Genomic DNA, 72,089 nt, shown 5'->3' with positions numbered 1-72,089 from the left:
TTTCTGAAACCAATGCCACCAAGTTTTCCAAATTTTGTGAAATATTTGATGAAAACATTTATTCAAATTATTGAAGCAAAAATAAAACGAATAAAACTCTTGAATTGTTTTCTTCAAGTTAGCTTTTATCTAGTCAAATCAGTGTTCCAATTTTTTTTATCCATTGTGGTGATACATATTTTATTTGGTCATCCCAACATGTCAATAGATAAAACTTTGATGCTTTTTTTAAAAATATTATTTTAGAAAGTTCATATAGAAACTTTTAGCTTGGTGATGTAATGCATTTGGCATGCCAAGGAAACCAGACAAGATTATGAAATTTGGATATAATTAACGCAATTTGTCTAGTGCTTTTACAAAATTGTGAAATTGATTATAATGGAATAAGCCTTTTAGGCTAGTGCTTAAATTGACATAAGACTAAAGAATTGAGACTCATCTTTTTTGTACCTATTGTATTTTAGTGAATTAAATCTGAAATTATTCTTTTAAGCCAAGAGTTTATGAGGTAAGGGGTACGAATCTATGTTCACACTATCCTCGTCAGATCTCACTCGTGGATTACACTAAATATGTTGTTGTTAGTTAAATATAGGGTGTGGAAACAACTAGAAGACGGCAAAGAGCAAAACAAACAGAGCAAATAGAATTCATAATTTTTTTTTTATAACTCGATCTTCATTTGGCACTCTTATTTATGACTTTGCATAAAGATACTTCTTAGTAATTTCCTGCTGATGATTTGTTAATTTTGAACGTATTTGGAGAAAAACAGTGTTGGCATAGAGCTCGATAACTCTTTGGCTAAGTTTTCAATACAACCTTCTCAAGGTCATATGAAGAAGAGATGCGCAAATGTCCTGATGAGGAAGTGTGAGAAGTTGAATATGGTATAACAAGGAGAGGTAGGGATAGGCCGACGAATTATTAGAGAGAGAGGTGATTAAATAAAATATGTCACAACTATAGCTCACTAAAGACGTGACCTCAAATAGACGAGCATGAAGATGCACAAATGTATGCTTTATATTGCTTTCTATATTAGTTGTCATATTACCTCATTCATAACTATTTTGATTTGATGCAATTGAGCCAAAGAACTTTTGAAAACCTCTCTACCTACACTCTACCCTTATCAAACCCCACTTATGAAAATACACTACTGTTGTTGTTGTTATCTCTATCGTCCTGAGAAAAAGTAGATCCAAATTCAGAGATTAATACAATTTGTTAAATCCAGAAATATTTAAAGTAAATTTGTTTCATTTCTTCTTTTTGGCAAGTAGATAATTTAAATGTGTGCAAGAACGTGTACTACAAATGTCCTTATTGTTGGTGCATGAGCCAACATAATAGTTCTTGGTCCAGAAATTGGAAATCGGTACATAAGCCTTGAGAACAAGCAAAGAGACGTGGGCAGCCAATATTCGAATAAATCTTGTGATAAAACAAAACTAATACAGTTCAATACATAGCAAAGAAGCAAAGACAAATGCGTTTTGTTGCAATTCAATATGACTAAATTGCATAATCTGTGCATGTTAGCTCATTTATATTTTCCATGGGGAGTTTTTCTTTTGATCAATGAAATATCACAGCATGAGATTGCACATCAAGGACTGAGAGACAAACGTGTATAAATCAGGTAGACGAGATTACGAGCCTACAAAATCCTCTCATTCAGCAAACGATCTTGTACCATTAATTTATAGAGTGCATAGCCTCCCCTGTTGTAGCCGGGCATTTTAGAAGCCATATTCTCTGAATCACTCTGACAAAAAAGAAACAGGAGGAAATTAAGTCATGGATAAAAAGTGTTGCGTAGGACAAAACAGAACGAAATGTTTAAAGTAATATGAACTCTACTTTTATAAACAAAGCAAAACAGCCTCTTTTACTATTTTAGCAACAAGTCTTTCAACAAAGGATCATTGCACAAAAACAAAATGCACCCACCATCAGCAGTCTTGAGATGGTGATGTGCGTAATGCCCAACAGATTATGAAGTAAGAATGCAAGAAAGAACAAAACTCAAAAAATAAAACAAATGTATTTAAGTGTTAATATGTTCAACCTGAATCTTCTCATGACAAATCTGCTAGCTTTAGCTGTTAAATGGTCACAGATAAAACAGAAAGGACATTCCTCTAAGGTTCATTTTATGCAATTTCATGCTCAGAAGGGTAGAGGATTAGTTGGCTAGAAGGATCTCATCCACTTTAAGGATTTCAGTGATGCTTAGAATAAGAAGAAGCTGCAAGGCAGAACACCAAAGGATAGATTTGCAATTAACACTTCCTAGTACTCATCAAGCAGCTAGTGACCTAGTGTTATATATTCATGCAACTCATAATAACCAAAAGTTTCTGTGAAAAATTTAGACAGAACTCTAATTAATTAGAAAAAAGCATACTACGATTCTCAGATTCTACAACTTTTTCCTGATATCAAACATTCACAACAATAACTCAGAAATAAACTCCATGTTTAAGGGTGTCAAAATGAGCCCAAATATAGGTAACCTGCCCAAACTTTTATCTGTTGGGCTCAAGATAATTTGTATTGGGTTCAATCTCAACCCATTTAAGCCTTAATCCATTTTAAAATTTTTTTTAATTGAACCCAGCTTAATCTCCAATTTCAACCCGTTTTAAGGCTCTTTATTTGCATTGATGTAATGTATGTTCTAATATTAAATGTATGAATTACTATCCATTTTATATCTTTTAGGATTAATCTATCCATTTGTAATTTTTATTTTTTATTTTCTTGGGTTGAAATTCAAATTGTGGTTATAAAAGGTAAAAAATAATATGTTAAAATTATTGAGATTAAGCGGGTCAAATTGGGCGGCTCATGACCCATTTCTCAATTTCAACCCAAACCGCCCATTTGACACCCCTATCCATGTTGCAAACAATGTATTTCTGTTCTAGAGAAACTAAAAGTAGCAAATCCCAACAAAATTGGGATGAATCAGACATTTTGAGAATATTCTATGAGCGACAGAAGTTCTGTATGATTGCAAAGATGACAGTGAAGCTAAGAGTTTCCAGAGAGAATCTGAAAGAAAACAGATATTCCAAAATTAAGTACTAAATGTAGACTCCAAATTTAACATACAAGCTCCAATTGGCTCCAACTTTAACTAAATAGTTCCTGCCTTGCTGGAACCCTCACATGCCTTGTTTTAACAATGTAAATTACATTACGTTGGTAGCATTGTCTGTTAGACCTCAACCTCATGCTAGATGCTTATTTCCCCTCCGCATGAGACTCCCGCTAGGCTAAGCTCCACAGAGCTCAGCAAAAGTGGTTCTATACAGCAGTTAAGCAAAAATTAAGAGATAAGACTAGTAACGAGAACTATTTTAACAATTTGTAGAACTAACCATTGAAACAGCATAAAGTTGAGTTGAGTTGAAGACATCCTGTGCACTAGAATACAGTTGGTGAATTTCATCTGACCAAAGATTGCATTTGATGAAGAAAAAAGCAGTTGGTCTAACATTCAATACTCTTCAGGACCAATAAAGATGGGGCTGGACTGAGTATAACATCAAAGATAAAGAATAAAGAACGAGAGTTAGATAGCTTCTACAAAAGATGAATCCTAATAAGATGCAATCTTATCTGAAAGGAAACGACAATCTGAGTGCGCATGTAAAAACAGCCCCTTCAAGAGTTGCAGAGGGCCATATTTATAAATAATTCACCAGTCTCCAACTGATCATATTATGAATGCAACTTCATTTTGCAGCTGACAAACAATGTGTCCTACATATTATGTTATAGTACATTTGTCAAAGATAACCTTCGCATATTAAGCTCCCAAAAAAACTAAAAAAACTATACATGTTATGCTCAAGCGATTTCCTCCCTTACTAAGTAGTAAATTTGTCAAATATCAAAGTTCCCTAAATAAATTCCATCATGGATGAAAAGACCATATTTATAATGACGGTAACTTATTTGATTACAGTTTTGACGTAGATCTTACTGACAAATAAAGTGAGAAATAAGAACTATGTGCTACTCGATATACACGATCATCGATTATAATACATGATCAAAGTTGGACCACAACTATGCATTACTCGAAATACATGATCATATAAAGATCTGTATATGACAAATTGACAACACAACAAACATGATAATTCTCAAGATTCGACGTGATAGAACTATTTTGGTATAATAACCCAGAATGATAAACAGGCTGAGACCTGATACAAAGCTGATTAGACATCACATTTATCCAGTATGTGCTATCACTTATCAACAGCCTTATTCGTTTCCTTCCAGATTACAAACTTGACCCATTTCACTAGTCTCCCACCGCCACTGCAGCAGCAGAAGTAGCTGTATTTGGAGTGGACCAAAGTGATGAAGCTGTCCATTACTCAAAACAGCAATAGCACCAACTCCTCCCCCCGCCGCTGCAGCAGAATTAGCTGTATTTGGAGTGGACCAAAGTAATGGGTTACAGAGTTTCATATGAATGTCTGCATCGAACAACAACCACTGGAAGGCCATTAAGATACTTTATTCATGAAACGGAATCATCTATGTTATTATTTGTTTTGTCGTTAGAATCAAAACCGTTAACCCAGATTTGAATTTAGAAAGCAGGCAGGGAAAAAATGTGATAGAATATAAGTGAGACTCACCGATCAGAGGCAGTGGAACAACATAAATCTCCAAGAGAGTGTAGAGACAGATTCTAGCAAGAACAACCAAGAATAGAGAGCAGTTATTGCCAGAGTCAGAAGTTTACATATAAAGGATACTGGAAGAAAAGACAGGATAGCAGAAGAAAGAACATACAAGTTAATAGTGGAGAGATGATGCTAAGACCCAGACAAGCTGGATGGCGATGAACCAAAAAGGCTATAGAAGATTTAGAGCCACAAATAAAGCAAAATGGAGAAGTGAGAAGTGATGCATGGCAAATTAGTTTCACATAAAAAGGCATGGTATATAGTTAAGAACTATGAGAAGTTTAAAATACCCTCAATTTGAATTATTTTGGCAATAAGAAGACATGTTGTTCCCACATGCTTGAATTAACTTTTCTATATCATAGAAATACTATCATCACTTGAGATTTTAGCCTGTCGTATATCAGCAACAAGGGGGAACAAACAAAAGAGAAGAACTAAATAGAGTGTCGTCTGCTGCTTCATCAAAATCCCAAATTCCAACAATACTACAATCAGGTTAACCGTCGTAGAACTATGATGGAAGGAAATTGAAATATGAACTACCAACTTTATCCATTTATAGGAATTCCATATCCATGCCTGCACATCATACCCAAGATCTGCTGACATTTATCCTTTTCCCCCCAAGTTGTGTAGGCTTTAACTAATATCCAAAATGTTTTCTTTGAGAAGTTCAAATTCACTTTATCCATCTCGCTAAGAACTCTCTCCATTTCAATGAGCCGCCTTTGTGATGCATACATAACCATCTTGCAGTGGTAAAGGGACCTGCATATTTTCCAACCAGCACATTCCGCACGGCTAACAAAATTAGCAAGTTTGTCCACTGCATTGTTTCGGAAGTAACTTGAAATGATGCAACGCATGACACCAACTGTTGTGACGGATGTGTTACATTCAAATGCCTCATTTATTGAATTTTCCATCTCGTCTAATAGATCCTCCTTTGCATACAAACATATTACTATGACATTCAACCAAGGCCTATAATCATCTTTAGGAATCAACCTCAGCAATTCTTCAATCTTTTGAACTTTATTTACATCAGAACTTTTACTATAAGCACATATCATAGATCGAATTAATGGGATTCCATGCCGATCTACATGACCTTTGACAAGCTCATAGATTTCTTCCATCTTATCCAACTTACCAGAATGTGCATATCCTCGAAGCATCAATAAATGGGTAGTAAGATCAGGTTTGATACTTTCTGCATTCATGATTCTATACGTCTTCTCCACATCATCCCACATCCACGCTGTGATATACCCAGCAATTAAATAGTTGTACGTACCAACATTTGGGCAGACATCCAAATCATTTATTTCCCGTAAGGTTGCCTCCATGTGATCTATCAGCATTAATCTTCCAAACAGAGAGATCAGTGTGTTGTATGTTACAATAGTTGGGGTACATGTTGCTTCCATCTTCAAGTCCCAAAAAACTGATTGACACTTAACAGCCAAACCATTGAGCATGTAAGCAGTCATAAGGGCATTATATAAAGAGGTCGATTTGAGTCGCTTGGTGGAAGCTTCCTTGAATAGTTCGGCTGCAAGATCAACATTCTTTAACCTTCCTGCCACAACAATAGCCTTGGAATACTCCTCAACTGTCATGGGAGTCCGGTAATCCAATTGTCTTCTTCTCCAGTCAAAAGCCTGATAGAAAATAGTCAAAGTATGTTACTTCCTCAACAAGATAAAATGGCAGTAGTCATAGACTTAACATCATCTCTTAGGTAAAAACACATTGAGAAGAAATTATGAAATACAGTAAAGCCTTACAAGACAATTCTTCAACTATGACCAGTAGAAAGGCACGAAATTATTACTGATTAATTGAAAGGAGAATTGTTTGATATTACCAAAAGAAGAGTAACTGCTCAATTTTGTTTCATCCAAAAACTCGGCACCATTTTATTCCCCCGCCTAATTCACACAATCTAATCATAAAAGTTGTACTCATGCAAAAACTGTATGAGGTCCCAATTTAATTGACCTTTGCAGGCAAGGGCAGATCTACACTTGTAGATATGAATCCATAACTTCAAAATCATAACAGATAAATGATAAGAACCTTAAAGGCTGAACTCATAAGAGTTCAAATTCTGGATCCGCCTCTGTTACAGGGTCAACAAGCCCTCTTTGACCACAACTCCATTCATATATTTGTGTTATCATATTTTTTTGATCAAAGATTGGTGGTTACCAAGATTTATCTAGTTTCTAACTGACAAATAATCAATATCCTCCGGACAATATAATAATCACATTCACTTCAACCATCACAAAACAAAATTGGTTCAGTTGATATCGTATGTTTGCTAAAGCAGTGATATGAAAAATATTGTATTACATATAGAAAGAGAATCACCTGGAGTGCTAGTCCGGGCGAAGATTTTAGCTGATTTAAGAGCTCAACAACCGCAGAACCATCTGCATACCTATTAAACAACAAAACCCCTCTATCTGCTAATAATTTCTCAATCTTTTCAGCATCACCACTGTATGCTAACAGCTCATCCTTTAAATGTGAGACCTTTTCTCTCATATCCTGTTTGACCAACGAATCGGCAGGACAACACTTGTCTGCGAATAAAGTAAATACCCGTGGCCAGGCGGATTGGGAAGAAGATGCCTTGCCTGCTAGTCCTCGGATCCACAACGCATTAGCTGAACCTCGTCCAATTGTGTAACACTTTCTATAATCTTCAGAAAATCTTTGGAGAATTGCTTCCTTCTCTGGGATTCTCCATACCCTCTTCATCATTGACAATTGACAAATAGGTAGATAGATACCTAATTTACATAAAAATATAAAAGTGTAATTTTCAAATGGTTAAATCAGTTCATTCACTGATTTTCTCTACAAACGGAACAATTTCAAACCCGACGCGACGTAAGCAGGCGGAGGGAACGGCGCAGAACTCTGTTTGTTTCTCGAGACTTTCTATCTCACAGTCTCGGTGAAGTGGGTGAACAGATGAGCACGACGCAAGCAGGCGGAGGGAACAGAGCAAAACTCTGTGATGAGCGCGACGCAAGCAGTGCGGCGTACCTTGAGACGGTGACAAAGGGTAAGAAAATCGAAGGAGACCAGATACAGACGACGAAGCCGAAGACGAAAAAGATGAAGCTTCAGAGAAATTGTTCGTGCTTAGTACAATTTGGTGAATCTCAGAGTTGCCGCTTCAGATAAGAATGGCGAAAGAGAGATCGAGCCAGTTGGAGTATTTTGATACTTGTTTTTGACAAATCACCAAATGTATAAAATGTATGTAACGCACTCATATCAAAAATAGCGAATTAAATGAAGATAATGAGGCAAATAATAATTTTTGAATAGAAAAAAATAATCAACAACATAATGATATATGATATTTGTTTATTCAAATAATAATTTTTTAAATAAATCCACTTCTATTAATCCCACCCCACACCATCCACCCCTCCTATTATCTTCTCCAATCCAATTTACCCTCGCATTTCTCCTAATTTACCTTGTAATATCACACAAAGAATGGATTTTGAAAGCTCCACCAGATGGATCCAAATCGATCCATGATTGTTAATACTAACAATCTTACTTCGTATAAACTAATTACACAACTCCTCCCCCAATCCACCCCACCAAATCTTCATCTCCCCCATATCCACCCCAATCCTACCTATATCATCTGTAGAAAAACTTTAAAAAGAATTTAAGGATTTCAAAAATTTTATAAAGATGACTTTAAAATGATTTGGAGAATTTTAAAAATCTTTGTCGATATTTTTCAAATTATTTTGAGGATGAAAAAGGCAACAAAATAAATGCATAGATTATTAAATATTTAAAGTTTAATTACCTATCTTATATTAGTTTGTGTTGGCTCTTGAATGCATTGAATTGTTGATTTATCAATGGTCCTTATATGAAGGCATGAAAAGGTTCTAAAGTATTTTGATTATAATTATGTTTTCTCATGCCTAAAGTATTTTGATTATACAAATTATGTTTATTTTCTTAAAGCTTTACTCTAAAGTATGTAAAACTTCAATGAGAGTATTATTTCCTGTAACACCCCCTAAAACGTTGTATGTGGTATTTCAATTCTTGATGAAAATAATATTACTTCTGTATTTTGGGCATAACTTTTTATAGAATAGTCCAAATTAGGTGATTCAAATTTTTGAATAACCCCAACGACATTACCTACAATTTTCATGGAGACCATATCTCAAGATTCGAAGGATAAGTAGGTAAAATAAATTAATTTTTGTAAGATATGGTGCTGTGACGAAATGGAGTATTTATAGAAGAAAAATCATATCTCACGGTAGGATGCTCCAAATTGGTTGATTCTTAAACGACATGAAATTAGACTTCTAGATCTACAATTCTTATGAACGCCAAATCCTAATGAGGAGTTTATCTTGTTCAAACGCAGCTCCAAAAAGGGTATTTCATTAAAAGATAGTTCATCTCACCTACCATGGAAATATCTAGAACCATTTGACATCAAAATCCTCCATTGAATTTTCAAGATTATCCTTTGTAATTATTTTTATTTATTATTAGGTTCCTCCTCCACACCTATAAATACCACCTTATTTTTTTATTTTATTCATCAAGCTTTCTCAAGCAACTCTTCTCTCTATACACTTCTTACTCATTCTCAAATATAGTTTTAGTTTTAGTAGTATAGAAATACTATTCCGGTGATTCTTATATTCCGGGTAGTACACAAAATGCTCCGACGAGGAGAAAAGGCTAGGGGTTCAAAAGTGTTCCGATTCGGAGTAAAGCTTCTGATTTCAGGTATGTAAGGCTATTCATAGTGTTTGATTGAGTTCGTCCATGTACCCAGTATTTAAATTCATCGTAATTGAGTTATAATTGAGTTTTACCTAAATCTTGAATTCTAAATAAATTAATTTTCTTTTATTAAGTTAGATATATTTATGCATTGAGATTATTATTATTTTTATTTCTCATATTATTGGAATTATTGTTCATGGCTACTTTTCCATGAACCCTAATTGATTTGATGTTCATGAATATTTTTACACATCTTTTGAGTAAAGATGTTGGCTTTTAATATTTATTGACAAAAAGAGTTATTTGAATTAATACTATATATGTATTTTATTGAGTTTTGAAAGAGCAAAAAAATTGCGTTTAAATGAATTTGATTTTTTGGATTAAATGATGTTTTGAGCAATATGTTTTGATGAGATGTAAATGATGTTTTTGACGTATAATGATTGATGAAGAGGTAATGAGATGAGTTTGATGCTTTAAATTAAAGTCCAACGAGACTAGATGATGAGGTTAATATGAGCACATATATTTTGGGAGTAGTATTGAGCACCAAGTTGGGTAAGAGTTTAATTGACTCAAACCTCAGAACTATGTAGCCAGCGTAGGATGGAGGCTATGCCTCTTAAGTCCCAAAAAGATGACTTTGATGATTGGATCCAAAATAGTGATATCCTTTACCCTGGTAAGATATTGGATGGATGTGGCAACGATATCGCTTTGTTGTATCATCACTAGCTCATAAGTGATGTTTGTCGGTTAGAGAAACTCACAACTGAGTAAGCATTGCTTATTATTATTTTTAAATTTACATTACATATTAATGTTGAGATGATATTGAGTTCTGAGCTGAGTCTTCCTGATAGGAATTTCTTGATATCTGTCCTTACTTTTCTGTCATTTTACATACTCATACATTTCATGTACTGACGTCATTCAACATGCATCGTTTTATGATGCAGATATAGGTGTTAGAGATCCTCAACAGGTGCATCGTTGAAGATCATTATTTTTCAGCTCTTTGGTGAGTCCTTCTTGTATTCAGAGGAATTCTTTATTCTTTTGTTATTGTTGAGTATTATGTTTCTTTTGAGGTATCCATGTACATGCCATTGGCACCGTCTAATAGTATTAGAGGTTTTGTAGATAGAGTTTGATGATGTAATCGGAGCAGTTCTCCTTTGAAACTACTTCTTCTAAGAATTATTTTTTTTCTTTGATGTTGATGATGACAAACCCACATTAGTATTCTGAAGTTTTTCGCTGATGAACAAATGAGTGATGAGACCAAGTGGTTCTCTCAGAAACCAGAGATGGTTTCTGAGTGCCGACCATGCTTAGGGTACCTCATCGGGGCGTGATAGTGCACGAATACAGTTTGAATTTTGTATAATTCGTATAATTTATACAAATGTTGTGCGTGATTATAGAAACATTGTGCGTGATTATAAAAACGATGTGCGCGAATCGAATTGTATAGCGAAATATACAAACACTACAAATTGTATAACGAATTATACAAAAGTTGAGCATGAATTGTATAGTAAAATACACAAACGTTATACAAAAACTACGAATTGAATAGCGAATTATACAAACGTATACAAACGCTATGTGAATTATACAAACACTACTATAACTATAGCTACAAATTGTAATTAGCAAACTATAGTTATGGAGTATAATTAAGGTATTTTTGACTGCTATATGTGAAAATTCCTCAAAAAATAATTGGGTCTGTTTGACTTAGTTTATCTAAAGCAACTTATAAGATGAAAACAACTTATAAGCTAAAAAAAAGTTGGATAAAATGCTTAAAATAAGTTTAACCAAACAGGCACTAAGTTAGGATTACAGACAAAAATATTTTTTAATTTTTCTATGTTTTTATTGGTCAATTTTTTGGAAAATATTTTCTTTAAGAAAACAAGTTCTTTAAAAATAGAGAAAACGACTTTCATAGTGGAATTCGAGAAAACAAGTTTCACAAATTAGTGTTGAATCTAGAATTTAAATTTCATGGCTTCAATCTATAAGGTTCTTAGAGCCTGTTTGGATTGACTTATTTTAAGTGTTTTTAAATCAAAATAGCTTTTCAACAATTTTTTAGTGTTTGGATAAAATAAAAAAGTGCTTATAAGCACTTATTTTAAGCTAAAATAATAAAAATATATCAAAAGTCATAAGTTAAGATTTCTAACTCATCGTATATTCACAAGTCATAAAATCCATCCAAACAAGCTCTTAGTATTAAATTCATTGTATTTTTAAAATTACAAATTTAGACCTACATATTTTGTTACAAGTTTAGTAAATCCTTTATATATAAACTTATGTTTTGCGTCTTAAAAGTATTGAGTTCATTTATTTGTCATTGCAACAAGTGTCATTTCAACATGTGCGTCGTGTACTCTTATAGGCCGAACTAATTCAGAATCATTTTTAACGAGTTTATGAAAAATGATTCCTAAAATTCAAATAAATTACTAAATAATAAATACTGTATCCACAAAATATCAGAGAAAATAATTTACATTGTGTTACAATAATTGTTTCTTTCATAAATCACATTCTAAGAGCTAGTGGAGATGGCTTGTTGGCAAGATAATTGAAACTTGAAAATGAGGCCGGCTCTACCTGCTTAAAATAAAAAGGCAGGCTCTTAAGCCTTCAAATTTGGGGAGCCTATCTCTTTTTTTTTTCTTTTTTTTTTTAAAGTAATAGTAGGTTATAATTTTTTTTTTTGTTTTGAGTATTATTTGCAGAAAATATAAAAAATTTATACAAGATGAAAGAATTTTTAGAAAATATAGGGGGTGTGTGGGGATGGTGGCGCTGAAGATGGAGTGAAGATGAAGCATACAATTAACGAGGAGCTTGTTTAGTTGTTTTTCCTATTTTTATTATGAAAGTCATTTTTCACATTTTATCGCCTACTTAACTTAATTCCTAATTAATAGAAGCTTTGACCTTAGCTAGTCAAAATTATCACCTTTTTTTAATTGAAAACTTTTTTGTCAACTCCCTCAATTTTCTCTAGAAACTTGTAGCTTTGTGATGTGATGCTTTTGGCATGCCAACGAAACCAGATATTGATTATGAAATTTGGATATAATTGACGCAATTTGTCTGGTGCTTTTACGAATTGTGAAAATTGATTATAATGGAATAAGCCTTTTAGGCTAGTACTTAAATTGACATAAGACTAAAGAATTGAGACTCATCTTTTTTCTACCTATTGTATTTTGGTGAATTGAATTTGGAAATTGTTCTTTTAATTGCCGAGGGTCTATTGAAAACCTTCTTTCTATTTTTATGAGGTAAATGGTAAGATCTGCGTGCATTTTACGTCTCTACCCTTCTCAGATTCCACTCGTGTTATTACACTGGGAATGTTGTTGTTGTTGGTGCGTTATAGGGTGTGGAGGCAACTAGAAGACAGCAAGGAGCAAAACAAATGGAGCAAACAAAATCATAATTTTTTTTTTGGTTTATGATTCAAATCTTCATTTGTCACTCTTATTTATGACTTTGCATAAAGACACTTCTTCATATAATCTCCTGTTGATGATTTGCTAATTTTGAGCGTATTTGGATAAAAACACTGTTGGCATAGAGCTCGACAACTCTTTGGCTTAGTTTTCAATACATCCTCTCGACGTCATGTGAAAAAGAAATGCGCAAATGTCCTGATGAGAATGTCTGAGAAGTTGGATATAGTAGTACAAGAAGAGGTAGAGGTAGGCCGACGAATTATTAGAGAGAGAAGTGATTAAACAAGACATGACGTAACTATAGCTCACTAAATCCATGACCTTAGATAGACGAGAATGGAGATGCACAAATGTATGCTTTATATTGCTTTCTATATTAGTTTTCATGTTATCCAAATTGTCATAACTATTTTGATTTGATACTCTTGAGCCAAAGAACTTTTGAAAACATCTCTATATACACTCTACCTTCCCCAGATCCCACTTGTGAAACTACACCACTTATGTCCTTGTTGTTATCTCTATCGTGCTCAAAAAAAGTAGATCAAAATTCAGAGATTGATAGAATTTGTTAAAACCAGAAATATTAAAGTAAATTTGTTTCATTTCTTCTTTTTTGAAAAGAAGATACTGGAAATGCGTACAAGAAGGTGTACTAAAAATGTCCTTGTTGGTGCATGAGCCAACATAATAGTTCTTGATCCAGAAGTTGGAAATCGGTAAATAAAGCCTTGAGAACAAGCGAAGAGAAATGGACAGCCAATATTCGAATAAATCCTGTGATTAAACAAAACTAATACAGCTCAATACATAGCAAAGACAAATGTGTTTTGTTGCAATTCAATATGACTAAATCACATAATCTGTGCATGCTAGCTCATTTATATTTTCCATGGGGAATTTTTCTTTTGATCAATGAAATAGCATAGCAGGAGATTGCACATCAAGGACTGAGACCAACGTGTATATATCAGGTAGAGGAGATTAAGAGGCTGTAAAATCTTCTCATTCAGCAAACGATGTGATTAACTATCACTCGTGCCTTGTACCATTAATTTGTAGAGTGCATAGCCTCCCCTGTGGCAGCCGGGCATTTTAGAAGCCATGTTCTCTAAATCACTCTGACAAAAACAAAACAGTAGGAAATTAAGTCATGGATAAAAAGTGTTGCTAGGACAAAACAGAACGACATGTCTGAAGTAATATGGACTCTTCTTTTATAAACGAAGCAAAACTGTCTCTTTTACTATTTTAGCAACAAGTCTTTCACCAAAGGACCATTGCCCAAAAACAAAATGCACCCACCATCAGCAGTCTTGAGATGGTGATGTCCGTAATGCCCAACAGATTATGGAGTAAGAATGCAAGAAAGAACAGAACTCAAAAAATAAAACAAAAGTAGTAAAGTGTTAAAATGTTCAAACTGAATCTTCGCATGACAAATACATTGCTAGCTTTAGCTGCTAAATGGTCACAGATAGAACAGAAAGGACATTCCCCTAAGGTTCATTTTATGCAATTTCATGCTCAGTGCAGGTCTATCTTCGAGAAATACTTAGCACCCTGGAACTGGTCAAATAAATCATCAATCCTGGGTAGGGGATATCTATTCTTTATTGTTACCTTGTTCAGTTGCCTATAATCAATACACATTCGCAGCAACCCATCTTTCTTTCTCACGAATAATACCGGTGCTTCCCAAGGTGATGTGCTGGGACTAATGAAGCCCTTTTCTAACAAGTCTCTCAGTTGCTCTTTCAACTTCTTCAGCTCTGCGGGTGCCATTCTGTAAGGGGGAATAGATATAGGCTAAGTATCTGGCAATACACCTATGGGGAACTCTATCTCCTGTTCAGGAGAAAGACCTGGAAGTTCATCTGAAAATTCATTAACTACCGGAACTGACTGAAGAGTCGGTACTTCTACTTCCAAGTTATGCACACGAACCAGATGGTAAATATAACCCTTCCTAATCATCTTCCTTGCCTTGAGGTATGAAATGAACTTACCCCTCGGCGATGCCGTATTCCCCAACCATTCTATAATTGGTTCTCCTGGGAACTGAAACCAAACTTCTTTTTCTCTCTAATCAACAGTAGCATAACAAGAAGCTAACCTAGTTTTACTATATTTTCAATGAAGTTTGACTTGAAAGCTTTGATTCCAAATTAATATTTATAAAAGCAATGTCTATGATTAAAAGGATTATGAAATAAAAGAATGATGAAATGTTATGAATGATGGATTCTTTATGCAATAAGGACAATTCTTGCATGTTTGAATTACCAAAGGCTTTAATGAGCTATTCTACTGAATATGATGTTTTGAATTCTCAAGCTATATGCTATGACTATTTTGAAGTATTAAACTATTCCGTGGGATTGAGTTAGCACCAAATGGGTCATTGAGGTGAGATTCGGTAAGGAAATCCTAAAAGCAACCCCTTGTCTCATTAACTATGTGCCAACATAGGAGCCCTTGTAGGCTTAGGCTAATGAATCCACAAATAGCCCCTTAAAGTTAAAGTTAAAGAAATGAATAAAGTTGATGGAGTTTTACCCGGCAAGTAGTCTCCCTGGCCAACATAGGGGTTATGTTGGATTTCATGTAATAACTGTAATATCTCTCAAAATGCTCACAAGTGTCTTAAGAATGTCTTGGAAATAGGCCGCTCATGTAATGCATTATCCTTAACCCTTTTAGAAAATCCGAGTTTGAAATATTGATCAGGGGGTCAAAACCTGCAGAAAAATAGTCTCGGTGGATTTTTAGGACTCGTATATCGAAAGATAATTTTTTTAAAGAAGATACACAAAATAGTGAAGTGCATGGAAAGTCCGTGTTGCAGACTTGCTCGCCTCCGCATCGCGGACCTAACGATGGTGTTATGGCAGAATTTAATTTTTAGTAAGGGCACTTTATACTTTTTTCTAATTGTTAGTTAATGAACCTAGACGTTTTTAGGACCTAATTCAGCTCCATAAATTAACCTAAACCTCTCATTCTATTCATTCTTCTACAATTCATCTACTCAAACATTTCTCTCTTTACAAAAGACTCTCAAGGGCTCCATTGAAGACTTCAAGTAAATTCACTCAAGCTCTCCATCAATACTCTCAAGTTCTTTCAAATTATTTGGTTTCCTCACTTAAGGTATGTGGGTATTGATTTATAGATTCTTTCATCCATGTAGCCCAATCAATTTCTCAAAGTTTTCGATCAAATTAAAGTATGGTATTTTATGGGTTTTATGATCTGTATTCCAATTGCATAATTATGATTCAAATTATGATTATGAGTCTATTTTAATATAAATTGATGGCTATTGCATTAAATTGAAGAGTTTTCCATGAATTTTCCTATTTTGATCTCTAGGGTTCATGATGTAAAATATGAATATTTTCAATTATACTTCCTAATGATATTATCTTTACGAATTATGCACGAGCGGATAGAAAGTATATGATCATGCATGTTTCAAGTCAATTACATGATTTTCAAGTCAATTGGTTATGCAATTGAGTTCTACTCTAAGTTCAAGGTATGAATTTCATGCAAGTTATGAAGTAAGGTGACTTAGGGCCCTATGTGGTGACCTAGGGCCTAACTATATGAATTATGCAAATATGATTGTAATGATGAAAGGACAATTCTCACATTACAAGTATGTTATGAAAAATAGCTACTCTATGATTTCAAACCTATGATCATTACTATGATATATGTCATATATGATTTCTATGCTATGTATATATTCCGTGGGATTTGACTTAGCTCCGAGTGGACTTGAGGTGGAGGCCCTACCAAAAGCCTTAGTAGCAGCCTCATGTCCCATAAACTACGTGCCACCATAGGTTGCCTTCATGGCCTAACTATTGGATCTACATATAGCGTATGTATGACCCGCCTAGTGGGGTAGAGTCTACCTTGACAAATAGATTCCCGACAATAGGATTCCATGTTATAGATCGCATGGTCTTATTATCGGTTATGGTTCCTATCCCACATATGTATGATCTCTTACGTATGCCATGATTTTTAAATGCTTTGGTCATTATGGTTTTCTCATGATTTCACTTATCTCATCTTATCATGTGTTTTACTGACCATTACATCTCATGATTTACGTTGCATGTCATGCCCTCATACTCAGTACATTCCAACGTACTAATGCAAACTTTTGCCTACATTGTCTCATAATATAGGGGTTAAGGTTGAAGATCATATTCGTCCACGTGACTAGTTAAGCTTTTCTATCCGGTGGTGTTTGTGATGAGTCCTCACTTATCGAGGACTAGTCATCGAGTTGGTTATTGTTTTCAAAGAATTTTGTTATGTTTTATATTGAGGGTGAGCTAGAGACATGTCTTAGCGCCCGCCCATGCTCATGAGTAGAGACATCTAGTTGGATAAATGTTTTGAGTCTATGTTGTCATGTGACATTCTTTATTTACTATTCATAGTTTAGACTTTCTTATGATGTTTCTTCTTTCATTTACCCTATGTATGCTTATGATATGTACAAGATCTTGATTGGAGCCCTTCGGGGTTTCGATCATCGTGTTACGACTAAGCCCTAGATTGGGTCGTGACAATAGTTCACATGGTCTTAATGTCTGTTATAGTCAACTCCCCACAAAGGAACGTTTCAAATGTTATTTACAGGATTACTCATGTATGTATATATCCATATATGTATGATTTAAATGATATCTACTTGATTACACATGCATGAACTTATTTATGTACTTTACCTTATAAATGTCCTAAAAATTTTACATTGTATTGCATGCCTACATACTTAGTACATTTAGAGTGCTAACGCATACTCTTTTTCCTACATGATATCACCATATAGGGAACGATGCTCCTCCTCGTTCTCTTCCATGTGGCTTGTTTATATTTCGTTGAAGGCTACTTTTGGTGAGTTCCAATGTTTGAGGAACAATACCCCTTTATATTTCTAGCTTATGATATGTTGAGACCTTTAGACACTTAGCATTTTTTTCAATTATGATTGAGGGTGAGCTAAGGACTTGTCTTATCCTTGTTAAATATAAAAGTTAGAGGTATTGTTGGACATATGTAAGTTGAAGAATTACTATTATGGTTTTCGCCTTTTTTTTGTCATTACTTATGAAAGGCTAAATGAATGCTAAGAGGCTTGTTTGAGGTACTTTCATGTTCCTCATTCGCCGTGTCACGTCTAGGCCCTAGGCTTGGATCGTGATATAAGCATTGAGATGGTGCCATTTGAGGCTTTGTATGGGAGACAATGTAGGTCTTTGGTTGGTTGGTTCGAAGTAGGTGAGATGACCTAGTTGGGTCCCGATTTGGTGCTTGATGCTTTGGAAAAGGTGAGACTCATTAGAGAAGGGTTGAGGACGACTCAAAGTAGCCAAAAGTCCAATTTTGATACTAGGAAAAGGGATCTCGAGTTTAATATAGATGACTGGGTATACCTGAAGGTTTCACCATGAAGGGTGTAGTCTGGTTTGGTAAAAAGGGAAAGTTAAGCCCTAGGTATGTGGGGCCTTATAGGATCTTGAGACGTGTTGGCAAGGTTTCTTATGAGTTGGAGTTGCCATTGGAAATGGCTATGATTCATCCGGTATTCCATGTATCTATGTTGAGAAAATGTGTAGGTGATCCAGTTTCATTGTGCCTTTGAAAATAGTGAATGTTTAAGAGAACTTGAACTATGAAGAGGTCCCGGTTGAAATTTTGGACTGGGAAGTCAAGAAATTGAGGAACAAGGAAGTTGCATCCTTAAAGGCCTTTTGGATGAATCAACAAATCGAAATCACTACATGGAAAGCGGAAGCGGATATGATGAAGCAATACCTTTATCCCTTTCTCTCTACTCAAGCCTAAAGTACTAAGTTATTCTTGCTCAAACCGTTTAAAACTCTTACATCTCAGTTTTCCTAAGTCTTTCATTTGCATGCATGTTCATGAAATTAAAAATTTAAAGCATGTTTTATGCTAAGTTTGAAGGTATCATGGTTTGTGCTTTTTTTATATGTCATTGTATTCATGTTGGGTTGCTATTCCTCATTCCGTGTCCTTTTTATGCTAATGAATCACATTCGAGGACGAATATTCCCAAGGGGGAGATATTGTAAGACTTCATAAGTCGGAAAGTCAAAATGAAGGAAAATTTTGAGGACATGGATTGTGTCAGCTTCTATGACTCAACCTATGATTTGTAGGTACTTCTAAGAGTCGTAGGACTGATGCGTAGAAATGATTTCGATGTTTGAAATTTTACCAAAGAAGGAAGTGAGTATACGAGTCAAGTTACGACTTGTAGAGAGGTTGACGAGTCATAGAAGTGATCCATAGAGAAAGTTCAGAGACTTAGTTCTCAAGGTGTCTCAGACTCTGCAGAACGAGTCCCTTCTACGAGTTGTAAGGGTACAGGATTAGTTGGCTGGAAGGATCTCATCCACTTTAAGGGTTTCACTGATGCTTAGAATAAGAAGAAGCCAGAATCAAGCATCACTGATGTGAAGCTGTAAGGCAGAACCAAAGGATAGATTTGCAATTGACACTTTCTATCACTCTTCAAGCAGCTAGTGACCTAGTGTTATATAGTTATACATGCAACTCATAACAACCAAAGTTTCTGTGAAAAATTTAGACAGAAATCTAATTAATTAGAAAAAAACATAATATGATTTTTAGATTCTATGACTTTTTCCTGATTTCAAACATTCACAACACTAACTCAGAAATAAACTCCATGTTACAATAATGTATATCTATTCCATTAATCAAAAAAAAAATTAAAAAATGTATATCTATTCTAGAGAAACTAAAAATAGCAAATCCCAACAAAATTGGGATGAATCAGACATTTTGAGAATATGCTATGAGCAACAGGAGTTCTGTATGATTGCAAAGATGACATGCTAAAAGTTTCCAGAAGGAATCTGAAAGAGAACAGATATTCCAAAATTAAGAACTAAACGTAGATTCCAAATTTAACCTACAAGCTCCAATTGGCTCCACCTACAACTAAACAATTCCTGCCTCTCCAGAACACTCACATGCCTTGTTTTAACAATGTGAATTACATTACAATGTTAGCATTGTGTGTTGGACCTCAAACTCATGCTAGATGCTCCTTTGCCCTCTGCATGGGACTCCCGCTAGGCTAAGCTCCACAGAGCTCAGCAAAAGTGGTTCCATACAGCAGCCAAGCAAAAATTAAGAAAAAAGACTGCTTACGAGAACTATTTTAACAATTTGTAAAACTAACCATTGAAACAGCATAAAGCTGAGTTGACTCGAAGCCATCCTGTGCACTAGAATACAGTTGTTGAATTTCATCTGACAGTAGATTGCATTTGATGAAGAAAAAAGCAGTTGGTCTAACATTCAGTACTCGTCGGGATATACCAATAAAGATGGGGCTGGACTGAGTATAACATCAAAGATAAAGAATAAATAACAAGAGTTAGATGGCTTCTACACAATATGAATCCTAATATGATGCAATCTTATCTGAAAGGGAACAACAATCTGAGTGTGCACGTAAAAACAGCCCCCCTCAAGAGTTGCAGAGAGCCATATTCATAAATAATTCAGCAGTCTCCAACTGATCATATTGTAAATGCAACTTTATTTTGCAGCTGACAATCAATGTGTCCTACATATTATGTTATACTACATTCGTCAAAGATAACCTTTAGATAGCATATTAACCCCCCAAAAAACTACAAAAACTATACATGTTGTAATGCTCAAATGATTTCCTCCCTTACTAATTAGTAAGTTTGTCAAATTTCTCTACATAATTTCCATCATGGATGAAAGACCATATTTATAATGACAGTAAATTATTTGATTACAGTTTTGAGGTAGATCTTACTGACAAATAAAGTGACAAATAAGAAAATGTGTTGCTCGAAGTACGCGATCATTATACATGATCATAGTTGGACCACAAAACTATGTTTTACTCGAAATACACGATCATATACAGATTTGTATATGAAAAATTGACAACACAACAAACATGACCATTCTCAAGATTTGACGTGATTGTGCTATTTTGGTATAATAACCCAGAATGATAAACAGGCTGAGGCCTGATACAAGGCTGATTAGACATTACATTTATCCAGTATGTGCCATCACTTATCAAGGTTCTTATTCTTTTCTTTCCAGATTACAAACTTGACCGATTTCACTAGTCTGCTACCCAAAATTTCTAAGTATTAGGAATTATATGCTTACACAGAGCAGAGCAAAGTGAAAAGTTTAAAAAAGAGTCGATAATAATGAACTCAATCCTCATCCTCACAAATTGACATAAGAGAAAAAGAAAAGGTCGGAAGTATCACTATCAACAAAGGATCACTCTCTTTTCTCCCAATGTAGTGTTTTTACTTCCAATGACAAATTGGAAAGGTCATACATGAAAGAAAGAAAGAAAGATGACTATGAGAGTAACAAAAATCACCACTTACAAGGGAATTCGCAGGAGCACCAATTTCTTCAACAACTTCGCGGACAATGCTGTCAAACATTTCCTGAGAGACTTTGCTGTTAATCATGTGACATTGATTCAGCTCTTGGAAGCCTTCATGGGAGATTATTCCGACTTCTTGGGGCTGTTAAAAACATAAAATATAATTATGCCATGCATTGCTTAGTACCTGGACATATTTGGGCAGTGGTAAACAAAGAATCCACAGCTTAATCTTGGCACAAAACAAGAGTGATTTGCATGAAGCAGTCACACATTCAAAATCCCTTAGGTGATCTTCTAATTAAATAACCCACAAGTTTGCTGGTTTCCTTAAAAGCAGGTGAAGTTAAAGAAATACAGATGACAAGTCACCCAACTTAAAATCACTTTTTAGTTAAAAGGTCTAAATGGTGAAACACATATACCTTTTCCAAAAGGAAATATGGCAATTATTTTTTGCTGCCATAGTCCAGATGTTATTTTCAACATGAAAGTGTTAAGAGTAGCTTGTTGGGTTACAACCATTTTTGCCTTTCCCATTTTGAGTTGTGAAAGCTTATATTTATCAAAAATTCATTACCAATCAAAGGTTTCCTTACAATATGAGGTGAGATACCTCTGGATGGCCTCCAGGGAAAACAAAATATCCGGGGAATTCTCCAACTTTATTACTTCTCTGAAGCACAAGTATTCTTCCGTCTGAAGTCTCCACAACTGCACCATTACCCAGAGGACTTGATGTGTGCTGACACTGTATACAATCATCTGCCAAAAACCAATTAAATCTCTTACTACAAATGAAAACTAGGCTTGCAACCTGGAATATCAGTTAGAATCATATTCATCCCTTTTCAAATACTCGAAGTGTCTGTTCTCTGAAATGTTACATGCCGTTTTGCATCACATAAGAAACTTGCATCCTTTTTAGAGTTCTTAAGGTATCAAATTAGCTGCAGATCGTATGTTGGGAATGTTTAAAAGAGAATAGAAGAGGGAACCATAAGAAATAAGAAAGGGTTGTGATTATAGTGCAGTTCATATATGATGCATGCACGCCAAACTGAGCTTAGAGATTCAAGAGCTCTGCATCAAGTCGCTACTTCTGAGACTTGGAGGGAGCTTGGAATGAAGGTCTGAAGCTCAAAACCCTGCTAAAATGGAAGTACAAGACTCCACTTGGAAGAATACCTGAAGCAGGGAGAAGGGCTCACTTGCGTTGTGAGACTCTAAGCTTGATGCGACTGCAATTCGAGTCTCATTCTAGACTATAAATAGAGGAGAATAACTCATTTAGACTTAGACTATTTTGAGATTATATGAATTGGAAGAGTGGAACTCTTGTGAGAGTGGGTCTATGGCCTATGTTGCTCAACAATGTTGATGGGATTACTTGCTTGAAGGTTTCCTTGCCTCTTGAGGGTATCATAGGTAGATTGGTTGATTGAGGACTTAGTTTCCTCTTGAGGGTTATCTTATAGATTTGGTGCCTTTTTTGGGGTTCTGATTGAAGGTTTCGGCTTTCATATAACCATTGTTGTCAATTTGTTCCTTACTTCTACCCTTTAGGGTCTCTTTCTATTTCTGCAGTATCGATATTATGTCAATATGGAAGTTACATTGGAGATATACAAGGTACAAGTACAATCATTTCCAACAGTAAGAAGGAAGGCAGACAACCAATTGTATATCATGGAAGCTTACCTTCAGATGGAACAAGAAATCTTTCCCACATTAGACTTAAATTTGTTCCCACGAATGTCCTGAGTAGAAAGGTTCAAATGTTAGAAGATCATTTTATTCTATTTTCGCTCTTCATCTTTACGGGAAGATGCATGGATTCAAGTAAAGTATAGACGGACATTTACAAGTTCTCATTTTTCACCCCAACATTTTAACAACACAAATAAAGAACATAAACAGTGATATGGAAAATGCTTCATAAAGCTATTGATGAGCAAATATACAATTGAAACCAGGGAAGATGATAAATCAATGAAAAAGCACAGAAGGTTGATATGTATGAAAACAAATTGACAAAACATTTACAGTTGTGATATCAAACTCCCGTGTGACCTGTCAAGTGCGATTATATAACGGAAAAAATCAGTTCAGAAAGTAAACTTAGATTTTCAAGACAGGGAGCATACAACATTAAAGATCTAATTCTCCATTTTACAGTAGATGATAGCCCTTGCAAAAAGTAGTGCCTCAATAGCATAAAGAAGAATTCGTAAAAAAGAAAATCTTGAAGTTTCCACAACAACACTGAAAGTTAAGCAGATACCTTCTGGTAAAAAGAGTTTTCATTTGGGATTCCAGAGTGTTAATAAGTTGTTGTCACCACTATCAATATCTTCATTCTGCAATACCTTTTTTAAAATACCGGTGATGTCAGCAATACTAATTGCAGACGTTAACCAAAATTGTGGAAAACCTAAAAAAATAGGTGGGGGATGGTTCAATGTGCTGCCTGGTGTAATTAATAGATTTCCTCTTTGACCCCCAACTACAAGATAGAGGGTACTCTAAAGAACAAATCACATTGAATGATTCATGGTTCAGACGTTCTGGATAAGATTGGGACAACAAATTAGCTTGTCCAAATTGGACTGGGCAGAGTAAATCATTATAGTTTTCCATCACATGCACATCAAATGGAAAAACATATAGTTAAATGAAATGATAATGGATGGAAGGAAAGGAGGAAGAGAAAGATAGAGAAGAACCTATAATCTGTCAGACCAAGATGAAGGGAAACGTGAAGTTGTTGTTTGGGATCATTCCCTACATCGAAGTTGTACCCACCGTACTGTAAAATCAGTATATATAAGAAAAATTTAGATGAAATAAATCAAGGATATGCAGCTTATTTGAATCTGATAAACGAGAAATGACCAGGTAAACTCTCTTATAAGTGAGTTGCAACTGTGGTCATAAAAGTGAGTGACAAACACTAACTGTCTAAATTCTAGATTGAACAGATAATACTCAAACTCTTCGTTATTCAGAATTAAAAGTAGAACAGATGCAAACAAAAGAGTGCAGTATACCCTGAACTTCGTTCCATTGTAAAGTGAAGAACTTTGTTGAACTCTTGCATCCCATATCTAACAAACCTTACACCAATCAAAAGATTCAGAACAAATTTTGGTATTGGTAGAAGTGATAATTATAGCTTTTAATCGTACAGACTATAGTAGAGAAAACTAGATTTTGATATTTGGGCTTTCAATCAAGTATGATTCTTACAATCAGCACAAGTTAGTGTCATTGGTGAAGTATGCCTTCTGTTTCTTCTTGCATGAAACCATTACTATTCGGAAGTCAAACATTTTTTCTTGACTATGAATTTTTCAAATGTTTTCTACACATCTTTTGTTAACAGATTGTGATCCATAGTACTTTACGTCTAACTTTAATTCAAAAAAGACAAGGAATAAATGTCCAATTTCATATTGACAATTAGAATTAACCTCATGCTCCTTCGTCCTGTTATTCCTTCTTTTTGGAACAAAATAAGCAGTATTAGTTGATGAAGTACACTCATGGATGAATACTCGATCCCATTCCATATTCCCTAGATAAGAACTCTTCCAGTGGCCAGTGGCAATAATCTGGATGTGCACCTTAGAAGGTTTATACAAGATTGGGAAGTGGAAAATCTGATGGATATGCTAGTCAAAATGGAGAGGTACACCATTGATGAGAAACTACCTAACACCCTTACTTGGGGAAAGAAGAAAAATTTCACAGTGAAAGAACACTACAAACAGATCTGTACTCAGAATTAGGTAATTGTCTCTTGGCCTTGGAAACCAATACGGAAGCCCAAACTGCCTGCTAAGGTTATATGCTTCAACTGGATTGCCCTTAATGAAGCTTGCCTAACACATGATAATCTCAACAGAAGAGGCTTTCAGCTGGTCAAATAATGTCATTTGTGAGAGGAAAACCTAGACTTTCAGCCATTTATTCCTGCATTTCCTAGTGGCCACTGACCTATGGAACATGTTCTATTGTATTTTTTGCTTGATCTGGGTCATGCCACAACATACGAGGGAAGCATACATAAGTTGGAGGCTATGGAGAGTTTACAAGGCCATCAAGAAAATCTGGTTGATGACCCCAGCAGTTATTTTTTGGTGCTTGTTGAATGAAAGGAATCGAAGATGTTTTGATGAAATCTCAACTCCAAATCACTCTGTCAAAGCTAAATGTTACCTTGACATTTTAGCTGGACTAAGTTAAACTCTGTAATGAGAAAAGACCAATTTTTGGACTTTGTTAGCTGCCTAATTTTAGATTACACATTGTAAAGGAGCTAATATTAATTCACACTAAAAATTATACATGTTGACATCTTGCTCCGTCGAAGTAATTTTAATTGATAAATCTAGGATAGGATACTTGGTAAAAGTTAACAAGAGTGAAAATGCTAGTCAGATGAATGCAGAAACACGAAAAGATGGTGTAAAAGAAGGAGAATCGTAACACAACCTCAGAAATGGACTGCTCCAAAGTAGGATCGGGGTGAGGAATCCTATCGTATGCTTCATCGAAAACAACTGATACCTTATACCAAAAAGAACAAATTCAGATCACAAAAAATGAGCATACAGAGAGAAAAAACATTCATGAGTAAGATAAAGTAACCTGTGAAGGTGATAAACCAGAAGGACATGAGAGCAGCAGCTTGAACTCGTGACCGCCATTGCAGCTGAGTTTCTCCTCCATTTCTGTTCTCCGACTAAACACACGCACAGAGAGAGAGATGCTCGATTGATCAAATTACAGTGAAATAGTATGAGAAGATGACTTAAGACTGAGGATTTGGTCTCGGGTTGAGCAGCCCACCCTTTCCATTTTAATGGGCTTCCGTATAAATTTTTTAATAAATAATTATTAATTTTTTATTTATTATTATTTATAGCAATGCTATGATATGATAAATCTGTATTATGTATTAAAAGTAAATTATGCATGTGATATAAATATATTATAAGTGTTTTTAAAATATATTATACTTCTTTGTAAGAAATTGAATTATAAGTGTATTAAAGTGTGTGATAAATGCATTATTCATTAATAAAATTGTATTATAATTCATCAATAAAATTGTATTATAAGTGTTTTATAAATTGTTCATTATAATATGTATTAAAACTGTATTATAAATATATTATAAATGTTTAATAAAAATAAAAATAGTATTGCTATAAATGATAAATATTTTAGTATATCTATGTAAGTTTCCCAAAAAACGGAAAAAACATTTATATATATAAAAAAAATTATTTGGTCTTAAATACTTCATTATTTTCATATCCTTTTTATTTTAAAATGGTATACATTTATTTTTATTCACGCACTTCGTTATTTTCGTATCCCCTTTATTTTAAAATGACATATATTTATTTTTATTCACGCACTGACCTTATGTTGACGTGAATGCTCACCCTTTTTTCCAAGTATATTATAATATATAAATATACTCTAATGATATCAAAAAGTAACTGAGTAGTATATTCATTGAATAATTGTTTCTTCCTTCGTGATATCGTTAAAGTATAATACACTCTAGTGATATCAAATAGCAACAGAGCAATGTTTTTATTGAGATTTGCTTCAGTTGTTCGATAAGATTACTCAATCATCCATGATACCATTACGGTATATCTACATATTGTCATGGTATTATTGAGTTATGTTTCAACTCTTCAATATTTTAATTTAAAAATAGTTTTTAAAAAAATCTAAGTCATAATTTAGATACAATTTATTTAAAATTTGCGAAAAAAGAAAAAAAATTAAAAATATATTTTCTACTAATTTAGAGTTTAATAAACAAGATTGTGACTTTAATAATTTTCTCTTAATCGTTTCTTATTTGTTTCTTAAAGAATGTTACGACCCCGACCCGCCGTGATTAACACTCACACTAACTCTTTGGTGGAAGAACCATTCTAAACAACCCAACAACACTAATCACAAAGAATTCCCAAACTTAAGGAAAATAGGTGTAAAATGAGAATAAAGGCTGAGTTTCCACAAACTCAGAAAACAACTAGTTATCAACCCAAAATATGGGAAGTAAACACATCCTAAGAACTGAAAATCTCTGTACCAAAATTCTAAAATAAACAAGTCTAAAACAAGGGGATACAACCCCAAAAGAAGAAGAAACATAGTCATGAACTAAACCAATGTTTGAATCTAAGTCCTCGAAAAAGGACTAGAAAATAAGAGAGTCCACGACACCTTGAAAGAAATAGCTTACCCTTGAACTCGAACAATAGTCACTCCTCTAAATGAGGTCTCTCCGCAGCCAGCTGAATATGCTCTGTACTCAACAAAAGACTGAGCAAGTGTAGTATTAGTACACAAAAATAACGGTGTACTAGTAGGATCACACGGTTAACCAGTAGGCAGATCATAAACAAGTAAACTCAACACAACAAGGACATACATATAGAATAAGTCAACCAATCTCATTTCAACCATATTCAGCAAGATCACAACTCAATATCTTCAATATGCTATAACTTTTCCTCTCAATAGACCTCCAAACAATCAATTTTGTGTCGGAACGTGACACCTGATCTAAATATGTGTCGAAATGTGACACCTGATCCAAATATATGTCAGAACGTGACAATCAATCCAAATATGTGTTGGAACGTGACACCCAATCCAATTTATATGTCAGAATGTGACACCCGATCCAAACATACCACAATCACAAATACATTCAGTATTTATAGTATTATATCACCAAGAGGTTCATTACAAAAAAGGTCAGCAAGTGATCATTTCATATAATCTAGCATGTCTCCCTATTCATATATATATATGTATATCATGAAGAAATTTAATAAATATATGAAGCACATACCAAAAATAAAACCATCACCTACCTCAAATTTACGCTTCAACAACCTTATAATGCAATAGTTTTTCCTTTTCAGGTTCGTTCTTCTCGTTCTTGGTCTAGAAAATAGTAAATATATATAAATGATCAACATAATGGCCTAACTATCATGAAAAATAACACAATTCTCATTCTAGGCCAAACCCATGATCCTAATCCTATCCTAGGGCTATTTTCCACCATTAGTTTTTAGTTCAAACCATTCCCCAATGATTACCAACCATAATTCTAGGTTCTAGGAATCAAATGATGAATTTAGAGAGTAAAATCCTTATCTTAAGTGTGAAAATTCATGAGAATTTGATGAAAATAGCCTTAGGTCACCTCCTGAAGTCTTAGAAATTGATTTTGCAGAAAAAGACCGTTTCTAGGGTTTTTCCCAACTTAAGTTGTGGTTATCTCCCTCTAGCGGGACCTATATCGCTCTGGCGGGTTACATGAAAATAGAGAGCTCGGAGTTTGAGCTCCAAGCCCCATTACACAACACATCTCCTTCCCAAGACATATTAAAATATATCCTTAACACCAAATCCGATTTTGGGAGTTTTACTTGCCATAATGCGATTCCGCGAAGCCGCAAATATTTTGTATCGTCTTGGCTATCAGCTTATTCAAATAAATCAGAGATTCAATCTTCCACCATTCACATGGTCACCTAGACTTCACCTGACTCAGAATTCATCCAAGTCTGGCGTAGGCTAAATTTTTTCAAATTACTATCCGAAATTTTCTGAACTAAAATCCTTCCCCATTGGCCAATTCCTAATGACAGGGACATATCATTACAATATATACTAATTTACCCTTCACTCATTCCCTAGTGACTAACTAGGAAAAATAGGGTTAAAGTAGAGATAAAGTAGTACCTGTTTCGGCGAACAGTTGAGGATACTTGTCTCACATATCTTTTTCAGTCTCCCAAGTAGCTTTCTCTACCGAATGATTTTTCAATAGCACTTTAACCATATAATCTCTTTAGTCCTCAACTTTTGGACATCACAATTAAGGATTGTAACTGGCTCTTTCTCATTGTGGAGCTCCTTGTCTAACAATACCGAGTGCCATTTAATGATGTAATCCCAATACCTATGGTATTTTTTTGCACGGACACATGGAACACCGGGTGTATTCCAGACAAGCTAGGTGGTAAGGCCAATCTGTACTCCACTGGCTCTACACAGATAAGAATTTCAAAAGGGCCAATATAGCAAGGACAGAGTTTGCCCTTCTTGCCAAACCTCATTACCCTTTTTCATCGAAGTTTCTCATAACTTCAGAAAAGAGGCTTATAAGCCTGAAATAAGAGTATGACCACTACGAATTAAGCAACATGGCTGGTAGCTTTTAAGCTTAAATACTTTTCTTTCTACATACAACTCTTTTTCGGCTGCAACTCATAACTCCCACAAGGATACATATGACACATTCACCACGGCCTACGACTCTAAGTCTAACTGCATGATCTTATTATGTTTCAGCCTAATGCTAAGTCACAAGGTACTACACATGATATAATTAGGCTAATCTAGACCACAACCTTTATGTTCTATACCTCTATAGAGAACCTCATCTCAAGAGTACTACTCCTTTCCATTACATTCAACCAACCTCGAGTCCAGATCAAGAAGCATCTAATGCAGCGTGTATTCATCAACATGACATTAATATCACATTCAATCCTAGTTCTATAACCATCCCAATACACTTACTTGAAAACTTTACAAAAGAACATTACTAGCCTACTACAATCATTCACATAACGACAATAACTCATTCAAGCCTTATTCTAATCACTTTATGGCTTCTTTGAAGTCAACATCTCTTAAGAATTTCCATGCCAATCTTTGCATCTCTACACTGCCAATTGCATTAACTCCTACCAAAAGGCATACCAATATACTCTTACCCATCGACCGCAAATAACAAAAATCTCATTTTACTCTTCCTCCACATCTATAACCTTAAGTGGAATAAACACACCATAGCTAAAAAGAAAATCTCACATCTAACCTTCTCCACATTAGCAGCAAAAGGATACTAACTTGTCACCCAAAGCAACTCATAAAATTAGAGACTCATACAAATTTATACTATCTCAAATACATCTCTTAAGCCTCTTCTTACCAAATGACTTAGCCTCAATTAACTATTTTCATCTACAATCACATATACCACACTCATAGCATCAAACTTCTTGCAATTTGATATCTTGATCTCTCACATACACTTTTTCAAGCTTACTAGAAAAAACCTCAAGTAGCACTATCACTCTCATAATGCTATTCCCTTTTCTTCACAACACTCATCTCAAATTCAAGCTTAGGGTCTAGTACTAACAAATACTTCACACACTGCTCGCATACTTTATTTACTGACAACTACTAGGTGAAATTTAGAAACACTTACTTACTAAGACCTCATGACAAGTACTTGATATCTACCTCATAGATTGGTTAATTATAGTCTATCATCATCTTTCCTTTCACAACCTAAGTACTATCCACCACTCATTATACCTCCTTGTCTAATTAGGCTCATAACTCTATGAATATCTTAGGTTTCTCCCTTTAAAATCATAAGCCTAGCTTAGATCTATCAACTCATAACTACCCCTCCCTTCCATTCAACCTATACTTGGTCTTGACTAACATAATGACACCTCAACATAAAGCTCCTCTCTAGGTTCAAGTATACTCTAACTGATTCTAACCAACAACTCTTCCTTTACCTTCTATCATGAAAGCTAGACGATACTTACCACATTTTAGTCAAAACAAAAGGGACTTGACTTATAACCCCAGTACTTACTTCATAGATGCATAACTAAGGTTACCTGCCTCAATTAACCACTATTCTCACTAGTTGGTCTCTATTCCTCAAACTCCCTCTTCATAGCTATAGGATTATTCTACTGATTGTAGCTTATAATGTCTCGAATCACATTCTCTCGAATTGGTAACACTAAAAATTTAGAGACATAACTTTACTCTCAAGATAACATCTGAAGCAAGATTTAGAGAATAGAGTTTGGAATACATTTTACTTTGGCTCAACGCTCAAATCATATAAATAAGAGTGCATTCTTTTGAATCAATAAGCTTACGCACACTAATGGGCTCTTCTCAAGTCCTTGTGAAGTCACTTTACTCTCTCAATACTTTATCTAAAAACAACTCATCAATAAGGGTCTAAGCTTCACTGTTCCAACCACCTTGAGTACGAGGGGTAGTTGAATGAATCTGAGAAATGCACGAATCTTGATAACTTCCTTATAGAACAACTTTGTGGCACGATTTAGAATTTGAAAGAAGAAAAACTTTTCTTAAATGTCTATAGTCCCTCATTTATACAAGTGGGGCCCTTACAACCTTAAATAAGATCCTACAAACACGGCTTCATGACACCCTAGGAGACTTGAACTTTGTGCTCTAATGCCAAGTTTGTCACACCCCAAGAGGGTATCCTAGACGTAATTGGCACTCAGAAGCCATTGTTGGCTCCCAAACGAACCATTTGGCTTGATCACATATTCATTCATTCAGCGGAAGACTTAGTTTAAGAGAAAAATAAATCTTCATGGGATAACTCAATCAACAATCTCAATTATTCAAATCGAAAACATAATTTGAAAGAAAACTAATCAAGAGTTATAGACTTCAAAACAAATCCATCACTATCTAATCTATGGAGCCTCTATCTCTACTATCTAGATGGTGCCAATGACAGGTTTATGGGTACCTCAAAAAAAACTACTCATATTTACTGAAAAGAATGAATATGATCCCTCCGAAAGCAAGGTCTCACCACTATCAGAAAAGAAGTAGATCTTCAATGAAGAGTCTGTTGATGATCTCTAATACCTGTCCCTGTATCATAAAATGATGCAAACCTAAATGGACGCCAGTGCATGAAATGTACGAGTATGTAATAAGGCAGAATGAAACAACAATATATCAAAGGTACTCAAGATAGAATGAAACTCACCCAACTCAATATGATATGTAAGTATAAAATATAACAATGCTTTAAGAAGGGCTCGATAATATGCATCTTATTCAAAACATATTATATACTTTCATGCACAATCTAGGAATCTCTCTTAACCGATAACAATCCCACCACCTATAAATAAGTGATGTACAATGAAACAACATTGTTGCCACGTCCATCCAATACTTACCAAGGTAAAGGATGAATCTACCAATCTTGGATCCACAATCAATCAAGTCCTATCTTGTCAAGACAATGAAAAAGGAAACATCCGACTTAACGGTTCAATTCTCTCCTATGCTGGTTACGTAGTTATTGAGTTTTTCTCTCACTCAATTCGGTGTTCAATACTACCCCAAAACTCAATATGCTCATGCAACTAAAATCAATCAGTTCAATCAAAACTTTAGACTAGTCTCCTTGGACTCTCATCAAAACTTAATCTCGTTTCAATTATTATGCTCTTTCAAATCAATTCAATTTAATCCACTCATTTAGATTAAATACTCAACTCTTTTAAATCTCTTTAAAACATGCAATCTCGTCTCAAAATAACGTATAGTGAAAGCAGGATCAATACAATTATAATCTTAAAGGTTCTTTCAATTCAACTCAGGCTCGGCTCATGCTCAAATTATCAAGCTCTTTCAGAAAAATGTATTTTTGAAATCAATCACAACTTATTAAAACTCAGTCTCACAACCATCATTTATGCCCAAAATATTCATGATCAAAATAATAAAAACTTTCACAGACTCCTCAAACTCAGCTAATGTGAAAACTCAAACTCATTTAAACTCTATAATATATATATATATATATATATATATATATAATATTTGTCCAAATCACTCTCTTCATCAATGCATAAAAGCCATCATATGTACTCAAAATATGTATTTAAAAATCATGATTATCAATTCAATTAGGATTCACGGAAAAGTAACCATAAACGATAATTCCAATTGAGTGAGAGATAGTAAACAACAATAATCTCAATACATAATTACACGGAACTCAATAGAAGAATAATTAACTCATCCAGAATTCAAGAAACTAGGTTAGACTCAACTCATTCTCAATAATTGATAGAATTAGATGTAGGGCATGTGGATGAACTCAATCCAACGCTTTGATTAGCCTTACATACCTTATACGCTTCTAATTCTTGAGAAAGATGAGATTTTTTGAGTAAGAGATGGTAAGAATCCATTTCTTGAACCTTAGAGGTTGATTTTTTTGAAAACCTTGGATAATGGATAAACCTTGGAGGAAGTTAGTTTCTTGAGAACTTCTCTTTCTAGGGTAAATATTAGAACTAGAAAGATGAATTACGTCTTTGGGGTTTTATTAAAAAAATACAGGCCCACACGGGCACACAAAAAATGCTTCGGGTGTGCGGCCAATGCGCGGAGAGGACAGTAGCCACTGCCTCATTGCGCTAGCACGTGGAAAATACCTCGGGCAAGTGACCGGTGCGCGGTAAGACAGTGCCCAGTAAAATGGGCATAGCCTTTTACCCCGGACTCCAATTGATACAAACTTGGTAGCATTGGAAAGAAGACTCATAGACCTTTAAAGCCACCTAACTCCTTATATATTGAGATATATGGTTGTTTGAAGTTGATCCAAGTAAAATATTTTACCAAAATTCAATCGGTAAGAAAACTTTCAACTCAACTTTGTGCTAGAGGATACGTATGACTTTAATTCAACTCCAAATCTATTCTCACACTAGAGAATTAACCTCCACACATGCACATAATTATGAATCATTCAGTACAACTCCATACACATATGAAGGATAGCTCAATCTTAGCTTTAAAAAATTTTGAGGTGTTACAACGCTGGAGTGAGTTTTTCGATCAGATCTAAATGCTGGTTTTCGTGAAGCTCAAGGAAGCAACAAACATCATTGAAGTTCTGTTCAGATTTAACAACACCACCGATTTTATGTTCTACACTTTTACTTAAGCAACGAACATAGAAACTACAATCTTCTTTGGTTCTAATAGTTATAAAATGAAAAATAAAATAAAAGTTAATGTAAAAGAGAAAAAGAATAGAGACTGAACATCGTTGATTTTCATGAAACTCATTGAAGCTCCTAATTTTTAATTAAAACCTGGTGATTTTTTATTTTGATTATTGTGTTGTTTGGTCTATTTGATGGTGGTGTGGAGGTGAGAACAAAAAATGGAAATTGGGGTGGTTGCTATTGTTGTTTTGTTCGCCAGAAAAGCTATCTCCGACAAGATTGGCCGGAGAAGGAGAGAGATGAGGAGAATAATAGGTGATTTTAAGATAAATTGGGCTATAGATTGTAATAAAAAAAGTATCCCCCAAAAGAGTAATAATTAATCTAAAAAATATTATTGATGTAAAAATTCCTTTAATTTTACGAGGCGAGGTGCACAAATAACAGTTTTTAGGATTCTTATTCAAATAATAGCCCAAATTTATGAAGTTTTAAAATGTAGCCCCTTCAAAATCACTTTCACATATGCGAGGTCTAAAGTTTTCGAATTCAAACCTTCAAGTTTGAAGTTGGATCTACTAAAGATTCAAAATTTGAATGAAGTTCAAATTCAAACCTTAACTTTGGATTCGAACATCTAAATTTAAACTTTGACTTTTCAAACTTCAAATCCTTGAGTATGCACTATGAAGAAGAAAAAAAATAATAGCTTAGTCTAATATAATTGTTTTACCTCACAACTTCTTCTCCTTGCATCTTTCTACTCAACTCATGGACATTCTCTTGAAGAGTTTCATTTGAATTAGTCCAAATCAAAAGACGTTAATTTGCATAAGTTCTAACTCTATGATATTGCCTTGACATACTATGAATCATTAATAAGTTTATTTATGAAGTTCATATATATCCAATAAATTTAAAAAATTTAGAAACCCATCAAATCAATTAGTTCAATGACTTTTCTATAATTTTACCTTATAAGAGTTATCTTTAAGATATATGAAGTAGTGATTCAACAGGCAAGCCAATCCAACTCTAAGATAATAGTAATCCAATGATTGAAATTTTGGATGGTTGCTATATATAGTTACAAAGAAGACTCCGTCATTTTTTTAAGGAATTTCAGAGTACATCAAAAAATTCCTCAAGGTCTAAGGAAATCATGAAAATTTAAGAGGGACTTAATGCCTTAATTGTATGAGTTATGAATTCAACTGAATTATTTGACATTTGAGGAAAAAATCAATAAGGAAAAAAATGTAAGCTTCAATTTTTTTACGAGGCAAGTCTTACAACCCTATCATATTCAATAGTTTAAATATAAGTTAATGCATACCTCAATATACAAAATCATAATACTCAACTAAAATCATCATCACCATGATAAAGTTAAAACTCAAAGTTAGTATATCTAGAGAACTAACAAAGGCCATTAATCATAGGCCTAATCATTAATTTTTGGTGATGAAATTCAATGTAGATTCTGAATGTTTTGGTGATTATTGAGTGACTTGGAATGAATATCATAGATACAGTGATTTTACTAAAGTTAACTTCTCACAAAGATCATGTTATGTGTTTTGATTAAAGTGTTTATTATGTTAATATGCATTTTGATAGGAGTGAGGGGACTCATATTATTCATTTGAATAAAATAAATTGATTTATAATCTGATTTCTTAGAACTGATATTCGGTGATTATCAATGGATCTAGATATGACTTTTTCTCTTCTTCCTAAGGCTTAAAATAGGGTGACCCTTTTCCCCCATCCCCTTTTTATTCTGGCTGCTGAGATTCTCACTAGATCTTTGAATAATCTCAGTAATAATAGTAGGTTCATCCCTTTTATTATGCCCCCCTAAATGTCCTATTATTAATCATCTTGCCTATGCTGATGACATCATTATTTATAGTAGTGGCAAATCCCCCTTTATGAAACTCATTATGAGTCAGATTAGGAAATATAAGAATTTTTCTAGTCAAAGGGTTAATAGAGATAACAGTTTCTTCTTTCCAAACTATAAAACCTCTGCTCATAGGATTAATAGAATTAGAAATTTCACAAGTTTCATAGAATCTTTTTCCCTTAACTTATTTAGATTGTCCTTTATATATTGGTAGGAAACAAATTGAGTAATTTAATTTTATGATTGATAAGATTGTGAAAAGACTCAATGATTGGCATGGTAAATTACTTTCCTATGGTGGTATAATTGTTTTGATCAGAAAAGTTTTATAATCGCTGCCTATTTACACCCTTTATGCCTTGGTGTACTATAATCTTATTAATTTTCTGTGGAACCTATATTGGTTTATGTCAATATAGAGTATAAGTTTTATATACGAATAACAAACGAGTAAATAGTTCTTTTTTTTTGACTGATTTGGTAAGCTCCGTTCAAAATATGGAGTTCATGAGTCTTTTTTATTGTTATTTATTTATGTATTTAATTTAGTTAAATTAGGATTTACCGTGAGTTTTTGTTCCGATCAATGCACATGTTCTTTAGAAACTTCATAGATAATGTTAACTTCCATGAATGAAGCTTTTATCCTAAGCTAATCGAGAGAGAAGCAGTTTAGAGGGGAAGAGAGAATCTGAAAAATATCTCATTCATTATTCATTCATGCGTACATGTGAGGCTTACATCGATGATATTTATAGACTTGATTCCTCGACTAATTAGGCCATCTGCACATGAGTAGTTAGTCTAACAACCTAACTAACTTTCTAACTATATTCTAACCACCTGAGTTATTCTAACTGCTTGAGTTATCTTTTAACTCATTAGTGGTTACATCAACTTGTTTCTAGCTCAACACTCCCCTTCAAGCTGATGGCTTGAACAATTCTTCTAGTCCTACTTTACTCAATAAGTATTCATGCTGCACCTTTTCTAGTCCTTTTGTGAGTATATCAATACTTGTTCATTTGTAGACACATGATTAGTTTTGATCATTCCTTGTGTGATCCTTTCTCTTACAAAGTGACAGTCAATGTCAATGTGTTTGGTTCTCTCATGAAATATAGGCTTTGTAGCTATCTGGATTACAACCTTGCTATCATACATTAAGTTTATAGGTTGTTGAATTTGAACTCCTAGTTCTTTGAACAAACTAATTATTCATGTAATCTTTGTAGTGCAAGCAACCATGCTTCTGAATTCAGCTTCTGCTGAGCTTCTGGATATAATTTCTTGTTTCTTAGATTTTTATAAGATTAAGGCACCATCAAACTATACTAAATAGCCAGTTAATGATCTTCTTATTTCTAGGCATCCCCTAGTATGAGTCACAGTAGGCAGAGAGTTGATTAGCACTTGTAGCCGACATCAATAATCCTAATCCAGGTGTGCCTTTGATGTATCTCACCATTCTTAGTGCAACTTCTATATGTGACCTTTTAGGACTGTGCATATATTGGCTGAGCACTTGTACTACAAAAGCTATGTCAGGCCTAGTCATTGTGAGACATAGAAACCTTCCCACTAGTCTTTAATATGTTGTAGGGTCTTTTAGTTCTTCATCACCACAAGCTTCTAAATTTGGTATACAAGTGTCATATGCAATAAATGTGAGTTTCTGATTCACTTCAAGTGGAGTGCTGACTGGCTTTGGTCCACTTAGTCCCACTTCTGACATCAATTCTAGAGCATACTTTCTTTGACACATTACTATTTCCTCTTGTGATCTAGCTACCTCAATTCCTAAAAAGAATTTATGTTCTCCAAGGTCTTTTATTTTGAACTTCTGTTGCAGCTCTTCCCTAGCTTGATTTATCATGTTTTGATTGTTTCAAGTAACTAGGAGATCATCCACATAGACTAGGATAATCACTAGTTTCCCTTCTGACTTCTTGGTGAATAGAGAGTATTCATCGTGACTTTGGATAAATCTCATCTGAACCAGCGCATCAATCAATGTTTTATTCCATTGTCTAGATGCTTGCTTTAGCCCATATAATGATTTATCAAGTTTGTAGATCTGCTTAGCCTTTCCCTGTCTAACAAACCCTTCAGAAATATACATATAAATTTTTTCTAGTAGATCACCATTAATAAAAGCATTATGGACATTTAATTAATAGATAAACCACTCATTGGAGTCTCCTAGTGCAACAAGGGACCTAACAATCTCCATTTTAGCAATAAGAGAGAAGGTCTCAGAATAATCTAACCCAGCCTGTTGGTTGTACTCCTTAGCTACTAACCTTGATTTATATCTCTCAACTTCCCTTGAGGCTTTATACTTTACTTTGTATATCCACTTACATTCAATAGATATTTTACCAATAGGAAAATTAACAATGGAGCAGGTGTAGGTGTTGTTATCCTCTAGTTCAGCAATTTCAAGCTACATGGCCGTAATCTAGGCTGGATCTTTAGAGGCCTGTTGAAATGTGGTTGGTTTAGAAATAAAGGAAGATGCAGAAAGAACATGCTTGTAGTTATTAGAGAGATGAGAATAAGTGAGATAGGAGGACAGGGGATAAGTATAAGTATAAGACATAGAGGTATATGGTTTAGGAGTGACAAAATCATATAGCCAAACAGAAGGAATTATGATTCTGGTGGACTTTCTAGGCTCAATATGAGGTTGAGTTTCAGAGTGAGAGGGATGATCCAGCTGAGAATCAGGAGGAGAAGGAGAAGAAGACTGGTGTAATGCAAATAATGGTGCATAATATGAAGGTTGCCTTTAAGGAGGAGGAGGAGAAGGAGGAGGAAAATCAGGACATGATATTGTGGGAGAAACAACATCTAGTACTGGTAGATCTAACAGGAGGGGTGTGCCAATGGTTTTAACATGAAGAAAAGGAAAGATAGAATCTTGGAAAACAACATTTCTGCTAACAAAGAAATATTTTGAATAGAGATCATAGATTTTATACCCCTTCTGAGTTAAGGAATACCCCATGAAGCTTTAGCAGCAAATTTGTTTGAGGGTTTTACATTAGAGGTGTAGCTGAGACAACCAAACACTTTAAGGTGGGATAAAGATGGAGGGTGATGGTATAGTAGTTCAAAATGAGATTTAAATTTTAGAATTTTTGAAGGTGTTCTATTGATTAGATACACAACATTAGTGACACATTCACCTCAAAACTTTAAGGGAATAACAACTTGGAACCTAAGGGACCTTGCTCCACCTATAATGGTTCTGTGTTTTCTTTCTACAACTCCATTCTCCTAGGGAGTGTAGACACAATAACTTTGATGTAGAATGCCAATATTAGACATTAGAGATTTAAATTCAATGCTAAAAAACTCACACCCATTGTCAGTTCTTAAGACTTTGATAGAGTTATCAAACATGTTCTTTATTCTTGTAAGAGAATTTCTTAGTACCACAATGACTTCAGACTTATAATGTACTAGAAACAGCCAAGTGAGCCTAGTGAAATCATCTACAATAGTAACAAAGAACCTCTTATGATTATGAGTGAAATATCTATAAGGACCCCATATATCACAATGTACTAGATCAAATGCAGATTTAGAACTAGAGCAACTGACAGGAAAAAGGTAATTTTGTGTGTTTTTCCAGAGGGAATACAATGCATATATGATCTTCATGTTTCAGATGGATGAGATCTACATTTTTCTTGATAATTTCTACAGGTGCATATCCCAATCTCCTATGCCATAGAGTGCTTGACTCAAAAATTTATTCAACTGTGTTGACACATTTATTTATCTTACACTTGGAACTTTGAATCACATAGTTGTCTTTTAGAATATATAGTCCTTGATCTTCTCTACTAACCCCCTTTCCCATGACAGTGTAGAGATCCTGGAATAAGAAGAAATCAAGAAAGAATGCTACTGAGCATTGTAATTCCCTAGTTAGTTTGGATACTGACAGCAGATTAAATTTAAAATCTGGTATGAACAACATATTTGAAATAGAGGGATTTGTTAGTACTTGGAGCTTTTTTGTGAGTAACTAATACAATACTACCTATAGATAAATACACTCTATTCTTTTCACTCTCAGGGATTTCATGATGATTTTACAGTATTTAAGAATTTGAAGTCATATGATTAGTTGCACCTGAATCCACTATCCAACTAGTGTCAACATTAGTGGTGTTTAGAGCAGTCATATACCTGCATTGGCAACTTGAGTAGGGGATTTCTCTTCATTGCCTCTACTGAGCATAAGAATAATTTGGTAATACTACTCTTGAGTGAAATTATCACGACCCCACCTCGTAGGCCGCAACTGAAGTCCGACCTAGACCCCTGTATACATATCTATCAGCTGTGGTTAAGTCAGATTATAGACACGTAATGCATATAAAACAAGTATAGTCAAACCGGACTACAAACAACACAACGCCATGCATCAGAGTCCTATTGAGCGATAACATTTTTATAAACCTGTAGCCTCTTTCATTTGTATCACTTCATGAAAGAGAACGTAAGCCGATAAGGCTACCATAACATAATAATATATATCATACATCACGTAGATCCAACTGAATCAAATTGACATATACACCCCATATATACTGTCTGCAGACCTCTAAAAACATCAATGACAACATATGGCGGGACAGGGTACCTGCCGTACCCCAGAATAGACAAAATAGTTTTATATATCAGTGGTCAGTACCAAAAGCTAGGCTTTGATACGATGGAGCCTCTTTCAGCTGAGCTGGCGGAATCCCTAGCTGATGGACTCCCAAAACCTGTACCTGTACTCTGTGAATTACAAAAGCATGCATGCTCATATCATACAGTATAGCCGGCCCTTTCAGGGGTTCGATGAATCATATCTGTAAAACCATCATGGCCCTAGTGCCATCACCACCTTATTATAATACATCGTCATATATATACATACGTATCCGGCCCTCTAGTGAGGGGCGGTGGACAATGCAGTAAATTACATGAATCTGATAACCGGCCCGAGACTCGGCGAAGAAGCGTTACAGTATACACAAATAGAGTAGTGAGTAACTATATGCAATTTAAATCAAATTTGAGACTCGACAGAATAAGAAAGTTAAGCTTTTGCCTAAGGACCCGATTAGTGGTGTAGTCATCTCGAGTGTCCTCTAAATGCTATTATGAGTTGTCTCAATTGTAATCTCGGGGACCCTAGACATATATTAACATAGGGCCAAATCGTTTATAGAATCAAAAATACTTAGTATCGTATAGTCTTTAAGACTTGGGGCCTGTACGTTTGGTACCTTTTTAACATATAGAAGTTTCCATGGAAATAGTTCAACTATTATAGGAGTTCGATATTCAGCAGTTAATAAGAGATGCTAAGAATGGAGTTACCCCGAAGCTCATATTATATTTCACTTACAACTACGACATGCCAGAAAAGAAAGAGAATAAGCTCTATATAGTCTATACTTCCCTTCATATGGTCATCGTGTATATTTCATATCCGTCCTATCCTGGGGCTCGGTGAACAACTATGGCATTATGATCTCATTTTCATACCAAGTACTTATCAAAATAAGGAAGAGATAGTTTTCCACACACTACTTTCTAATATGTAGAAGCCTTAATAGGCAATACTCAATTCTTGCCGGAGTTCCAATACTAAGCAGTGGACAGGGATTATGAGGCATACTTGGAGTTCTAGGAATGGAATTATCCCTTAATTTCACATACAATTTACTTGAGGCTAAGACATGCCTAAAAGGAATGAAAAATAACTTTACATACTTACTCCAAAACATGCCAAGGGGAAGCTTCACATACCTGTTATGGATTACTTCTTATCCCGTTCGTCTCGTCGTCCTTTAAACCTAAGTAACATAAAAGCAATACGAGTATTAACAACCCTTGGCTTTCTAGCACCTTAGGCTACACATAAGTATTCATAGAACTCAACCCTTCGCTCGCTTTTTCAACTAGTTCCTTAACTAGTTAAAGAGTTAACGAAAATTGGGCAGCACCTTCTCTATAACTTCAACATCCCTGAGATTTCAAATCAGCCACAGTGTTAACAACCATATCAACAACAACAACCAGCAGTACATATATAATTAATTCACCTCAATATTACAAAATACAACTCCAAACGACTCGCTCGAACTATGGTACCAAAATAGGGTTTTTGGTTTTCGTTTTATAAAACCTTTAATCGTACGAAGCGGGGGTCGTGTGGATGAAACTGGAAGCTAACCCACCTATTTTATGAAACATTTAGACCCTGCAACACACACCACAGAACCAGCAGCAGCCTCCACACACACAATGCCTCATTTCGACTATAATTTAACTACGACAACTTTAATTTCGATTGTTTCTACTGTCGAATATTTCTACGACTTTTTTATACTCCCAGAAGTATACAAGGTATATAATACACTACATAAAACCCCCATAAAGTCCAAATTTAAAGTAGAAGCCTTACCTTAGCCGAAATTGGCTAAAACTAGCCAATATTGCGCCTTAGAATTTCTTCAAACGTGCTGCAATTGAGCGGGCTGTTTGTGTTACTTCTTAAATACCATTATATAACCGTGGAACACTTTAAATAATTAATTCATGGAATGAAAGTCGGGGGCTCACCTTTTGGAGACCAAACTCATAGCCCTCCTTTCCTTGCCTCTAACGTTTTCCTTCAGCTTTCTCTTATCAGTTCCAGGTGTAAAGCTGAAGATATGGTTCCGTAGACATCATAAGGTACATATATACACCCCAACATAGTTGAGAAACACCGTACATAATTAATTCACGGAGGAAAAATTGAAAACTTACCTTAATTTCTCCAAAACATGGCTGCCTTTCTCTTTTTCTCCTTCACATTTTTCTCTCTATGTTCTTGGCTGATTTTTGGATAATAAAAAAGTTAAGAGTCAAAATATACATATATATAGGAGGTGACACATGTCAGCCCCTAAGGGTGACACGTGTCAAGCCGTTATTGGGCCACCTCACCATGCAACCAATGAGGGGCTGCCACGTATCCTTGGTGGGGCCCACCCCCAAGTAGGTGGGTCACATACTTGACCCCAAGCAGGTGGGTCACCTGTTGCCATGTGGCACTTTCCTAGGCTGCCATGTGGCACCTCCTCTTATTGCCATGTGTCATCTTCTCATCTTCCACGTGGGTTCGTAATCTCATCTTATTTTAAGAACTCGTGTAATCCGTGCTACGCAAGCTTGGTATATACTCAAATAGCTCAAGTGTATAAGACTTCTAAATTAGTAGCTTACGTAGGTAAATCGAGTCCTACAACTCATTTCTTGGCCTCCAACTCTTTTCGGATTCTCCTAACTCTATTTCCAACCTTCTGTACTATGGGATACCACATTATCCCCTCCTTACAGTCGTTTGATAGTGTGGTAGATTATACGGCTCACTTTATAACTTCTAAAAAGCTTAAGGGACATTCCAAGTTCAAGAACGTGGGGTGTAACAGAAATACGGAGGGAATTGTGGAGGGGACTAAGTTATGCTGGTATTGGCCTGTGAAGAGCTTCCTTGAATACCTTGTGAAGGTTGATCATAGTTGTTGGGAAGGTCCATGCCATAGTACTGATCATAGTTGTTTGGACGAAGATATAGTGGATGATTGTGATCTATTTTAACTCTGCCATTGCTTCGACTAGTAGCAGAACTGGGAACACCTGCATCATCTATTGCCATTGATGTTTTTCCTTGAACTAAATTTGTTTCTTCTCGCTGAGTTTTGGTTGAATTGAAGCTCTTTGAACGATTGTAACCTTCAAGCAGTGAGGACCTTTGATCATTGCTCTGGTACCATGTTAGCTTCCGTGAGTGAAGCTCTTATCCTAAGTTAATCGAGAGAGATGGAGTTTAGGGAGGAAGAGAGAATCTGAAAAATATCTCATTCATCATTTATTCGTGCTTACATTGTGAGGCTTATATCAAGGATATTTATAGACTTGATTCCTCGACTAATTTAGCCATCTGCACATGGGTAGTTAGTCTAACAACCTAACTAACTTTCTAACAATATTCCAACCACTTGAATTATTCTAACTGCTTGAGTTATCTTTTAACTCATTAGTGGTTACATCAGCTTGCTTCTAGCTTAACAGATAATTTAAATTCATAAGTAAGCTTAGATTATTCATACGATTTTTATAATATTTTTTGAGTTTTAAAGTTCAAACATGCAAAATGTTTTTAGATCAAAGTTTTTAAATTTCTAAAAAATATTTTAATTATTTTAAATAGTTTGAATTACATGATAAGGTAGAAAAGAAGATTAGGAGGTTACGTTCAGTCAAGTATATTGATTTGACAACCAAAGCATAATGTAATCCTATTTCTAAAAAAAGAAATACGAAAAGCTAAATGTGTTTTACTTAATTTGTTTGGGGGGGGGGGGGGGAGGGGGGGAGGACAGAAGTGGTGTAAATACTCTCTTTTGACAAGTACCAGTATCACCTTTCGTTGAATAAGATTGACAATGGATTTTCTTATTTAGCTACATTATTCATCTAGCACTAATTCATGTTTTATCAGTAGTACTATGCATGTACGTGAGAGAATCTACATGGAAAGATACAATTAAATATATAAAAATGTGTTCTCTCTTTAACAATTTAAAGTTTTAAATTATTTTGAGGCTAATATGTTATGAATTAGTACATCCTTCAAAATAACAGAACTCCTTACAAAATGTCAAATAGCTAAGCGGAATTAGTCACGTAATTGCTTCCAATCCTTTCCTTACTATGATTCGTGTCTTGCTATAGTGTTGTAAGAATATCGAATGTAAATGAATTTACTTTTGGTATAAAATAAATGAGCGAAAGTCCGATACAACAACTTGCAAGGGGTTGTGCTTTGCTACTTGCTCATCATTATTAAACTCATTTCATATTGTCAACTTGAAAAAGGTGACCTACATTCAGAAAAGCTTTATCCATTTCTCTAGTAGAAGATAGTACAAGGACCTACTAATAACTCCAACGGTCTGCCCAAGTGGAGGGTATAGCCATAAAAGCAAAAACTCTAAGAAAGAATTGGTTGGGAGACAATGTTTAGGTTTCTTGTTCGATGTGAGTGGGGTAGAGAGAAATGAGTGAGTTGAGTAATGAGTATATGCCTGTTTTTTTCAGGAAAAAGCCCAAATTTTCGGGTGCGTGATTTTTTTTTTTGGAGGGGCAAATTTGTTAGGCGCAAGTTATGTCCTATAAGATATAAGTTCAATTTTAGAACATTATAGTTAAAGAAATTTATATACTTAACTTATCCCTTATAATAACATGTGACTTTCAATTTTTTTTTTTTTTTACTTAGGCATAACTTAGGATTTGGGAAGTTAACTTCTTAAGGAATAAAATTCTAAAATTGAATTTATGCCTTGGAGCATGAGTTTAGTTTTAGAACATTACGTCTTAAAAAAATCATTAATATTAATGGTAAATGCTTTCTTTGCAAATTGAACTGAACTTATTGTCGTAGGGAAAAAATTCTCTAAAAATATTTGCATAATGAAATTAAGTCATAATTAAGGATAATTTGCACAATAAAATTTTATTACATGAGTAGAAGGGACAAAAATTAAAGACCACTGATTTGAGGGGCAAAATTAAAGAACACCAATTTGAGGGGCAAAAATCTAAGACATCCGGAATAAGGGAAATTCGTGCAAAAACTTGAAAGATATTTGGACTGAAATAGACTAAAATGCGGGTCATAGTCTAACCTTCTTAATTCTTATTAAATTTTAATTATTCTTGGGAAAATGGGCAAATATATTCCTCAACTTTGCGATTTAGAATAGATATATCCTTCGTTAAAAAGTGATAAATATATACCCTTGTCATCTAACAATAATGCATATTTACCCTTTTTGTTAACATATCTATATTTATTTAATTGAAAAAACTTATAATACTGAATTTTTTAATTTCAAAAATGTCATGTGACTTTCAAAAATTATCTCACCCCTTTTTTGACATCTCTGGACGCGACCCAAATATAAAAACAAAATAATCTAATTCCTCTTCTACTCAGTCATAAAATGGGTTTGGATTAGATCCGAATAGATAAAAAAAATTAGATTTTTTTAATTGGGTTGGGTTTGGGTGCGTAGAAAAATGGATGAGGTAATATTCTTAAACCAGTGAGATTTTGGAATTTTAAAACCAGTTTTAAGATTATTTTTTTAATTTAGTTTGTTAATAAAAAGGAAAATATACATCATTTATTAGACCGTGAGAGTAAATATGCACCATTTGCTAGACGACAAGGGCATATATACATCACTTTATTTTTAATGAGGGATATATATATATTCTAAATCACAAAGTTGAGAAGTATATTTGCCCATTTGCCCTTTATTCTTTTATAATTTTTAGTACCTAAGAAAACTATTTTTTTTCTTCTATATAACATATCAAATTTTAAAAATATGATTTTGAATATTTTGATAAAATTTCTCATGCATCAGTTTGAGCTACATATATCACCCCGATTTTTTATGAACTAAACTGAACTGAGTTAATAAACGGATTGGTCAATAACCTACCCAAGCTTGGATGAATTAGGTGGGTTATAATATTTTCATAGACTAATTTTACCACTTCTAAATAAAATCACATACTTCATCTGTTTTAATTTTATTTGTCTTAGTTTGATCATTTTGTTTTTCAAAAATCAACTTCCTGAGATTGACTTTTGTGAATTTTTTTTTTGGTTGAAAAAACGACATTCGAAGGCAGGTATTTTGCAATTTTTTTTTAAAGAAATCAATATTTAGCAATTTGTTTTCTTAAAAAATCAACCTTTTGAGGTCGGTATTTTTAAATAATTCTTTTCTTTCAAAAATGCCAAACTTAGGAGGTCATTTTTTTCTGACCAAAATTTTACCTACGTCTGATTTGAGGCTATTTTTTCTTTGGCCAAAATTCGATTTCCTAAGGTTGGTTTTTGACATTTATTTTTAGTAGTGCCACTCTCCAACCTCCACACCCATGCCTCTCATAGTACTTTTTAAAATCATATATAAATATTTTTCATACCGAATACAAAAATAAATAAGAATTCTATTTTGTTTTTCTGATAAATGTATTTTAAGATAAATAAAATGTTCCGAATACAACCTTAATGATGTGAGGATCTTTAAAAAGAAAAACCTCCTTCCAAATTTGATTCAAAACAAATAATATCTTTGAGTTGAGAAACTAACAACAATGCGTCTAACCAACAAGAAATATAAAAAGAAGAAAAACAGTAAAATACTAAGAATAACAACAACAATAGCATGATTAGTCTTGGAAGTTAACTATTGTTCCTTCTTAAGGAAATTGGATATTTTTCTTTCTTAAGCAAGAAAAAAGACATTTTTTTTTGTGAAAAAACAAAAACAAAACTCAAGTGATAACATAATCATCTGGAATATTGAAGGTGTTTGGATCTTCATGATCACGTAGCCATCCAAATTCCTCCAAGAAAGGATTCACCATAGTTTTAAGTGGATAATTATCAATGCAATTTTTCCACACATTTCCATCACCCAAATCTCTTAACACTTCCCACAAACAACTATTACACTTAAACCCTGCTCCAAAGCTAATCATAAGCATTTTGTCACCTTTCTTTAACCTTTTTTTAGCCTCCATATACCCCAAAACATACCAAAGGCTACTTGCTGAAGTGTTACCAAATCTATGCAATGTCATTCTTGCTGGCTCTAAATCATACTCAGTTAAGTTCAAATTTTCACCAACTCCATCAATCACTGCTTTTCCTCCAGTATGTAGACAAATATGATCCACACCTGTTTTGAAATTTATCACTGGCTTATGTCCTCCTTTTGTTGAAGTACCCCAATTCATTTTTTTCAAAAATAACGCGATGGCAAATCGAAGTAGCTCCCTCACTGGAAGGATCAAGGGTGCAATTTGTTTCAAATTATCGACTAGTGCATGTGTTGCGGCCTTTGGTAGTGTTTTATCAAGGTGAAACCCTATGTTACCTTGATCATCCTCCCTTTGTAAACAACTATTATAGGCTTCATCTTTTGCACCATGGTGTGTCCTAACTAGGCACTTCAACTTGAATATGGCTTTGCTTTTCAATGCCAATTTGTTTGTCAATAAAGTCGCGCAACCCCCTGACCTAAACAAACAATTAGAAAGAATCATAGATTTATCGTTCCCTGAGTACCAATTTGGACTCAAGGACTCGGATGTCAGCATAAGTGCAACCTTGTTCTTCTCATTCTTAAAAATACTTTCGACGATATTTATTGATATGAGGCTAGCACTACACCCCATCCCGGTGAGGTTGTACACCTTGATGTCTTCCCTCAACTTATAATAATTGATTATTCGAGCAGTCATCGATGGAATACAAGCTAACATGGATATATTCACCACGAGGACATCGATTTCACTAGGGGAAATTTTGTTCCTCTTCAAGAGCTTGCCAATGCTATCATGGAAAAATTCTTCTATCTCCAAGATAGCATCTTCATACGTAGGACATGCTTCGCGACCATGAAACACCATTCGTGGTGCATACGTTTGTTCACCAATGCCCGAGCTAACGATAGCTTTCAAGAGGAACTTATACTCATTTAGGCCAAGGCGTTTGTTCCTCAATACTATTTCGCCTGAAAATTTTGAGCTAAGCATTCGATCATCGGTTGGTTTGTGACATTCATAGTCCAAAATGTAACAATTTTGGTGTCTCTTTCGATCGATAATCTTCCATACCAAATAGAGTAGGTAAAATAAAGGAAGACCATAGAACAAATTGGAAATGAGTTCCATGAGAAAAGAACAAGGGTGGAAAGACTAAAAGGATAAGGTGTAGTTTTTTTTTTTCTGTTTGTTGATGAGAAATCTAATTTGAAGTCCAAGTATAAGTAGGAGGATCCACGTTGCACATGCATGTGATTACCTTGTGATCTATGTTTCATTTCTGGTCAAGAAGTTATGATACTGATAAGAAAAATACTATGTTCTTGGGGCCATGCAAGGACAAAATGTTATTGTAGCATATGATATTGTCTTCTCCCAAGTCCCACCAACTGTTCCGTGCATGGCTTTTACAATCTTTGTTAAATATTCACATTTCATACACATTAGGTATGTGAAAAAAAGATTAATTTCTATCAACTTTCTAAATTAACGAAGACATCCCCCAAAGTCACTACTCCCTCCTCATATTATAAAAAAAAAAAATAGTTTGAGTTGAGCACGACCCTTAATACATACTAAAATTATTTAATTTAGTGTAGCTAAAATAATGGGGTTGGCGATTTTTAGAAAGAAAAATATGTGGAAATATCTGTTATTCTAACCATGATTAGAACTTTATTTTAGTTAGATCTACACCAATTAATTCTAAGATGCAACACGTGTCTTTCGTCCAAATAAGAAACTGAAAAAAATGAAAAAAAGAGAAAACTAAAATGAGCCACATCTATATGTATAGGGAGGGCTTAATTGATTGTACAGTCAAATCTTATTATAATATTCATTCGTTAGGTCAAAAAGAGAGAGAAGATTGAAAAATATAAGCTCACATTTTCATTATCATAGAGAATGATTAAAATTGGTCTGTTCAATCAACTAAGCTACACTATATACCTTCACTAGGAAAAATATTTAGACTGCCAGTTGTGTGGCAGCTAAGAGGTAGACTAACTAAGTACATCTAATTACAACATTAAGCATTAAGCTATTGACTTCTAACTAACTATTATTACCTCTAACTAATTCTTCCTATTACAAATAATTAGCATACTAGGATTGCAGAAAAATATAGCAAAATAACAAGATAAATAAAGCTTAGTCATACACACAACTTGATATAATTTTTGCAGTAAGCTTGTCAATTTATGCGCTCTATGAAGGAAGAACACCAAGAAGTAATATACAAGATTCTAAGATATCTAAAACGATTACTAGGAAAATGGTGGTTCTCTAAAAAAAATCAGCAAAAAGGGATATTGAAAGCTTCACAGATGCGAATTGGCCAGATTTTACTGCTGATTAATTTTTGATATTGAAAATCTTGTGCATTGGAGGTGTAAAAAAGAGAATGTCATAGCCTGTAGCAGTGTAAAAGATAAGTCACGATATATATATATATATGATGAATGGTGAAATTTGTGAGACAATTTAGCTCAAGATGATAATGGAAGAACCAAAACTAATGAATTGATTCACCAATGATTTTATACTATGACAAGAAGACAACTTTAAGCATTGCTCACAATCCAATTCAACATGATAGAACAAAACACGTTGAAGTGGATAGGACAACAAGTTCACCATCGATGTTTGATGATGACATAGACGGATCATATAGTTCTTTCTCAGTCGGAGATTGAGAAGTTTTCTATTGATCAAGAAATTCCCCAAAAGTGGTGAGGTGCGAGTTGGCCGAATCTGTAGAAAATTCATCACTACTAAAACATAAGGTAGGTAGGACTCATCTAAAATTACATGCCGTGATATGAAAACCTTGGGTGTTTGAGGATGATAACATTTGTATCCCTTGTGAAGCAAACTATATATATCCGATGAATACACAAAGAAAAGTCACTTTTTGATTGAAATTTATGTTTATTCTGTCTTTTGAGGTAGGGAAAACAACGACACCCAAAAACTTTCAAAGTGTTATAATCCAATTTTTGCTCATATATCTTAGAAAAGGGAGATTGCATGCTCAAGGTAGAAATAGACATTCTATTGATCAAAAACACACAAATCATAAACGCTTCAACCCACAAAAATAATGGCAAATTTGCATTAAATAGCAAGGTTAGACAAATTTCAACCACATGTCTGTGCTCCATTTTGTTCGTAATTATGTGGACAGGAAATCTGCCATTTGATTCCATTCCGAGCAAAGTAATTTATGAACTCAAGACTATTGAATTCTCCACCTCCATCACATTGAAAAATCTTAAGTTTCTAGAACACTGTTTTTCTACTCATTGGTGAAAGAAATGAAAATGGCTAGGTAGAAAGTCAGATTTCTTTATTAAATCCATGTAAAATGTGTATAGTCATCCACAAAAAGTGCATAATACTTTATTCATTAAGAAGATGCCACCATGCTGGTCCCCATAAGTCGCTACGTATCTTGATTTGCTATTGGTTCGAGTTCCTTTTTATTCGATAATCGGAAAGATAACTTACAACTTTTACCCATATGACAACTAGTACAAACTGAAAGCTTTTTATTCCAACTTATAACATCAATCATTTTATTACTATACAAAAAATAAGAATTCTAGAGTGTTGGTGTCCCGCCATAGTGTATTTGAATTCGCCTCAATTTTCGTAGCTGTCAAGACTTCATTTAAGTTTCCTTCCAAAGTGTACAAGCCTTGTCTCTCATTCCCCTTGGCCAGGATTATTCCCGTGCTCTTGTCCTTAATAGCAAAACCCTCCTCAGTAAATTTTAGGGAGCATGCATTATCCTTCACAAGTTTACTGACAGAAATAAGATTCTTCTTGAGTTTAGGCACAACATACACATCTTTTAAGTGAAAGTTTATATTTATCTCCTATATGTGAAATCTGTAGGTTATCACCATTGCCTACAATACTAAATTTGTTCCTTTAAATGGAGAAGATTTTCCAAGATTACTTGGAGATTGCACCATGTGATTGGTAGCGCCTGAATCCATGTAAAGGTTATCATCCTTGTAATTACTAATCGTCATTTAAAGCAAGGTGTCTGGAGAACTTCTTGTTGTGATTGATAGGAATAATTCCATTTGTAAAAACAAGAGAGTGTTGTATGATTGTTTCTTCCACAAATCTGACATGGGTTAGATTTAGGACTCCCTTTTTGCTGATTTCCTCCATTTTGAGTTGTATTATATTGCTTCTGATTGTGTGACCTTCCTTCTCTACCCCTTTGTTGTCCTCTTCCACATTAATAATTGCCACCCCCTCGTCTTTGTGAATTTTAGGTCACGAAGGCCATGGTTGAATTAATCAAAGTTGGTGCTTCTTGCTCGTCTCTATCTTCTCTCATTTCGAGTCCCCTAAGAAAATTAACAAATTAATTAAATGAGGGATAAGGAGTCTTAGGACTCATTTGTTTCCATTAAGATTTAGACATCTGAATCTGAATACACATCTGAATATTAAGATGTGGTATCTAGATCTGAGCACTGAATGATTAATACTGTTTGTTTTTAATAGCTGAATGTGCATATGAAATTAAACTTTTTTTACAACAAAATAATAAAAAAATATTAAATAATACTAACATTTATGTACTCATCACACTCACTATTAAACATCAGAATAATATTGGTTATTGGATTATATATAAAGTTATTGGCAACCAAGCTTGTTATTTTTTTTTTAGATAATCATAACGATTCTTCATCTATTTTGGGTAACAATAAATCCATGAGAGGTTTCCAGAGCTATTTTAACCATATTCCATGAGTTTGGCTTCAAACTAGTTCTAAGTTTCTCTTTTAAGGATATTTCTTGAATATAATGTTCTAAAAAAATCTTATCTACCTCCAAATTTTTTCAAATCACTCTTGAATTTTTACTAGATTGTTCCATAGACGAAATATAAAATATAACAAATATAACATATGAACAGATATAACAAAAAATAACTAAACAAAGACAATAAAGATGATTAAAAATATCAAAAAAAAATGAAGAAAACAAATCTTCATATTTAGAATATAGAAGCAAAAAATAATCTAGTTGTAGTATGTTTTCACATGTCTTCTTTTTACTACTCTCTGATTCACATGTATTGGGAGATTAAAAAAATTACTCGCCTAAAATAAGATTCTAATAAAAGGCCTCAAGGATATACATAGATCAACAATAATAATATATCTAGTGTAATCTCACAGATGATTTAATCATTCAAAGTATCAATACAATTAGTGCCTAAATCAAAATTTTAATAAAACACCTCAAGTAGGTACATAGTTCAACGACGATAATGTATCTAGTGTAATCTCACAGGTGAATTTGATAATCAAAAAGTATCAATATAATTAATGGCCTAAGATCAAATTCTAATAAGAAACCTCAAATATTATACATAGCTATTGTTTTTAATCATAACTAGTATTTTTTCACTCAGAAACTTGATAAACATCAATATACCAAAATATTATTGCAATAAAAGTTCTTGACAAACATCAATACACTCCATAAAAATTGTTAATATTAAAAAAATATTTGTAAAGATTATGAAAACTTACCGGTTCAAGAGGAAACAATTGGTGTTTGATTGAGAAAAGAAATGAAGAAAGTTTGTAGCAGTGAGAGCAAAGTTGTGCAAAAAGCAGAGAGGCGAGCGTGCGCACGTTGCGTTATTTTTTTTAATCATAATTAATAAGTCTGAATGTTGTTACGACTCTCCTACAGATCTGATTCGTTCAGATTTTTTTAGATCCATTAAGAGGCTTTTTTTTTAAAAAGAAATAAATGGACTTAATGGGCTAAATCTGAATGGTACAGATTCATACCTAAAAACCAAATGAACTTAATGGGCTGAATCTGAATGATTAAGATTCAGACCTGCATTAAGTGCAAACAAATGAGGCCTTACTTAACATAACAATTCAAAGGGTCTTATATTTGCTTCCAAGAGCTTTAGCAAAATTAATAACTTTTCTATCTTCGTCTAAATGTTTGTGTATAGACATGAGGTTATCACAAATTCCTTTAATTTTTTATATATTCATCAATGGATTTCATTCCCAACTTCACGCTCTGAAGTTGTTGCTTCAATTGAAACTCCTTATCCTTGCTTGCTTGTAGATAAGTATCTTCAAGACAAGTCCATATTTGTTTTGCTGTAGTACATTATTTGATGAGGAACATCTGTCACGTACCAGGAGGGTATCCTAGTTACTGGAAATCAGAAATTATTGTTAGTCGCAAAGTGAACCACTTGGCCTGTTCATACAATCATTCAATCAACACTCTATCAGCGGAAGACTTAACTTATCAAGAAAATAGTTCAACATGGAAATCAAATAGATAACTTAAAGAATAAGGTCAAAGGCCAACAATCTCTCTAATTCAATCAATAAGACTAGTATGGATGAAACTAGCCAAAAGACAATAGCCAATCAGTACATCAACAATCTAGTCTATGAAGCCTCTATCAACTGTCTAAGTGGTGCCAATGACAGGTTCATGGAGACTTTAACCAAAATAAAAGTAAAAGTCTAAACTCTAAAACAAGATGATAAAAGAGTGGTATCCTCCAGAAGTAGGGAGGACTCACTAATCAACTAGAATGTGGTAAAGATCTTCAACGGTGCGTCCGCTGATGATCTCTAAAATCTGTCTCTCCATCATGAATAATATAGGTCCAAATGGATGTCAGTACATGAAATGTATGAGTATGTAATATGGCATGATAAACCATGAATTAAGGTAGAGTAATATTAGTTTAGATATCTCAAATCAGAAAGATGAGAAACCCAATCAGGATGTCATAAGTCTAAAGCAAGAGTAAGGTTTAGATAGAGACCAATTATATCCAAGCGAAGCCAATTAGAGTACTATCAAGACCTATATGAGAGTTTATCTTATACGACAACAATCACTTATGAGACAGTGATCGTACAATAGGATCGTTGCTATTGCCACAACCATCCAATACCTTGCCAGGGTAAAGGATAATTATACCAATCTAGATCTAACAATCAATCAAGTCCTATCTTTTCAGAATAATAAAATAGGAAAATATCCGACTTTAACGGTTTAATCCTCTCTTACGTTTGGCGACGTAGTTATTGAGTTTTAGTTATTACTTACTCTTATCCAATTCGGTGCTCGATACTCCTCCCAAGACTCAATTCTCATAAGACAATTAATCCCAATCAAACTAATCAATAAGTCTCATAGGGAATTTTATCAGTTCATCAGTTCTATCCAATCAATCTTTTCAACCAATCCATCATCCAATCATTCCCAATCATTTAAGAATAGTTGGTACAATCATTTATGACAACATTTAGTTGAGACCATTCAATTGGGTTCAATTATAAAGATATGAAGGACTATCAAGTTTCAGCAAAGACTATCATCATGCTTACATTCCAATCACAGTCATGCATTCACAAGTTCAAGGCTCTAGAATCAATCCTTAGACATATACATCTAGTATTAGTCAAAATACTATTAGGTTTATGAAGTAAATAGTTTATAATCATTTATTCAAAAAACAAGTTCGTAGAAAACTTCAATTACGCCATATTATATAAAATATGTTAAATTTAAGAAAATTCTCAAGAAACACAATCATGGGGACTCAAGTCATTCACAAGTCAACCTATCACAATCATGGGGCACATGGAAGAACAAGATCCATACTTTAGTTTAGCCTTACATACTTGGAACGACGATTATCTACTCAAGAATTGAAGACCTCGCTTGAAATTCAAGAATCCTAGCCCATTCTCCTCTCTGTAGTCCTAGTTTCTTTTGCTTGAATGCGTAAAAAGTCTAAGGAATGGATTTAGAAACTCTTATAAGGTCAAAAATGGCCTATATCGGTCATGGATTAAGTATAGAAAGGGTAAAAAAAAGATCGAAATTTCCCTCTGTGAAACTAAAAAACATATGAAAAAAATACACTTTCAAATGCGATTTATGTACAAAAGTCACGCAAAACATAAAATGCACTTGTCAAATGTGTTTTATGAACAAAGTGAGAAAATGAACTAGGTGGGGGTAGGTCCGCAATGCGGACCTATCGCACACTCTTCTAGTTAGGCTGCTTTTGCCTTAAAAAATTATCTTTTGACTCGGTTGACCTAAAATTCAATTGATACCACTTACCCACACAATTTTTTGTCCTAATCGATATTTCGGCCTCTAATTGGCCGAAAAAGTTAAGGATGGTGTATTGTGTGATCGTTCTTTTATCTAGGATATTTTGGTAATTTTATCGGGTGTAACATTATCTCCCCCTTGGAATCATTTATCCTCGAATAAAGAGCAACTAGAGATGGAAATTTCACAAGGCACGAGCGCAAATTAAGAACTCAGATACTCAAATAATCAACCCATCATTACGCGGACTAAAGAATACTCATCATATACTTCAACTCGGAATGAACATCAACTCTAAGATAGGAAGAAGAAATATTACCATCAATACCATCATTGGAAGGCACGAATACAATACAAGAACTCAAAGACTCAAGCATGTGAATAACTCACTCAATTACTCAAAGTCAAGAAGGCATTATCTTAGAGATATGAATAGGAATATTACCTTCAACATCGTCACTCAAGCAAAAATGAGAGGATGGCTATAATCTTTGAGTTATTCATAATTCAACCTATTACAATCATAGAGCACATGTAAGAATAAGGTACATGCTTTAATTTAGCCTTACATACTTGGAACGATGATTATCTACTCAAGAATTGAAAACCTCGCTTAAAATTCAAGAACCTTAGCCCATTCTCCTTTTCTTAGTACTAGCTTCTTTTGCTTGAATGGGTAAAGAGTCTAAGGAATAGATTTAGAAACTCTTATAAGGTTGAAAATGGCCTATATCAGTCATGGGCTAAGTATATGAGGGGTGGAAAAAAGACAAAAATGTTCACTAACACTGAAAAACGTACGAAAAATACAAAGTTCATGCAAAACATAAAATGCAGTTGTCAAATATGTTTTATGAACAAAGTGAGAAAATAAACTAGGTGGACGCGGACCTATCGTACACTCTTCTGGTTAGGCTACTTTTCTCCCAAAAAATTATCTTTTGACTCGGTTGGCCTAAAATTCAATCGATACTACTTTTCCACATAATATTTTTCTCTGATCGATATTCCTGCCTCGGATTGACCGAAAAAGTTAAGGATGGTGCACTGTGCGAGCGTCTTTCATCTAGGGTATTTTGGTAATTTTATCGGATGTAACATTATCTCCCCATTGAAATCATTTATCCTCAAATGAAGAGCAACTAGAGATGAAAATTTCACAAGGCACGAGCGTAAATCAAGAACTCAAATACTCAAACAATCAACCCATCATTACTCGAACTCAAGAATATTCATCATATACTTAAACTCGGAATGAACATCAACTCTAAGATAAGAAGAAGGAATATTACCATCAATACCATCATTGGAAGGCACAAATGCAATACAAGAACTCAAAGACTCAGGCTTGTGAATAGCTCACTCAATTACTCAAACTCAAGAAGGTATTATCTTAGAGATATGAATAGGAATATTACCTTCAACATCATCACTAAAGCAAAAATGAGAGGATGACTATAATCTCTAAAGTTTCCATCAAAACTTCTCATAACTTTGGGAAAGAGGCTTATGAGCCTTATATAAGAGTATAACCACTATGAATTAAGCGACATGACCGATAGCTTTCGATATTAAAAACTTTTCTTTCTACATACAACTCTTTCTCGGCTAGAACTTATAACTCCCACAAGGATACTTATGACTACCTTCACCAATTCCTAGAACTCCAAGTCTATCTGCATGCTTTTATTATATTCAAGCCTAATGCTAAATCATATGGTATTACATATAATATAATTATGCTAATCTAGACCACAAACTTCATGTTCTATTCCTTTATAGAGAACCTCATCTCAAGACTACTACTCCTTTCCATTACATTCAAACAACCTCGAGTCCAAATCAAAAGCACCTAATGCATCCTGCATTCATTCATATGCCATTAATACCACCTTCAAGCCTAGTTCTATAACCATCCCAATACCCTTACTCAAAACCCTCAATAATAAATCATTAATAACCTACTACAATCACTTACATAATGACAACTACACATGCAAGCCTATCATTCTAACCACTTTATGGATTTTTTAAAGTCAACATTTCTTAAGCCTTCTCATCCCAATAATAGAATCTCTACACCGATAATTGCATTAACTTCTACCAAGAGGTACATCAAAATACTCTTACCTATCTATTTCACACAACAAGATCCCATCTCGCTCTTTATCTATATTTATAACATTAAATGGAATAAACACACTACAACTATCACAACAAGGAACACCCACTCTTTTCCATCTTTCACCACTCATCTACTATCAACAACATTGCTATCAATATTGAAAAGGAAGTATCACTGGAAGGGCTTTGAGAGACAGATCATAAGCACGATTCATTCAAGAAATCTGATCTGAGAATATTCATAATGTACCATGCTCTCACTAGCCTTTTAAGGCTTATCATGGGTTTATGAAACAGAGTATACTTTGAAACATGAAAACATATATCATGTCCCATATAACATATGACTGAGAATTCATAGATTTAAGGAATAAGATCAGGATCGCTGAAGGAAGTTACTACTTCTCACTTTAAGAACTGAGCATGAATACAAATCAACATAAAATGTAAGGATCTGGGCCATGGATATGGAAATTATACTGAAGACAGGAGTAGGGTATTACCTCACTGAAGTATAAGGAATATAAGAGATGAAAAAACACTGATGTCTCATCTTGGTCAACTTATCACTGCTTTAAATTCAAGACCCAATTTAGTTCATTACCTCATTATCTCCCCCTTAGCTTGAAGGTTAATACCCTGAGCCTGTAGACTAATTCTCTACACTTAGCTATAAACACACTGCTCCACACAAAAGATTATCACAATTTATAAGAACACTTAAACTCTTCGGTTATACTATACCCGAAGAGACCAAATTGCTACTAAGGCCTCATTCTAAGATACTCCCCTTAGCTTCCTTCTATCTTTTTGGCATCTTTTTATACTTGATACTATTATTGGCGTACACATCTACTTCCTCTAACTCTTATGATCTAACATCTTCTCTTTAGCCTGCTAACACTCATCTTCTAGGTTCACATATTCTATAACAGGAGACTCATCATTATCTATAACAGGAGACTCATCATTATCTATATACAACTCCCTTCAACCCAATTCTTATGGATACTAAATAGAAAGACAAACTCATATCCAACCTTCTCCATATTAACAACTAAAGGATACTAACTAGTCACCCAAAGTAACTCATAAAATTAGATCCTCATATAACTCTATACTATCTCATATACATATATTAAGCCTTTTTTTCCCAAATAACTTAGCCTCAATTCACTATTTACAGTTGAGGGTCATATACCCCCCATTTGTAATATAGACTCCTCGCAAGTTAATATCTTAATCTCTCGCATACGCCATTTCAAGCCTACTAAATTAAATCTTAAAACTAGCATTATCACACTCATAATGCTATCCCCTCTTTTTTCACACCATTCATATCAAATTCAAACTTAGGGTCTAGTACTAACATACACATCACACACTGTTCGCAGACTATACCAACTTATAACTACTAGGCAAAATTATGAAACACTTTCCTACTAAGACCTCATGACAAGTAATCGATCCTCATCTCACTGTCTGTCTAATTACAATTTATCACCTCATCTCCTTTCATAGCCTAAGTACAATTTACCCATTCATTACACCTCATTTCTTAGTTATATTCATATCCCACTAAATAACAAGGGCTCTCTCTTCAGAATAATAAGCCTGGCTTAGATCTATCATCTCATGACTATTCCTTCCTTTCGTTCAACATCTATACTAGGTCTTTACTAACACAAAGACACCTCAACATAAAACTCCTCTTATGGTTCGAGTGTACTCTAACTCATCCTAACCAATAACTCTTTCTCTATCTTCTATCATAAAAGTTAGATGATACTTACTACATCTTTAGTCAAAGTCAAAGGGACTTGACTTCTTATCCCATTGCTTACCTTATAGATACCTAACTCTAGGTACATACCTCAATTAACCACCATTCTCACTATTTGTTTTTTACTCCTCTAACTCCCTCTTTCTAGCTCTAGGATTATTCTACAAATCATAGCTTACCATGCCTCAAATCATATTCCATCGGCTGGTGACACTAATCATTTAAAGACATAACATTCCTCTCTAGGATAACATCTGAAGCAAGGTTTTAGAGAAGAGAGTATGAAAAAATACATCTTGCTCTGGCTTAATGCATGATTCATATGAATGAGGGTGCATTCTTTCAAATCAATGGACTTATACATAATAATCGAATCCTGTCAAGCCTGATGCAGTGTTTTTAATCTCTGAATACTTTATCTGAAAGTAACTCATCAGTAGGGATATGATCTTTACTATTCCAAACACTTTGACTATGAGGGGTAGTCGAATGGATTTAAGCAACGCATGAATTAGAAGGGAAATTATATAGAGTTAAACTCTATCGCATGAACTTAAAATATAAAAGAAGTGAAACAATTCCTAATGTCCTATAGCCTCCTGATTATAAGTGTGGTACACAACACACCCATAAGCAAGACTCTACTAGACACGGCTTCATAGACTCCCTTGGACTCTTAAACTCTGTACTTTGATATCAAGTTTATTACACCCTGAGAGGGTACACTAGGCGTGACCGACACTCCGAGACTATTGCTAGTCCCCAAGAGAACCACTTGGCCTATTCACACAACCATTTAATCAACACTTTATCAGCGGAAGACTTAACTCATCAAGAAAATAGCTCAACATGGAAATCAAATAGATAACTTAAAGAATAAGTTCAAAGGCCAACAATCTCTCTAATCCAATCAACAAGACTAGTATGGATGAAACTAGCCAAAAGAAAATATCCAATTAAAATATCAATAATCTAGTCTATGAAGCCTTTATCAGCTGTCTAAGTGGTGCCAATGACAGGTTCATGACTACCTTAACTAAAATAAAAGTAAAAGTCTAAACTCTAAAGCGAGATGATAAAAGAATGGTATCCTCCAGAAGCAGGGAGGACTCACCAATATGCTGGAATGTGGAAAAGATCTTCAACGGTGTGCCTATTAATGATATCTAGAACATGTCTAAGCATCATAAAATGATGCAGGCCCAAATGGATGTTAGTACGTAAAACGTACAAGTATGTAATATGGTAGAATAAAACATGTATCAAGGTAGAGTATTATAAGTTCAGGTATCTCAAATCAGAAAGATGAGAAACTCAATCAGGACGTCATAAGTCTAAAACAAGACTAAGGTTTAGACAGAGATCAATCATATACAATCCAATCTAATCCAAGCTATGCCAATCAGAGTACTATCAAGACCTATATGAGAGTTTGTCTTATCCAACAACAATCACTTACGAGACAATGATCGTATAAAACACTCATTGCTATTGTTATGACCATCCAATACCTTGCTAAGGTAAATGACAAATCTACCAATCTGAATCTAACAATTAATCAAGTCCTATCTTTTCACGATAATAAAATAGGGAAATATCTAACTTTAACGGTTTAATCCATTCTTATGTTTGGTGACATAATTAGTGAATTCGAGTTATTACTTACTCTTACCCAATTCGGTGTTCGGTACTCCTCTCAAAACTCAATGATCATAAAAAAATCAATCCCAATCAAACCAATCAACAAGTCTCATATGGATTTTTATCAGTTCATCAGTTCTATCTAATCAACCCTTTCAACCAATCCATCATTCCATCATTTCCAATTATTTAAGAGTAGTTGGGACAATTATATATGATAACATTCAGTTAAGACCAATTAATTGGGTTCAATTATGAAGATATGAAGGACTATCAAGTTTTATCAAAACTATCATCATGCTCACATTCCAATTACAATCATGCATTCACAAGTTCAAGACTCTAGACTAAATCCTTAAGTATATACATCCAATATTAGTAAAAATACTTTTAGGGTTTATGAAGTAAATAGTTTAAAATTATTTGTTCAAGAAACAAGTTTGTAGAAAATATCAATTATGCCATCTTATGAAAAATATGTTAAATTTAAGGAAATTCTCAAGAAACACAATCATGAGGACTCAATTCATTCACAATTCAACCTATCATAATCATGGGGTACATGGAAGAACAAGTTCCATGCTTTAGTTTAGCCTTACATACCTTGAACGATGATTATCTACTCAAGAATTTAAGACTTCGCTTGAAATTCAAGAACCCTAGCCCTTTCTGCTCTCCTTAGCCCTAGTTTCTTTTTCTTGGATGCGCAAAGAGTCTAAGGAATGGGCTTAGAAAGCCTTATAAGGTCGAAAATGACCTATATAAGTCCTGGGTTAATTATAGGAGGGGTGAGGAAAAGACCAGAATTCTCCTCACCGAAACTAAAAAACGTACAAAAAAATACACATAAATCACATTTGTCAGATAGACTATGTACCAAAGTCATGCAACACATAAAACGCACTTGCCAAATACATTTTATGAACAAAGTGGTGGGGGAAGGTCCGTGACGCGGTTAGGTGGCATAATCTTCTTGTTAGGCTACTTTTGCCCCCAAAAATTATCTTTTGACTCATTGGCCTAAAATTCAATCGATACCATTTTCCCACATGATTTTCCTCCTGATCGATATTCTGTCCTCAGATTGGCCAAAAAAGTTAAGGATGATGGATGAAGTTGCTTAAAGACTATGATGTCACCATCCAGGTAAGGCTAATGTGGTAGCAGATGCATTGAGCTAGAAATCGGTGAGCATGAGCAGTCTACCTTGTTTGGGACCCCTTAAGAGCTCCTGGATGGAGAAATTCAAGCCTTAGAGGTCAGGTTCATGAGGCTAGGCATCTCAGAGAAAGGTGGGATAATGATTCTTCTAATTAGTTTTTGTGTCGACTAAGGACACACTACCTAGGATAGTATTCTATCCTTGTTGGGAGCGTCTATCAATAGAAAAAAACATCTTGAAGTGGATAGGTTCTTTCATAAGTGAAAATTGAAGAGGTATATTCCTTTCGTTCCAATAAATTAGCAGATTATATTCACTGAACCACTGCTTTTTCATCCTTGATACCATGGAGTATATGTATACTTTGATGGAATTTATATATACTCTGATGGTATCTATATACTCTGATGATGTCTATGTACTTTGATAGTATCAAACAGTAATTAAGTAGTCTTTTAACTGAAACATTGTCTATTATATATATATATATATATATATATTCTAATGGTATCAAGGAGTAACTGAGTAGTGTTCTCTACTCTTTTTGATACCATCAGAGTATATATATACTCCGATGGTATCAAGTAGTAAACGTAAATTAGCAATTAAAAATAACGAGGGTATGAAAGTAAAGAGGTAGCTGCTTGTAAATAGTTTTCCATACACTTTAATAATTAAATATTTTTAGAATGAAAGTTTTAACCTTAATATAAATTAACAAGCCTATAAATGCGACCTTGTTTTTAATATAATCACCCATTAAAGCTTCAGTGAGCTTTTATTCCTTCATAACAATCAAAATAGGGGGGGGGCATAACCTAACCTCCTTAGCAAATATAAAGATGAAGAGATATCCTTGATACATAATAGGGGAAGTTTTTGGCTTTGCTAAGTACCAAAGTTCCCCTGTCATATGAGTTCAACTAATAAAAAAATTTGCCTTATCATATTTAAGTCTAAAACTAGGCATTTGATTCTTATCTAAATGATAAAGGCCATTAGCTTCACTAGAAAAGTTATGATACTTGCAATACACAAAAGATTCACCCTTCATAGAAGCATTTTTGGCCAAAAAATCAGCCACCTGATTTTCTTTCCTAAGGCAATGAGTAGTTGTTGCATTAGCTTGGATCAAAATTTGAGATATATACTCAATAATATTCTTTATCCTAAGGTTGCTAGATTGAGCTTTTATAATCAATTCTTTTATGATGAGAGATTCCGGTCTAACATGAATCTTGTGTATCCATTCTGCCAACACCGTTTAGCACCATAGTAAGCATCTAGAGCCTCTACCTCATTGTTACTCCTGCAATCGATATGTAATAAAAAAGCCATGATAAATTTCCTTGATCATCTCTGACTATACCTCCAATTCCAGCTTCACCGGTCACTTTGATAAAGCTTCCATATGTATTCTTTCAATGGTATCATAAATTCTAATCCAAGTCATATTGGTCTCCATATTTTGTCACGATCTTAATCCGTCGTGACTGGCACCAACACTAACCTTCCAGTGAGAGAACTATTTTTACAACCCAAATTATTAAACTTAAGAGATAACAATTAAAGACTTGCGAAAGCAGGAATAAAAATAGAAATAATATTGAGTTCCCATAAACTCAACCAATAATTTAATCAACCAAAATGAATTCCCGAAAACATCTTAGAAACTGAAAGTCGTCCGTACCAAAACTCTAATAAAACATTTGAATAAGAAAAGGTAAGCACTCCCAAAATATAATTATAAAACTAAAACGGTGTTTGAAAATCGGAGTCCTGAAAAAGGGACTAGAACAGAGAAGAGTCCACGACAGCTAGAAACAAATAACTCACCCTAGAACTCAAACAAGTTTCAGTCTTCTAACCGAGGTCTCTCCGCAACCGGCTGAATATGCCCTGTACTCAACTAAAGGTAGAGTAAGAGTAGTATCAGTACACAAAAATAATAGTGTACTGGTAGGATCATGCGGTTAGCAAGTAAGCGGATCATAGACAAGTAAATTCCACACTAGGCATATACATATACAAAATAAGTCAACTAATCTCAAGTTCAACTTTATTCAGCAATATCACAACTCAATATCTTCCACATGTTATTACTCACACAAGGGTCCTCTCAAGGGACCTACAAAAATCAACTTTGTGTTGGAATGCGACACCCGATCCAAATATGTGTTGGAATGTGACATTCGATCTAAGCATACCACAATCACAAATACATTGAGTATTTACAGTATTTATATCACCAAGAATAAGTACATCACAAAAATAAGCCAACAAGTGATCATTTCACACATAACCTAACATTTTTCCCTATTCATATACACACATCCATATCATGAAGCAATTTAACAAGTATATAAAACACATACGGGAAACTAGACTATCATCTACCTCAAATTCACCTTTCAACAACCTTACAATGCACAAGTTTTTCCTTTCCTGGTTCGTTTCTCTCATCGTTGGTCTAGAAAATAGTAAAACATATAAAAGATCAACACAATGGCAAATGATCAACACAATGGCCTAACTATCATAAAATATAACAAAATTCACACCCTAGGCCAAATCAATGATCCTAAACCCATCCTAGGGCTATTTTCCACCATTAGGTTTCAGTTCAACCCTTCCCTAATGATTACCAATCATAGCTTTCGGTTATAGGAATCAAATAATGAATTTAGGGAGTAAAATCCTTACCTTAAGAGTGGAAATCCGTGGAAAATTGATAGAATTCGCCCTAGGTCACCTCCTGAAGTCTTAGGAACTGTTTTTACAAAAAAAGATCGTTCTGAGGTTTTTCCCCGACTTAAGTCAAGTCTACCACGCTCTGACAAGACCATCCTTCTCTGGCGGGACCATCCTGCTCTGGCGGGTTGCATGAAAATAGAGAGCTTAGATTTTCAGCTTCAATCCCCCATTTCACAACACCCCCCCCCTTCCCAAGACCTATTAAAATCTACCCTTCACGCCAAATTTAATTTTGGAAGTTTTACTCGCCCAAATGCGATTTCGTGAAGCTATAAATGCTCTGTATCGTCTAGGCCATCATCTTATCCAATCAAATTAGAGATTTGACCTCTCATCATTCACATAATCACCCTAGACTTCACCTAACTCAGAATTCGTCCCAAGTTTGGGCTAGGCTAAGTTTTTCAGAAGTTACTACCCAAAGTTTTTTGGCCGAATCCTTTCCCATTGGCCTATTTCTAACGACGGGGACAAGTCATTATATATTTGTAGGAGCACCTACTCTTCCATAGTTCCCAGATAACCAACATTGGGATTATATGAACCACCATTTTATGAATCCCGTTTTTAGTTTCCAGATTTCACCAAGTATTTAGGAAAGTTCTGATGGTAGAAATTTAATGGAATATGCCCAGAGGTCTTCCAAAATAGTTCCAAAGATATTTGGAATTCTCACCTTCTACAAAGACATGTTGAATGATCTCTATTTTGGAATCTCGACAACAATAGCAGAGAGATGTAAGTCGATTATGTTGGCTTCTATGTTTGCTTAAAACTTCATCAAAAGGAATTCTTTCTTTTAGTATCCTCCAAGTATGAAAAGATATATTAAAAGGAAGATGTTTAGTCAACATTTCTTCATATATATGCGACCTTGGGAAAAGTGATCGACCTCCTAATCGAATTTTCTAGCCAAAGGCACTACAACCGGTTCAACCGTAAAAGCAAAAACATTTCAAGGGAAGGAAGAATTAATTGGGAGGCAAAATTAGGTTTCAAACTTCAAATAGTAATTAAATGATCCAAAGAATATATAGGACCATGGCACAACTTCAAGGAGTCATTTGATACTGGATGAGATAGAGAAAGTTATATATATTGGAATATTTCATAGAATTAGTTATTCCATTATTTATATGATCAAATTACTTATTCCATCATTTGAATAAAATAAATAAATAAATAATCTCATAACTAACTTATATCCCTACTCAAATACAAAATAAAATAATAATGCGGCTATTTTTGGATATTGAACTATATCGTTCCTCATGTGCATCTTAAATTGTCTTAGTTGGACATGCACCAATAAGTCATGAATACAAAATAAATTCATCACACACTATGACATTAAAGGAAGTGGGGTAAGTGAAATGAGTTAAGTATACGTAGCTGTTTTCTATCCCAGAAGGTTCAGAAAACGCCTAAATTATTATCTATTTAAGTTTGATTGTACACGAGGTTTAAAAAAAATAAAAGAGAAATTGTGCTACTCTTGTGGTGGGAGCGGGAGCCAAATAAGAGCAAAGGGGGATAATCTGAACCTTTTTCAGTGAAAAAAAAATATATTATAAATTTAAATTTAAAATTATTCTTTATGTATATATAAAGATTATAGCTGATGTTGAATTATTTTGGCTTCTTTTTTCTTTTTTATATTTTAAATCTCATTTTAGTGAAAATTCTGAATTGCCACTATCTAGTGATCTTAAACTAAATATGTGAATAATGTATCAAGATAACATTTTGAATCTCTTAATGATGCGAGGACCTCTGAAAAGAAAAGCCTACTTGTAAATTTAATTCAAAACGGAGAATATCACTTAATTAACAATATCTTTTAGCTAACTTAAACCAACAACAATGCGTCTAACCAACAAAAAAAAATTAAGAATAATAAGAACAATAGTATGATTAGTCTTGGTACATACATGGAACAATTTTCTTTGATATAATTAGACAAACGCCTAATTACTGGGAAAAGAATCCACCTATATATGGATCAACAAGAAGAGAACTTTTCCTTTTACATATATATATAAAAAAAAAAATCAATAAAAGAAGCTATGAGATTTTTAAATTATCCCAAACCCAGAAACCTAATGTAGAAAAAGAAAACTATAAAGTAAAAAAAAAAAAGGAAGTTGGAAATTATTTATGGAAGAAAAAAGATAAACCTTTTTTTAATTCAAGGGATAACATAGTCATCTGGAACATAGAATGTTTCTGGATCTTCACCATGTAGCCATCCAAATTTCTCCAAGAAAGGATTAACCAAAGTATTTGGTGGATAATTATCAATACAATCTTTCCACACATTTCCATCACCCAAATCTCTTAACACTTCCCATAAACAACTATTACACTTAAATCCAGCTCCAAAGCTAATCATAAGTACTTTGTCGCCTTTTTTAAGCCTTTTTTTAGCCTCCATATACCCCAAAACATACCAAAGACTACTTGCTGAAGTGTTACCAAATCTATGCAATGTCATTCTTGCTGGCTCTAAATCATATTCACTTAAGTTTAAACTTGCACCAACACCATCAATCACTGCTTTTCCTCCAGTATGTAGACAAATATGACTTACACCTGTTTTGAAATTGACCATTGGCTTAGGTCCTCCTTTTGTTGAGCCCCAATTCATTTTTTTCAAAAATAACACGATTGCAAATCGAAGTAGCTCCCTAACAGGAAGGATCAAGGGTGCAATTTGTTTCAAATTATCGACTAGTGCACGTGTTGCGGCTTTTGGTAGTGTTTTATCAAGGTGAAACCCTATGTTACCTTGATTATCTTCCCTTTGTACACAACTATCATAGGATTCATCTTTTGAACCATGATGTACCCTAACTAGTTGCTTCAACTTGAACATGGCCTTGTTTTTAAAAGACAATTTGTTTGTCAATAAAATTGCGCAACCCCCTGACCTAAACAAACAATTAGCAAGAATCATAGATCTATCGCTCCCCGTGTACCAATTTAGACTCAAGGACTCTGATGTCACCATAAGTGCAACCTTGTTCTTCTCATTCTTGAATATACTTTGAATGACATTTATCGATATAAGGCTAGCACTACACCCCATACCGGTGATGTTGTACACCTTGATATCTTCCCTCATCTTGTAGTAATTGATTATTCGTGAAGCCAACGATGGCATACAAGCTAACATCGATATATTCACCACGAGTACATCGATTTCACTAGGGGAAATTTTGTTCCTTTTCAAGATCTTGTCAATACTATCATGGAAAAATTCTTCCATCTCCAAGATAGCATCTTCATACGTAGGACACGCTTCGCGACCATCAACCACCATTCGTGGTGCATACGTTTGTTCACCAATGCCCGAGCTAACAATAGCTTTCAAGAGGAACTTGTACTCATTTAGGCCAAGATGTTTGTTCCTCCTAATTACTTCGCCTGAAAATCTTGTGCTAAGCTTTCGATCATCAGTTGGTTTGTGACATTCATAGTCCAAAATGTAACAATTTTGGTGTCTCTTTCGATCGATAATCTTCCATATCAAATAAAGTAGGTAAAATAAAGGAAGACCATAGAACAAGTTGGAAATGAGATCCATGAAAAAGAAGAAGGGTGAAAAGACTAAAGGATAGAGAGTGAAAGAGAAAGGAAAATAGTGTATGGTTGGTTTGATTTTTTGTATTTTTTTTCGTACGTTACAAAAGTGTTCTTGTTTTTTTTGGTTGATGAGAAATGTAATTCCAAGTCTAAGTATAAAAAGGAGGTTCCAAGTTGGATATACATGTGACTAAATGCTATGGCAAAATATAATAATAGATTTTTGTCATTCTCTCAACTCCCACCAACTGATCGGTTCGTGACATTAACAATTTTTATTAATCATTCATAATTCATACATGAAAAGGAAAGACCAGTTTTCTAAATTAACAAAAACATCCCCAAAAATCACTATGAAATTTATAGAAGCACCAATTATGTAAACATCACTCTTCCATTTTAAGAAATTAATTAGTTGCCCTTAGGAAGAATACATTGCTACCCCTTTAAATTTATGAGTAAATTTAATTTAAACACTCGAACTATAACATGTTCCAATTGAATACCTCAAATTTTATATAAAAAAATTATTTATATATTTTTTTTTGCATATTATCTATAACAAGTCGTAAAACATCATGCTTGTTCCACTTAATGCAAATGTGTATAATTAAAGAAGATGCATATTATTTTATCTACGTAATTAGCGCTTGTGAACACACACAGAAACTTTTCAAAAGATTTGAGTTGAATGTGTCTCATAAAAATATTTTCTCATATGTTCAAGTGCTCAACTTAAACATGTCTTAATTCGAGTGTCTACCAACAAGGAATGTGGTGGAGTGGTAAATAATCTTTCATCCCTAATCAAGAGGTCTCGAATTCGAGTCCCCTTGGATATAGAATCGCCTTTATTAGGGAGCACTTTACCCTCAATATGCGACTTTCCGACACAAATTCAGATTTAATTAGGCTCCAATACAAATATCATGGTCTCAACAGAAAGCCTTTATGGTTGGTGTATGAAAAGTGACTTTTAAAAGAGCAGATTTGAAATCACAAACATTTATGAACAACAAGGAGTGGTAGATGGAAATGTAGAGTATAAAATTATGAAGACAACCACATTAGGTAATCACATCGATTAGACTGCAGCTGGAAAATAAATAAAGCTACCATAGGAATTTATTCATCTACACAATTTTTTATTTTTATTTTTATGGATTTTATAACATTATTCGTGTATAGAAATTAAAATCTAATAATTATTTTGAGTTTTAATTTGCTACCCTGTCCACAAGTCCCCACTACCTGCAACAAAACATTCTAATTTATTCACTTTGTCACTGTAACAAAAAGTAGTCCAAGAAATGCTGATGAATTAAAAAGAAATATAATTGTAGGCCACTACGTTAGAGAGAATATTTTTATTTAAGTTAATTATTATTTTTATCTTACACGTATCCAATGTGGAAATACATTTTTGATAATAATATATAGTTATTTGAACTCGGGATCTCTGCCTAATTATTATTTGATATCATATAAGAAGTACATATGTGAATATCTCATCTAAGAACTTAAATTGTTAGAGAAAATATATTTTTATGTACTTTTAAGTATTATCTTACAATTTTGAATTCTAGAATAGTAAAAAACAAGAAAAGAGAAAAAAAATTGTAAGTACATTGAAAACTATTATTTAACAAACTAAATTTGATATTTAACCTTCAAAAGATAAATCTAAAAGTGCATTTTAGAGGACTTATCAGTTGTGTAATGAGTTCTTGAGACAATTCAATATGGTAATAGGTCATATAGAAGTTCATGTCACACACACATTAAAAAAGAAAAAAATAAACAGAATCAAATATGTGTATGAGGAGACATGTTAAAAATATAATGAAGTAATAAAATTATTTACGCTCTAATAATTAAGCATTTAAATAAGATGATCATACAATTTAACATATTCTTTCGACTCGTTTTTATTAGAAGTTGAAATACTTAAAAAAGTTGGGGTGGGGTTGTGTGTGTGTGGGTGGGGTGGGGGGTCAGAATCTCCAAATTAACGTGGAGTATTATCAATATGTAATATTGGTTAAGTTTGACTGTGAAAGTGATATAATTAGTTTATGCAACCCTAAGCTTATGTTTTTTTAAAGATAAGAGAAAGCAACCGTGATAAGATACAAAGTCCAACCAAGTAATTAGTGCCGTCTCCTTTGAAGTTTCAACTGTTTTCTTTTAATGCTAACTTTTTCCATCAAGGAATGGTCCTACTCTTAACATTGCAATCCAACATTTGCCTTTCCAAATCCTACGTAAGGAAACTAAATTGTACACTCAGTAAGTGAGGGATATTTTAAAACATTATTGAGCATAAAAATATAATGTTTTATGTTTTTTTAAAAAACTTTTTATTTAAGGTAATGATTTATTATATAGACATGCCTTTTCTATTTAGATTGAGATTTGACTCTACAATTCTAATCTTAGCAATATAATTAATTTTAAGCAATGTTAATATTTTATTATTAATTCTGAGATAATTTAGTTCTACTACATATTCTCTCTATCATCCCTCTCGAATTGGACATTAGTAATGATTACAAGTCCAAATTTGCTCCAGATTAGTCTATGTAAACGAACCTTATGCTTTAGTGACTTGAAAATTCATGGCTAATAGATCATTATGACCCTTCTCGCTATCTTTCTCTCTCATATTATACCCTCTCTATGCATTAACAAACTGAGTGAAGATTGAATATGGAGTCACATAGCATAACAATTCTGATCAAGGTTTTGTATTTGTTTTAACGACCTTTAACAAAATTTATAACCTTGTTGTATTTGTTAACGATTTGTGTAGGTAGCGGTGAGACTATCACGAATTTATTTGAATTCTATTATGTATTCATCTACAAATTTTATT

The 72,089-nt window shown here is 34.1% G+C and overlaps 4 protein-coding genes across 13 annotated transcripts; all 4 read right to left on the bottom strand.

Annotated features, from left to right (window-relative positions):
* Positions 1 to 1,427: 1,427 nt before the first annotated feature.
* LOC129902301 (pentatricopeptide repeat-containing protein At2g30780-like) lies at positions 1,428 to 8,003 on the bottom strand. Of its 7 annotated transcripts, XM_055977478.1 has the most exons (7): positions 7,107 to 8,003; positions 5,015 to 6,391; positions 4,831 to 4,893; positions 4,674 to 4,726; positions 4,230 to 4,508; positions 3,396 to 3,550; positions 1,428 to 1,774 (listed from the first exon to the last, which is right to left on the bottom strand). In XM_055977478.1, exons 1-2 carry the CDS (start codon positions 7,500 to 7,502, stop codon positions 5,276 to 5,278), a joined length of 1,512 nt encoding a protein of 503 aa, XP_055833453.1. In that variant the 5' UTR covers positions 7,503 to 8,003; the 3' UTR covers positions 1,428 to 1,774; positions 3,396 to 3,550; positions 4,230 to 4,508; positions 4,674 to 4,726; positions 4,831 to 4,893; positions 5,015 to 5,275. The 7 variants fall into 7 exon arrangements, with proteins under 7 accessions (XP_055833453.1, XP_055833455.1, XP_055833452.1 ...); XM_055977480.1 differs by having other exon boundaries at positions 4,230 to 4,527; positions 4,831 to 6,391; XM_055977477.1 differs by having other exon boundaries at positions 4,831 to 6,391.
* Positions 8,004 to 13,658: 5,655 nt separating this feature from the next.
* LOC129902686 (nudix hydrolase 9) lies at positions 13,659 to 26,318 on the bottom strand. 4 transcript variants are annotated; one of them, XR_008770144.1, is made up of 9 exons: positions 26,160 to 26,318; positions 26,004 to 26,078; positions 24,557 to 24,613; positions 24,233 to 24,315; positions 23,208 to 23,266; positions 22,123 to 22,271; positions 21,505 to 21,648; positions 20,292 to 20,445; positions 13,659 to 14,148 (listed from the first exon to the last, which is right to left on the bottom strand). XR_008770144.1 is itself a non-coding variant. In XM_055978054.1 (9 exons), the coding sequence occupies exons 1-9, from the start codon at positions 26,238 to 26,240 to the stop codon at positions 14,053 to 14,055; spliced, it is 852 nt and encodes a 283-aa protein (XP_055834029.1). In that variant the 5' UTR covers positions 26,241 to 26,316; the 3' UTR covers positions 13,659 to 14,052. The 4 variants fall into 4 exon arrangements, 3 of the variants coding, with proteins under 3 accessions (XP_055834029.1, XP_055834028.1, XP_055834030.1); XM_055978054.1 differs by having other exon boundaries at positions 20,292 to 20,450; positions 22,123 to 22,220; positions 26,160 to 26,316; XM_055978053.1 differs by having other exon boundaries at positions 20,292 to 20,450; positions 26,160 to 26,315.
* A 21,161-nt stretch (positions 26,319 to 47,479) lies between these two features.
* On the bottom strand, positions 47,480 to 49,184 carry LOC129903373 (3-ketoacyl-CoA synthase 3-like). The gene has a single exon (XM_055978907.1). It carries the CDS (start codon positions 49,134 to 49,136, stop codon positions 47,733 to 47,735), a length of 1,404 nt encoding a protein of 467 aa, XP_055834882.1. The 5' UTR covers positions 49,137 to 49,184; the 3' UTR covers positions 47,480 to 47,732.
* An 18,332-nt stretch (positions 49,185 to 67,516) lies between these two features.
* Positions 67,517 to 69,385, bottom strand: LOC129904427 (3-ketoacyl-CoA synthase 3-like). Its single transcript, XM_055979995.1, has one exon. It carries the CDS (start codon positions 69,213 to 69,215, stop codon positions 67,818 to 67,820), a length of 1,398 nt encoding a protein of 465 aa, XP_055835970.1. The 5' UTR covers positions 69,216 to 69,385; the 3' UTR covers positions 67,517 to 67,817.
* Positions 69,386 to 72,089: the final 2,704 nt, after the last annotated feature.

This window comes from Solanum dulcamara, chromosome 9, assembly GCF_947179165.1.
Source record: "Solanum dulcamara chromosome 9, daSolDulc1.2, whole genome shotgun sequence".
Taxonomy (NCBI): domain Eukaryota; kingdom Viridiplantae; phylum Streptophyta; class Magnoliopsida; order Solanales; family Solanaceae; genus Solanum; species Solanum dulcamara.
The sequence above is the reverse complement of the archived record's forward strand: the minus strand, read 5'-3'. Positions and strand labels throughout refer to the sequence as shown.

Excerpts from the sequence above, each read along its gene's own strand:
- LOC129902301 (XM_055977480.1), bottom strand. The coding sequence starts at position 7,502 with ATGATGAAGAGGGTATGGAGAATCCCAGAGAAGGAAGCAATTCTCCAA. Across the intron at positions 6,392-7,106 it reads CGCCCGGACTAGCACTCCAG|GCTTTTGACTGGAGAAGAAG; the intron begins GTGATTCTCTTT and ends ATTTTCTATCAG.
- LOC129902686 (XM_055978053.1), bottom strand. The coding sequence starts at position 26,240 with ATGGAGGAGAAACTCAGCTGCAATGGCGGTCACGAGTTCAAGCTGCTG. Across the intron at positions 24,614-26,003 it reads TGGAGCAGTCCATTTCTGAG|ATATGGGATGCAAGAGTTCA; the intron begins GTTGTGTTACGA and ends AAGGTTTGTTAG. Across the intron at positions 20,451-21,504 it reads GTGCTCCTGCGAATTCCCTT|TCCAGCCCCATCTTTATTGG; the intron begins GTAAGTGGTGAT and ends TGTTATACTCAG.
- LOC129903373 (XM_055978907.1), bottom strand. The coding sequence starts at position 49,136 with ATGGAACTCATTTCCAATTTGTTCTATGGTCTTCCTTTATTTTACCTA.
- LOC129904427 (XM_055979995.1), bottom strand. The coding sequence starts at position 69,215 with ATGGATCTCATTTCCAACTTGTTCTATGGTCTTCCTTTATTTTACCTA.